The following is a 72089-nucleotide window of genomic DNA, read 5'->3' as shown; positions in this document are numbered from 1 at the left end:
TCCTGGCTGTGCAGCTGGAAACGCAGGAGGCTAGGGGGGAGGGATCTTCCGCAGATTTCTCTTTGTTGACTGTCCCCGTCTCTCCTACCCATATGTTTCCTTTCCTTTCCTTTCCTTTCCTTTCCTTTCCTTTCCTTTCCTTTCCTTTCCTTTCCTTTCCTTTCCTTTCCTTTCCTTTCCCTTTCCCTTTCCCTTTCCCTTTCCCTTTCCCCTTCCCCTTCCCCTTCCCCTTCCCCTTCCCCCTCCCCCCTCCCCCTCCCCCCTCCCCTTCCCCCCTTCCTTTCCTTTCCCCCTGCCCTCCTGTGCCTGTGAATGAGATCATTCATAGGAAGCAGCAATTCACATTATCTGTGCCAAAATCTCGTCTTGATTTACATTTCCTTGATACATATGTTATCTTGGCAGTATGGTCCAGGCGGTCATTTGGGAAACGCTGTAATGGGCCTATAAATTTCTTGCAGCTCCTACTTTTTCTCTCTCCCTAATATAATTTCCTCGTTGGCTGTCTGCACTGATGGCACGCTGCCTTTCCGGAGAGGAAAGAGTCGTACGCGTCAGTTGCGTTGAGAATTCAAGCAACAGCAGCTAGATGTTTGAAGCCCTCGAAAGAAGACCCAGATCAGCTCCCATCTGGCCTGTGTTCCAACCTGACCGGGTGGACGCAGGCTTCTGTTTAGCCCAGAGGAACTGCCTGGCATGTTTGCCAGCCCCAGAATGGAGACCAAATGACAGAAAAGTGTGTTTTCACCAAGTCTAGAAGAAAACTTCCTTGGCAGCTCTTGGTGCCTTCATGAGATAGAGTGACCTCTCTGTTATAAATACATATTTATAAATAAATATGTATGTATGTATACACACACACACACACACACACACATATGGAGAGAGAGGCAGAGAGAGAAAAAGAGATTTATTTTAAGGAATTGGCTCATGAGATTGTGGGGACAAATAAGCCCCAAATCTGCAGGGCAGGCTGGCACGCTGGAGCTCCAGGGAAGACTTCTAATTCAAATCCGAAGACAGTCTACTGGCAGAATTCCCTCTTGCACAGGGGAGGTCAGTCTTTTTTCTATTAAGTCCTTCTACTGATTGGGTGCGGCCCACCCACCTTAAGGAAGGTAATCCGCTTTACTCAAAGTCTACAGATTTACATGTCAATCACATCTAAAAAATATTTCACACAGCAACATCTGCACTGGTGTGTGACTAAAGAACTGGACCCTGTAGCCTCGCCAAGTGGATGCTTAATCATTATAGCCCCTTCCTCACTCGGTATCTTCAGACCCAGTATCCATAGCTCACCATATGTGGTTAAAATTCAGTCCTCAGAAACACACACATTTCCACTGGTTTAAGCACTTAGGGTCCCCCCCTGAGGGCTTGAATGGCTAAAATTACAAATGTGAAATCTGCAAATGCCAAGAGCCAGGGGCTAATTGGTTGAAAAATTCTCCATTCAAGGGCACATTGAGTCGTAATGCGGCCTGATAACTGTGACCCCAGGCAACTCCTGAACAACAACATGAATGTTTCCCGTGGTGATAGCAGCTTGGACAGCAGCGCTGAGAACGAGGTGCTGTGCTGTGGGCCATTTCTGCGGCCACGTGGGTCTGCCCTTGCTCGTGGGCCATCATCCCCCGTCCCCTACGAAACAAGTCTGAAATCCCAGTTTTGAAGGGAGCCTTTACTTCCTCGTTACCTGGGGGGATATCATCGCAGTGTAGTGATGGTCATTCTGACCTCATTTGTAATGTGTGGGGCTCTTAGTCATCATTTATTGGCGTTTAAAGACTTCACTTTCCCCTGTATTTATTCGTTTCCCCTTGGATACATTCTCTGGTATGATCTATTTCTATTTGCATCATTAACAAAATACTCTGTGCTTAGAAATGTAGATTAAAACCACGGGCAAAGGCAGGTTCTCGTAAAGACCTTTGCTCTTCGTGAAGTTCAAAATCAGGTGTTCAGACAGCAGACTACCTGTTCCTTTGCTTTTTCCCTTCCTTTCGGACTCCCGCTTCTCTTTTGGAGATTACGCTTTCCTACATCATGAACTGGCAGTAGGAGGAGATAAGCTTGCCGAAAGTTCGCTCGCAGTCAGACTGCTCTCCAGACGCTCGTTTCTTCTCTTTCAGTACCTCCTAGGAACCTTAGGTTGTAGAAGATTCTAATTAGCAGCAGTTCTTCTCGTGCTACAGAGTTTTTTATTGTGAGTTATTTTCCTTCTTCTGAATAGAGTGAGAGGCCCGGGTTGTAGGCTGGGAAATGGCTTGAGAAGCTGAGCATAGGTCTCCAGCAGCCGCTCCTTCCTCAGCCCTGAAAACTCCCTGCAGTGTTCCTAGGCTTGTCCTCCCTGAATAAAGGCACTTTATAGCTCATGCTTTAAAGGTGCCACTTACAGATGGCCCCAGAGCATCCGTTTGCTATTGTAGGATCCAAGAAATGCAAGACGAATGTAGTCATTGAGCACCTGGTTCTCAGAAAGCCTCATAAAGACATATAGCTATGAAGGTTATAGATTTTAGAAAGAACCTCTATCCAGCCTTTCTTTTCGTGGTGAGGAAGTTGAGGCTCAGGGAGCCCCTGGGGTGCATCAGGACACCTGGCCTGTGCCGGTCTTGTGATTCTAAGTCTGAACTTATTTGTTGGTTGACCCTGCAGGCCACTCCCCCATCCATCGTCCCCTCAGGACTTTGGATATAGAGGTCACCCTGGGGCTGGCAAATCACCCCAGGTTCGGTGCTCTGGGAAGATGGGTTCTTGGGATTGGACAGTAGTGGAAGGAAGCAAGCAGCAGGGCTCGGAGAAGGGATTCTGTAGTCTGGGTTCTGAAATAGACTCATCGTTCTCTCGACATGGGCATGTGCCAACGCTGATACAAAGCCCCTAACCCCACACATTATTCTTTCTTTGAAGTGAAAAAGTAGAAGAGCCTCCCCAAGAGCTCTACGTTTGGAATTTTTTTACCCGCCAACTGGATTTTTTGAGTGATCAGTCATTTCTTTTGTGTTTGTGCATCAGTGCAATACATAACTATGTTTTACAACTATTGACTAGCATGATAATTGGGCCTGGCACCCTGGGCGACATAACAGGCTGACGTGGACATCAGATGTTGTAATTAGGCCATGATGCTTTTCAGGCTCTTCAAACCGTGGCAGAGAACTTGAGGGCTCTCGTGATGCCTTTGCGAGTCTGTTGGGTGCAGAACCATCCTGTGGTCACTACTGGCCTTGCCCGTCCACACAGACCAATCAGGCTTTTATTTGTGGTTAGGTTATTCCCATTGTAGGGCCATTTATCAATCTTTTATCTACCAAAGAAGTTTTTTTTTTTTCAAAATTTTTTTTAACGTTTATTTATTTTTGAGACAGAGAGAGACAGAGCACGAATGCGGGAGGGTCAGAGAGAGGGAGACACAGAATCTGAAACAGGCTCCAGGCTCTGAGCTGTCATCACAGAGCCCGACGCGGGGCTCGAACTCACGGACTGCGAGATCATGACCTGAGCCGAAGTTGGCCGCTTAACCAACTGAGCCACCCAGGCGCCCCCGAAGAAGTTTTTTTTGACAGATGTTGCTCGTAATGTGTAATGTGATCAACCTCACGCTATACTGTAGTTAAGAGTGTGTTTTGTGCCCAACTTTTCACCCATAAGACAGCACTTTGGTGAATACAGGCCTTGATGCTTACATTGAGCATGGCCATCAGCAAACTCACTCAGGCATTTCTCAGAAGTACTTTAGGGATGATAGTGCTTACTGTTCTCAAAAGGTCAAGGGAAAAAAATCAAAATATGTGGCATATACCATTTAGTTAGGCATCTATTAATACATTTACCAAAAAGAAATATTTAGTGAATTTCTAACCTGTGTAGGCCCATCTGTGTCTGACCCTTTCTTAGAAGCTGTGAATATTGTCTCTGCTCAAAGGTATCTCAGTCCAGTGGAGAAAAGTCCAACAAGCGAGCACATTAGAACAATACAACGCAGCAAGGGCGAGACCACAGAGCAGGACCGAACGCTCTGCCTTGGAGGGGTGGAGCGGGAGGAGTCAAAGAGTTTCCCTGAAAAAGGAGGTAACTCCCCTGAGTTTTGAAGACCATGAGGAATTATTTTAGCAAGGAAGGGGGATGAAGGAGGAGAGGAGGGTGGCAAAGAGGTGACCCGTAGAAGAAGCACACAGGTAAGAGACCACAGTCCTTGCCCAGTGCTTGGGTCGTGATTTCCTCTACACTTCTCCAATAAGACGAAGCAGGACTTCTTGGAGACCTGCTGATTTTAGGCCTGGAGCAGAAACGTGCCAATGAGCCTGGAATGTTCTATCCTGCTAGGAAGTAAGGAAGTACTCAGACAAGTCAACAGGCAGGCATTGATGTGGGTGTGTCATAGGGCCAGATGAGCAGCTGAAAGAACTTCTAGCAGACAAAGTTTCTTTGTCTAGCAGACAAAGTTTCAAAGTTCATTTGAAACTACTACTTTCAAATGAAAAGTAGTAGTTAATTATAACGCAAAGCACAGACTAAATCGGCACGAATCCAAACTGATACAGATAAATAATTGAGTCAATTAAAAAATGGGGGCAAAGAGACAAATCTGCCTTATAGAAGAATTCCAAATAATTTATGTAGACACTGTGCTCTCAAGGAAGTGGAACATATCTCCTCGTCCTTAAGGGAGGGCTGTGCCTAGTGACATCCTTCTAAGGAGTAGAGAGCATAGAAACGGGGAGAGGAGAATAACTTCAAAGAAACCTGACAAATACCCCCTCGGCCGGGTCATCAGGGCCAACATTCCAGTGATAAATCATGCTGGTGGCAGGTACACTTGAGACGATGTGATGAGAAGGGCACTTTACATCTGGATTCTTCCTTTCCTAGTCGACCTATGGCTCGTAAACTCGTAACACGAGAAAACCATCAGATCCCAGACGAAGGACATCCTGCCTGATACCTGACCGTACTTCTCAAACCTGTCAAGATCATCAAAATACAGGAAAGCCTGAGAAAGTATCACAGCCGCTTAGCGGAGTCTAAGGAGACACGACAACTGAACGTCGTGTGATACCTTGGGTGGGATCCAGGAATAGAAAAAGGATGTTAGGGAAAACTAAGGAAATCTGAATGATATATGGATGTTGCTTAATAATAATAATATAGCAATGTTGATTCAATAATTGTCACATGTATGGAAGATGTTAATGATTGGAAAATCTCCATGTAGGATATATGGGAATACACTCTACTATCTTCTCAAACTTTTCTATAAATTGAAACTATTTTAAAATTAAAAGTTTTTTTTAAAGCATCCGGCATGAGGGAACTGCCAATAGTTCAGTTAAGCTGGTGCAGAGAGAGGGTGCTGAGAACAAGAGGGGGTCCAGGTCACAGAGGGCTGTATATACCTAGTTCAGGGCATCAGGCGAGCCAGGATAGGTGATGGGGAGCCGTGGAAAGGTCCCAAGCAGAGCAGTGATATGATTCGTCTTGTGTTTCAGCCCATCTGGTAGGGATATAAGGAATGGAGAGTGGAGTTATTAGCTTAGCCACAGGTAGACTAGAAGGCTGTTCTCTCGGCAGGAAAAAGTGAGGGACTGACATAAAATTGTCACAGATGATGGAGAGAAAGGTACAGATGTGAGCAGTATTAAAGAAATAAAATTGATAAAAGAGTGACTGGTTGTTTGGATGAGAAGAAGATTTTGTTTATTCATTTATAATTCACTCATGTAACATTCATTGAGAACCTACCATGTTTTAAATACCACTGGGTATTTAGCAGTGAGAAAAAAAAAATGTTCCCCATACTCACAGCTTGTGTTCCAAGGAGGGGAGATAGATAATGCAAGAATACGGTTATACAGAAGCAGGATAGTTTCAGATGGTGACAGGATGTGTGTTGAGTAAGCAGGATGGGTCAAAGGGGGAATTCTGAAGGGGAATCAATCACAAAGGAGTAGAGTATCAAATTAGGCCAGCAGAAGGAAAGAATTAAGTTAATAAAGTCAGGTAAAGCTCTACCAGTCGGCCAGATCTTATGAAAACAGACATGATAAAGAGAGACAGCAGGCAGAGCTGTGCACTGGAGTGCGTCCTTCTGACCGTGAACATGAGGACTGAGAAGAACATGGTGGGCATTAGGAGGCCCAAGGGATAGAGGATCTCAGTCAAAGCTCCAGTGCCATCCTCCACCTCTCCTTGCACTGGCCATGGCCCTTCTTTGCCCCTAGCTTCTGATCCTGCTAGTAGTTTCATTAGAGGAACTCCCGTCAGGGAAGGAAGCAGTAATCAGAACTGGACAGCACTGTGTGGTGTGGGTAGTTCTGCTGTTAGGTGATGGTCTGGGGAGCAGCTGGGAAAGGCTTTGTGGACCAAATGATTAATACGAGCCTTGAGCTTAAGAGACTTGCCTGATGCTGTAGTAAGTTCTGGAAGCTTCTGGAAGTTCTGTAGTAAGCTTCTGGAAACCTGCCTGTAAATAACATGTTGACAAACCCTTCTTCCTTGATCCATTGAAAAAACATTTGTTGTTGATTTTTGACAAGGATGCCAAGAACGCCCAGTGAGGGAAAGGACAATGTCTTCAGTAAGTGGTGTTGGGAAAACTGGACAGCCACGTGCAAAAGAATGAACTTGGACCCTATCTAACACCTTACACAAACATTAAACTCAAAATGCATTGAAGATTTGAATGTAAGACCTGACAACATAAAGCTCCTTGAAGAGAACATAGGTGGTAAGCTGCCTGATGTCAGTCTTGGCCATGAGTTTTTGGATTTGACTTCAAAAGCAAAGGCAACACAGGCAAAAATAAACAAATGGAACTAACTCCGGTAAGCTAAAAAGCTTCTGCACATCAAAGAAAACCATCAACAAGATAAAAAGGCAGCCTGCAAAACGGGAGAAAATATTTGCAAATCATTTATCTGATAAGGAGTTAATATCCAAAACATGTGAAGAACTCCTACAACTCAGTAGCAAAACAGAGCCTGATTAAAAAATGGGCACAAGACCTGAATAGACATTTTTCCCAAAAAGAGAGATGGACAATAGTTACATGAGAAGATGCTCAAAATCACTAATCGTCAGAGAAATACAAATCAAAACCACAATGAGATACCGCCTCTCACTTGTTAGAATGGCTGTTATCAAAACTACAAGAAATGCCAGCTGTTGGAGAGGATGTGGAAAAGAGAGAACCCTCCTTCACTCTTGGGAATATAAGTTGGTACAGCCACTATGGAAAATGGTATACAAGGGGTGCCTGGGTGGCTCAGTTGGTTGAGCATCCAGCTTTGGCTCAGGTCATGATCTCGTGGTTTCTGAGTTTGAGCCCCGTGTCGGGCTCTGTGCCGACAGCTTGGAGCCTGGAACCTTCTTCAGATCCTGTGTCTCTCCATCTCTCGGCCCCTCCCCTGCTCATGCTCTGTGTCTCTCTGTCTCTCAATAATAAATAAATGTTAAAAAAAATTTAGAGAAAACGGTATGGATGCTCCTCAAAAAATTAAAAGTAAGATTGCTGTATCATCCAGAAATTTCACTTCTGTGTATATATCCAAAGGAAATGAAAACACTAACTCAAAAAGATATATGCACCTCCATGTTCATAGCATTATTTACAGTAGCCAAGACATGGAAGCAACTTAAGTGTCCCTTGATGGATGAATGGATAAGGAAATTGTGGCATATCTATTCATATCACTGGCAACCATCAGTCTGTCTTCCATATCTGTGAGTTTGTGTTGAGTCTACATATAAGCGAGATCATACAGTATTTGTCTTACTCTTATTTCACTTGGTATAATGCCCTCAAGGTCCATCCTTTATTTCCCTCTTTATTATGGCTAAGCTATATTCCATTGCTTAGTGAATAGGACGCTGGACCCCAGCCTTGTGGATGGGCTATCAGTCTACAGGGGGAATAGATGGGCAGTAAACTGACCTGTGCCTGGGGGCAGGGTGCAGTAAAGTGAGGTGGACATGGGGCCCCAGGAGCAAAGTGGAAGATGGGCATTACTCCTCTGAACCCCAGCTGCCCAGATCCCCAGCTCCTGCCCTGCCAGAAAACCACGTGTGCAGTTTAGAGACTCCATTGACAAACAGGCGAAACCCATCTTCCTCTATTTTCCTGGGAAAAAAATGCAGTAATTGAGATCAATCTGAAAAAAATCCTTCACGTCTGACTATTCCCCACCCCTCCTTTTCTTAGCTATGTCCCTGTGCTCTCCATTCTTTCTAAGTTCCAATTCTGTGCTAAATTTCTTCCTTTGTCTCTTTCCCTTTATTTTTTTAAGAATAGTTTTTCTGCCATGCTCCTTGGCCAAAGAGATTTTGGCCAAATATTCCTAGAGAGCTTTTTAAATTGTATTAAATAATCTAAATTAAATATCTGATGTTAAATGTAGCCCTTAGCTGACATGGTCCTTTTTCTTCTGAAATCTGATTTACCCAGACAGAATGCACTGTTTTCAAGATTACCTTTTACAGAAACTATTATACTTGCTGGATTCTAACCAAAACCAAAACCAAACAGAGAAACAAAAACCCCCCAAACAAAAAACAAAAAACAAGCCAACCGCGATCAGCCCCCTCTCCTCCAGGCCGCCACTGAGCTGCACCTGTGGATGTGCCTCCCCCCGTCAGTGCTGCCCTGTGCTCCCCCTGTTGGTTTGGATGTAGGGAAGCAGTGAGCCTGTTTCCTGGGGATTCGTGGTGGCATCAGGTAGCAGCTGAGGAGGATGTGCCTACAGATCCCCAGGGCACTTCCAGCACACAGAACTGCCCCAACATGGGATCTAACTGTAGACCCTCGGGTCACAGACTGGGTTGCCTTGACACTGCTTTGGGAAAGCACAGTTACAAAGCATGAAGTCCCCCAAGACTCCTTCTTCATCTATAAAACGGGATTAACAAATCTAACTCTAATTCAGAGGACTGGCATGAGAATATGGCGAGACTCTTCGGTTCTATAATGTGAAACTGCCAACATTTGACTGGGTTTTTACCTACAAAAGAGCAATTTCGTGTAGCTCACCTGATGCGTGCGCGCACACACACTCACACACACACACACACACACACACGTTGTGTGGTACTATGCATTTGTAACACCCATAGCATTCACATGTAAAGCCATAGACCACCCAGAATTTTAACGAGAAACTTGGAGGTGGGGAGACCAGGAGAAAGATGGATTGATTCTAACGCTCCTTCTCCTGGTGCACATTGCTTTTGGAGTCTGCCATTGTTAGTCTGACCTCTGATGGGAGAATGAGACAAAGCACATCTTATTTCGCTGCCAGTTTCCTGCCTGTGCGGACAGGAAAAGATCATCGGTGTGTTGCTTTCCCAACCTGTGACCGCCATTGGGGTCAAGGAGTCGGGACAGGAGAAAAAAGCCAAAACCTGTGTAAGAATTTACTGCGAGTTTACCCCTTTTGCACCCGGAGATCCACAGCCGGATGTCTTCTTGAGTTGGATCCCCTCTCTCATTCCAAACGATCTCCTCCCTACCAGCCCACCCACTTTCTTGGTGCACGTGGTCTTTCCCACAGGGCCCCCATTCATGTGCTCAGTCATATGCGCAGGGGCTCATTCAGTCCCGTTATGTTCACAAGACCATGGTTCTCATGCCGTATCGTGTATCTCACTGTCTCTTTGGAGAAAAGAAGTCACCACCCATGTGTGAACTCAGAAAGGACCCAGGTCTCCTCTGGACCCGTTGGACGTCCTTTTTGATTTCCAGGCTTTGTAGTAGTGAAGGAGCACGTGACTGCTGATGCCGGGGAGGGGTCCCTTGGAAGAGTCACAGGAGAGAAGCTGCCAGAATGACCCTTCTCCTTCTCTAATACTGAAATTTCTAGTCTTATCCAGGATAAGCCAATTGCTTATTCCCTGATTTTTAAAAATTAGGTCTCATGTATGAGTGCATAGGAGTCAAATAGTCTCATCAGGTTTGTAGGCAAACAGAACAGCCATTTTCCCGTTCCTCAGGGAAGTCTGTTACAGCTCTTTTAGTTGACTCGCTTGGTGTTTAATTCTGTATTTCTAAATTGCATTCATCATATCTGAGTGTACCGCCTTGGGCATTATCTGTTGACTTTGTACTATAAAAAGTAAGAATTTAGGGGCGCCTGGGTGGCTCAGTTGGTTAAGTGTCTGACTTCGGCTCAGGTCATGATCTCACGGTCTGTGAGTTCGAGCCCCGCATCAGGCTCTGTGCTGACAGCTCAGAGCCTGGAGCCTGCTTCAGATTCTGTGTCTTCCTCTCTCTCTGACCCTCCCCCCGTTCATGCTGTGTCTCTATCTCAAAAATAAATAAACATTAAAAAAAATTTTTAAACAAAAAGTAAGAATTTAGGGGTGTCTGGGTGGCTCAGTTGGTTGAGTGTCTGACTTTGGCTCAGGTCATGATCTCGCAGTCTGTGAGTTTGAGCCCTGCATCGGGCTCTGTGCTGACAGCTCAGAGCCTGGAGCCTGCTTCTGATTCTGTGTCTCCCTCTCTCTCTGCCCTTCTCCCGCTCGTGCTCTCTCTCACTCTCAGAAATGAATAAATGTTAAAAAAATTTTTTTAAAGTAAGAATTTAGCTGCCTTTTCTGTGTTCCCCTGTCCCCAAGCACCCTGCCCAGCCATCCATTGTCCTGACTTACTTAGATCATAATTTAAAATTATTTTTTAATTTATTTTAAACAGAGAGAGCATGAGCAGAGGAGGGGCAGAGGGATATATATGTGTGTGTGTGTGTGTGTGTGTATGTGTATATATATATATGTGTATGTGTGTATATGTATGTATATATATGCATATATGCAACATATATATTAAATCTATATTAAAATATATATAAACATGTATATATATATATAATCTGTATAATAAATCTGTATAATAAATATGTATATGGGGGGGAGAGGGAGAATATCTTATGCAAGATCCACGCTCAGCATGGAAACTGATGGGGGAGTTCGATCTCACGACTGTGAGATCATGACTTGAACTGAAATCAAGAATTGGACATTCAACTGACTGAGCTACCCAGGTACCCCTAGATTATAATTTTTTCAATATCATTATTCCTGTTCTTTTTATTTAAATTCTGTTTCCTCTTGAGCTTATAGTAAACTATGATTACTGTTCCTTTCCTGAGCAAGCTTTGATTTTTCCTGAAATTAATTACTACATTTTTGTTTGTTAGTTTTCCCCTGTCCACCCATTTAAATCTGGTGCAAGCATTTAGGGCACATAAGCATTCCAACAATTTTGTCATCTTAGAGAAATCTCTTAGAGTTGGCCCACTATGCCTAGTGCGCAGCTGTCTTCTCACTCTGGGTATTCGCTCCTGACTCCTGCATCCTGTTCCTCCCCTTTCCTGGATTTCCCCCCCTTCTTAAAAAATTGTTAAAAAAAATTTTAATGTTTATTTTTATTTTTGAGAGAGACAGCGTGAGTGGGAGAGGTGCGCGCGCGCGCACACACACACACACACACACACACACAATCTGAAACAAGCTCCAGGCTCCGATCTGTCGGCACAGAGCCTGACGTGGGGCTCGAACTCACAAACTGTGAGATCATGAGCTGAGCCAAAGTCAGACGCTCAACTGACTGAGCCACCCAGGCACCCCTTGGATTTTCCCCTTTTTCTGGTGGAACACATCATCTAGAAGCATACAACGGAAGGGTACGTGGGAAGGAGGTTTTGAGACCTTGCATTTCTGCCCGTGTCTTTAGTCTGTTTTTAGATGATAAATTGGCTGGATTTGGCAGTAATGATCCTTGAGAGTTTGAAGGTCTTATTCTTCTGCCTTTTAACTTTCAAAGCTGCTTTTGGGAAACATGAAGCAAATTTAATTCCTGATCCTTTGAATGCACCTTTAGTTTGTAGTATTTCCTGTATTTCAGAACAGTCTGCCTTGATGTGAGTTTGTTTTCATCCGTTGGGCCTAGCGCTCAGAAACTCCCGTGTTTCCATTCTACTGAATTTTCTTGAACAGTATCGTAGATAGTTTCTTCCCTTGTCTTTTCCTTTCCTGGAACTTGTGTCATTTGAATGTTACGTTTCCTAGCCTGGCCCTGGTCCTCTAATTATCTTTGCTTTTCTCTTCTATTTTCCACCTCCTGTACGTGGACTCTGTCTTCTAGGCTCCTCAGCTCCTTCCACTGAGTTTTAAATGTCTGTTTTGGGCCAGAGCCCCGGAGCAGGAGTGGGCTTGGCTGTTTGCAGAATAGGAAGGAAGACAAGCGTGTGGCAAGAGTGACAGGGATGAGGGCACAGAGCAGCTGGGTCAGGTCCTGCCGGGGGGTGCACCTTGTAGTCCAAGGTAAGGAGTCTGTGTTTTATCTGAAATGTGATAGGAAGGCTTTGAGGCTTTGAGTGAGAAAGTGACGAGATGAGGTGCAAGATGTGAAAGGGCCACTCTAGCTCTCTCCTGGAGTTCTGTCGTGAGGGCGGGTATGGTGTCCAAACAGGAGGTGACGGTGGCTCAGATTAGCGGAGGGGACGAGCGGTGCTCCAATTCTGGACGGTGACACCCACAGCCTGTTCTCACAGGTTAGAAGCGGGACACGAAGGACTGGCATCCAGAACGACAAGGTTTGGGGACTGGGAAAATGGAGGAAGAATGTTATTCCGGTTCTCTGACGGGGAAGTGTTAAGGAGGGAGCACGTTGTAAGGAAGTGCGCCCAACTCCTGGTGGAGGGAGGAGTTTGGCTCTGTTCGGAGACACGCATCAGACGGACTTTGAATCAGAGGTGGGCAGATCTTTTGCATATGGGTACCTAGAGCTCAGGGAAGAGGTTTGCACTGGAGATACAACCTTGGGGGACGTCAGAGATCTTGGTAGCTCCAGATGGGATGCAGTCATCTGCGGAGTGAGTTAGACGAGGGAAGAGGCCTGCTGAATGACCCTGGGGACCTAGAAGCAGCCAGCGACAGAAAGAGAGCCCAGATTGTGGAGTGTCCCAGAAGTTGAGGAACAAGGTCTTTGGATAAGGGAAAATCAGCACATCCCTGCTCCTGACCAGTTCACGGTTCGGTTGGCAAGATGGGCTTTCAGTCAGATACACGGAAGTCCGAGTTGATAAATACCAGAACAGGGTGTGAACTGAGCGCTCGGTGAGCCCTAGGAGGAAGCTCTCCCAACCCCAGGGAAGCTGGGGAGGCTTCGCAGAGGCAACACGAGCGTGTGTCCGATGTTTCGGAGGAACGGCTGGGAGAGGGGCAGGGTGGAGGGCATTGCCACCCAGGGGACGGCGAGTAGTCAGTCCTAAGTCATAGTCGTGTGACCGAAGTGTTAATGGAAAGGGCAGCTTAGCTAAAGGAAGTGTGGTAAAGACACACAGGTACCACGCTGACATAGGCATCTCATCTACCTTCAGGTTTTTCTGTGCGGGTTTAGCTATGGGGACTGGTGCCTGCCCTAGAGCCAGAGAGCCGGGGCCGGAGAGCCCCCTGATGCTGGTCCTGGCTCTCATCCAGGGGGGCAGGGCAGCATAGGAACCTCTGCTCCTCAACACCTCCTGAGGGGCTGGACGGGGTTGCCCGTGGTGTGTGGCAAGAAGGACCTAAGGAGGCGTGGTCATTCCAGAGAGATTCTGGGGGCTGCATGCTGTCCTAGGATCCATCTGAGAAAGGACCTGAGTGACACAGTGTGCGTGCGGGTCTGCCACAGAGAAGGCACCCAGAAACGAACTCAGCCAGACTCCGCGCTGCGAACGGACAAGTATTGTTACCCATCGTACGTGGTGTCCCTGAGGAGAACTGGCTGAATAAGATCTTGAGTAGAAATTATCCGTCTACAGCGTTCATCTGAGCAGCTCAGTAAGCTAGAGTTTGGGGATGGCCGTCCTCAACGGCCTTGGCCCGAGCTGACCTTGTACAGCCAGTCATGGGACACAAGGTAAGTACCACGACTACGGTAATGAATAACCCCAGATGCTCAATGGCTTACTCCATGAGAGGTTTGTTTCTTACTCCCCGTACTGTCTGATGTGAATCGTGGCCCGACTGAGTCTTGCTTCTTCATGGTTCAGGGATCCATGCCTCTTCTGTGCACGCCACCGTGATCTCCACAGAAGGGAAACGGTATGGGGGGATATTTTTTCAGACCTCCAAGTGACGGACATCGCCGCCACCCGATTTCCCTGGTCAGGATTCAGTGGCATGCTTCCAGCCTATAGCTGCAAAGGAGACTCAAGTGTGCGACATAATGTTCTTGCTCATCCAGAAAGAGAAAATGGGATGTGGGAGCATGCATCCAGCTACCCACCTAGCCAGTCAGTCTCTCTGTCTGTCCTTCCATACACACACACATGTATAGTAAGTCTATATGACGGTAGCAAACTATAGCATGTTTTATAGTTGTTCTTATAAATGCCCTTCTAGTCCCTTGCCCATATATATAAAATCGTCTGTTTGCAAAGTGGCATTACAGCTTATTTGAGGGTGCATGAGATTATGTTCCATTACATTTAATAATGAAGCCTCAGTTTCCATTAAAAGTACTTCATATCCAGGGGCTCTTAAGTGGCTCAGTTGGTTAAGGGTCCAACTCTTGGTTTCGACTCAGGTCTTGATCCCAGGATCATGGGATCGAGGCCCGCATCCCACTAAGTGTGGAGCCTGCTTGGGATCTACTTTCTCTCCCTGTCTCTTTGTGCCTCCCTGCTTGCACTCTCTCTCTCTCTCGCTCTCTCGCTCTCTCGCTCTCTCGCTCTCTCTCTCTCTCTCTCTCAAAATAAACATTTTAAAAAAGGGACTTCATATCCAGCACCGTGCAAAACATATAGATGTTCAAAAGTCATACTGATGAGTAGATCCATGGATGGATGGATGGATGGATGGATGGATGGATGATGGGTGGACAGAACAAATCGGAAATGATTTTCATTGTTTTGGAAAACTTCCGTGACCTCCTTTGTGTTCTGCATAGAGTTCTCTTGAATGGGCTGTGTTAGTCAGCTCCCCATTACTTGCAGCCAGAATCGGATCCCGTGGCCTGTGCCTTTAATATTTGTTTTGCTTGGCCCTGTATAGTGGATTGAATGATGTACCCCCCCACCCCAAAACTCATGTCCACTTGGAATCTCAGAGTGCGACCCTACTTGGAAATACAGTCTTTGCAGATACAGTTAATTAAAGACCTCAAGATGAAATCATCCTGGATTTAGGGTGACCCATATATGCAATGACTGGTGTCCTTACAAGAAGAGAAGAGGACACAGAGACGCAGGGCCACATGAAGAAGGAGGCAGAGATTGGAGAGCTGCGGCTCCAAGCCGAGGAAGACCAAAGGTTGCCAGCAGCAGCCGAAGCCAGGAGAGAGAGGCCTGGCACAGATTCTCCCTCAGAGCCTCCAGAAGGAACCAGCCTTGCAGACGCCTTGATTTTGGACTTCTCACCTCCTGAACTGTGAGATAATACATTTCTGTTGTGTTAAGCCACCGGGTTTGGGGTAATTTGTTCTGAGAGTCCTAGGAAATTCTATACTCCCTGATCACCCACTGGAACATTCCTTCCCCGCCCCCTCAAAAATTCTTTATTCCTGATTCCATACATGGAAATTCTGGTTTATGTTTTGTTTTGTTTTGTTTTGTTTTGTTTTCAGTCTAACCTGGCCACGGTATAGGAACGGTCCTTTACAAAATTTTTCTTAAAGATTATTTATTTCGAGAGAAAGAGGGAGAGAGAATCCCAAGCAGGCTCTGCACTGTCAGTGAGGAGCCCGATGTGGGGCTCAAACTCACGAACCGTGAGATCACGTCCTGAGCCAAAGTCAGATGTTGAACTGACTAAGCCACCCACGCACCCCTGCCTTCCGTTAGTTTATATGGTGCCCTAGGAATCGTTCTTTAGATGCCCCACATTAAAGACAAAGCAAAACAGAAACTTCCTAGACCCTTCCGGCTACCTGTGCTTCTCCCGTCCTGGGGAAGGGGTCCTGGACGAGGTCCTCTGAACTGAAACTGTAATCTTGATGTCCATGTATGTTCACCTTGCCTGTTGCGGTGGAGCCCATGAATACAGAGCCAGGCCAACTGCTCCGTGAACCCCCCTCGTATAGCATTCCGCTTTTATCCAGCAAACAGCTGTCACTGACACAGAGGATATGGTACACAATAAAGGATACAATAAATAGTTCATTTGAACCTCCGATGTGGATCATCATCCAGTTATTTATATCAGGATTTAGATTTGATTTAGCACGGCTGTAAGCGAACCCTGAAAGACGTGGTGTCGTGCTGAATGTGCCCTGATGACACGGCACCAATTTTGTATTCTTCCATGGAGTTAATTGCATCTCTAAAGACAGGCTCCTACAGTTACAAGTTAAAAAAAGAATCTATTTGTGATCATAGTCTTTAAGGTATGAAAGGTTGGCAATGATGTGAAAAGAACGAGAAGAATAAAAAGAACCCAGATGACAGCCATCATCAATTTCTTCCTCAGGAGAAAAGAATAGTTCTGCGTCTTTTTTGATGCGCTAACTTAAATAATAATCTTATACTGTATACACAATACAGCCACGTTACAGAATATGTGGAAGTGAAAGGAAACTTCTCCGTAATCCCAACATCCTAACACAACTGCTACTCAGTTCTACTTTCTTCCCTTCCAGATTTTACCCTCATCTCTGTATGTTTTGCATAGTTCACGAAGTTTTTGCCTTTTTTTTTTAAGTTCTATTTTTATGCAGGTATAGTGGGTGTGCACAGTAACAAATGAAATGGCACAAAAGAATCTTCTACGAAGAGCAGTCCTCTCCCACGCTTGCTCGCCCACCTCTAGTTCCTCACCCCACTGGAAACTTCTTAACTATTGTGGCTATTAGTATTTCTGGTAATTATTTCCATCAGTCTAAGTAATATGCTTATGACTGTATTCCTCTTTTATTACGAACTGTTTTCAATACACCAAGAGATACGAAAATACAATATTACTACCACCCAGTAGTATTATTGAGCTCTGTTTTGCTGTTACCTTGCTTTGGTATAGGAAAAAAATGTTGCAAATGCCTTAAAGCCCCACAGTCCCCGCCCCCAGATCCCATCACTTTGTCTCCCCCTGCGCAGCCCCGCGGAGTAACCAGAACCTTGAACTTCAGGTCCATCTCTCCCATGTTTACCAGCAGTTCTCAAATGTTTCGGTCTCAAAATCTTTTTGCAAGCTTCATATTTATTGAGGACCCCAAATATTTTTCTTTGTATGGATTATAACTGTCAACATTTACAGTGTTTGAAACAAAGAAATCTTAGAAATATTTATAAATTTATTTAAAATTATAATGAACTCATCAGACATTAATACAAATAACACATTTTTATGTTGCACTTTCCAAATAAAAGAAGAATGATGTTGTTTTAAGTTTTGTATATTTCTCTATGTTTAGTTCAGCAAAAGATAACTGGGTTCTCATATCTGCTTCGACAGTTATTGTGAGGTCACATGTCACGTGCCAATGGAAAACTGTTGCGCATTTATGATGGTATAAGAGTGCACATAGTGTCTTAATATTATGAAAATAGTTTTGATGTCACAGAACCTTTGAAAGGGTCCCAAAGATCCCTTGAGCACTGTTATTTTGTGGCATCAGTAAATAAATATAAGCATAAACTATGAAATTAGTTTGGTTTTCAAACCTTATGTACTTCATATCATTCCGTATGGATCTTAGGAAACTTACTGTCTCTCAACGTTATCTTTTATATTTATGAACTTGTGACACAAGCTGGAACTAATTTTTTTTTTAATTTTTGTTTTACATTTATTTATTTTTGAGAGACAGAGACAGAGCACCAGTGGGGGAGGGGCAGAGAGAGAAGGAGACACAGAATCTGAAGCAGGCTCCAGGCTCCGAGCTGACAGCACAGAGTCTGACGCGGGGCTTGAACTCACAAATTGTGAGATCATGACCTGAACCAGAGTTGGATGCTCAACCGACTGAGCCACCCAGGCACCCCAAGCTGGAACTAATTTAACAATCATACCGTATGTAATTCTAGGACTGTATCATACTTTTCCTAGTCTTTTGTTTCTAGATGTTTGCATTATTTTTAGTTTTTCTGTTACCAAGAAAGTTGCAGTGAATATTCTTGTCCTTGTCTTCTTGTGAGATTTTGTAGCAAAGGGAGAGAGATGGAGAATTGCCCTGTTGAAAGGAATATGTACCTCGACTTTTCTAGATATTGCCAGACTGCTCACCAAAGTGGCCGTGCAATTTACACACTTCCTGAATATATGAGAATTCCTGCTGTCCCACCAGATTGACACTTGTTATCATCAGATTTTCAATCTTGGGCCAGTTTGATGCTTACAAATTTATATTTCATTGTTGTTTTAATTTGTATTTCCAAAGTTACTAACCCATTTGTCCTTTCTGTTTCCTCTTCTCTGCATTTCCTGTTCACATCTGTTGCCCATTTTCATCGGTTGAGTCATAATTTTTTAATGAATTTGTCAGCCCTCTGTATAAATTCTGATTTTGAATCCTTTGTGGGCCATGTGGATGGTGAATATCAAGTATTTTATAATGAAACATCAATTTATTTAAAAGCCATATGGAGATTAAGAGCACAGACCCTGGAGCCAGACTGGTTGACATCCCCATCTGTAATTCTTTGTGTAGTCTAAGTACTGAATCCGCTTCTCAGTTACCTGCATTGCAGAATCTTTCCTCATAAGTGACCTTGGGCAAGTCACTTAACCTCTTTATGCCGCGGAGTTGCTGTGAGATTTGAATAAGTTACCTTATGTAAAGCATTTAAATAGTGCCTGCCACATTAGGAAGTATTGTGTGTGTGTGTGTGTGTGTGTGTGTGTGTGTGTGTTTGCTCTTATTACAGATAGCTGAAGTGTTCATTGACATCCTTGTAGACCTTATTTCTCTCTCCTTGTCCGGAGGTGATCACTGTGCTAACAGGTATATATAACCTCACAGTTAATGTTTCCTGTATTGACCTTAGAGGTTTACACTGATAAACAATAAAGCTTGCATACATAGAATCAGCTTATTATTCTACGACTTGTAGAATAACTTTTTAGTTAACCCTTTTAATTTTTTTAAAAATCTCCGAACAGTAATGAGTATGGAGGGCTAGGCTAGTCACTAGCTGATTTTGATGCATTAGTTCACGCAATGTTCACAAAGGTCCTCTGAAGTAGATACTGTTACGATCCTTTGCTTTATGGATGAAGAAGTTGAAGAACAGCTTGGGTAAGTTGCCTAAGATCACACAGCTATTCAGCGCAAGAGCAGACTCCTCAAGCAGGCAGTCCTGCTCTTATAACTCGCTAGTAACCACTAGCCGTGTGTCTAGGACAACATGCAGAGGAAAGTAGACGATAGCACAGTGCACGTACAGGGACGCACCATCTGGCTCAATGAAAGTCTACCATCGTGCCGTTGTCATTTCAACTATTTTTAAAGACATAGGGTATTATAGACAAAGCTGAGGCTTTCCTACATCTCCAGAAATAATCACTGTTTCACTGTTGCAAGTTGCGTGTTTATCACTTCCGTGCGTATTTTATGTCTCACCGTGTCTTGGTAGATCTATAAAAGTTATCGTGCATCATTGTGTATGTTTTCAAAATGTATAGGAGTACCAGGAAACTACACTGGCATTCGGCAACCTTGTTCAACTGTGTTTTATGTTTATGCATGTTGACACATAGATGTTTTTATCTGCCCTATGGTATATTCTGCTCCACTGTGACTAAATAACATGCTGTGTGTATCCTTCTCCTGTAGATAGGCATTTAAGCTATTACCGGCATTTCACTACTTAAAACAGCACTTTAAATATCATTTTGTGTCTGTTGCTTTGTGCATCTGAAGCACGTGAATCTCAATTCTGAGGTCAGAAGTTACGAGCTGATTCGCCTTTTAAAAAATATTACCAAATGGCTAATATTTAATTATCTCTATCAACTTAGATAATATCTAATAGTATCTCCACTATGTTTGTGCAAATCTGAATATACACTGGAAATATATCAGCAGTGTCTTATAAAGCTCATTATTCTACATCCTTACTAATATTTGGTCTTGAAGACTTCAGAGTTTTTGCCAATCTGATGCTGATGAAATGGATGCTATCTTTTCATGGTTTTAATTAGCATTCCTTGCTTACTGTTTTCATGTGCTGACTGGGCATTCAGATACCCTCTTTGGCAAATCGTTGCTCACTGTTTACTCACTGGATTATTGGTTTATTACAAGGGATATTAAAAGATACGAATCTACAGCCCGATAAAGAGATACGTAGAGTGAGGTTCTGAACAAAGGAGATCCTGTGGAAGCAATCTGGTTCACCAATCTGGAAGCTCTCTGAACACCCTCCTTTTGGGTTTTTACAAAGCATTTATTACACTGGCGCAGTTGACTAAATCTTTAGCCACTGGTGATTGTTTCAATCTCCAGCCTCTTTTCCCTCCTGGAAGTCAGGGACTGGTACTGTATCCCTAGCTGATTCTACTGGCCACCAGCCCCCATCCTTAGGAACTTCCCAGAAGTCATCTCATTAACAAAAACCCAGTTGGCTAAAGGGGCTTGTTGTAAATAACAAAACACTCCCTTCCCCTTTATGGCTCTGAGGAGATTCCAGGAACTGAGGATAAGACACCAAATATTCTAACAAAAGATATTCCCATTGCTCTTATCCCTGAGGAAATTAGCCAAGAACTGTGGACACAAGACCAAATATATGTGAGAAATACGTGTTGATCATCTGAATGACCAAGTGTGTATTTCTTATAAGTCACAATATCACATTACTCTAAGATTGTGAAGATATTCTACACATTTTGAAAAATTTAAACATTTTCTTGTTTTTTTTCTTGAACTTAGTTCTTTAATGTCTAAAATTCATCTTTTGCATTGCGTGAAGGAGACATCTAACTCTGCTTTTTTTTAATATGGATACTCATAGCACCATTTATTTTTATTTATTTTTTTCAATATATGAAATTTATTGTCAAAATGGTTTCCATACAACACCCAGTGCTCATCCCAAAAGGTGCCCTCCTCCATACCCATCACCCACCCTCCCCTCCCTCCCACCCCCCATCAACCCTCAGTTTGTCCTCAGTTTTTAAGAGTCTCTTATGCTTTGGCTCTCTCCCACTCTACCCTCTTTTTGTTTTCCTTCCCCTCCCCCATGGGTTTCTGTTAAGTTTCTCAGGATCCACATAAGAGTGAAAACGTATGGTATCTGTCTTTCTCTGTATGACTTATTTCACTTAGCATCACATTCTCCAGTTCCATCCACGTTGCTACAAAGGGCCATATTTTGTTCTTTCTCATTGCCACATAGTACTCCGTTGTGTATATAAACCACAATTTCTTTATCCATTCATCAGTTGATGGACATTTAGGCTCTTTCCATAATTTGGCTATTGTTGAGAGTGCTGCTATAAACATTGGGGTACAAGTGCCCCTATGCATCAGTACTCCTGTATCCCTTGGGTCAATTCCTAGCAGTGCTATTGCTGAGTCCTAGGGTAGGTCTATTTTTAATTTTCTGAGGAACCTCCACACTGCAGAGTGGCTGCAACAGAGTGGCTGCAACAGTTTGCATTCCCACCAACAGTGCAAGAGGGTTCCCGTTTCTCCACATCCTCTCCAGCATCTATAGCCTCCTGATTTGTTCATTTTGGCCACTCTGACTGGCGTGAGGTGATACCTGAGTGTGGTTTTGATTTGTATTTCCCTGATAAGGAGCGACGCTGAACATCTTTTCATGTGCCTGTTGGCCATCTGGATGTCTTCTTTAGAAAAGTGTCTATTCATGTTTTCTGCCCATTTCTTCACTGGGTTATTTGTTTTTCGGGTGTGGAGTTTGGTGAGCTCTTTATAGATTTTGGATACTAGCCCTTTGTCCGATATGTCATTTGCAAATATCTTTTCCCATTCCGTTGGTTGCCTTTTAGTTTTGTTGGTTCTGCCTTTGCTGTGCAGAAGCTTTTTATCTTCATAAGGTCCCAGTAGTTCATTTTTGCTTTTAATTCCCTTACCTTTGGGGATGTGTCGAGTAAGAGATTGCTACGGCTGAGGTCAGAGGGGTCTTTTCCTGCTTTCTCCTCTAAGGTTTTGATGGTTTCCTGTCTCACATTCAGGTCCTTTATCCATTTTAAGTTTATTTTTGTGAATGGTCTTAGCACCATTTATTACAGCGTCCCACTGGGGACGCCTGGGGGGCTCAGTTGGTTAGATGTCTGACTTCAACTCAGGTCATGATCTCACAGTTCGTGGGTTCGAGCCCCATGTCGGGCTGTGTGCTGCCAGCTCAGAGCCTGGAGCCTGCTTCGGATCCTGTATCTCCCTCTCTCTCTCTGCCCCTCCCCTGCTAGTTCATTTTCTCTCTGTCTCTCTCAAAAGTAAATAAACATTAAAAACTTTTTTTAAAAGAGTCTCATTGACTGTAATGTCTTCTGTCTCTGTTTTCAGTTCTTCACACATCTCCTGCAACTTGGAGCCACATACCCTTAGTTACTCTAGCTTTGTTATAAGTTGCATCTTTTTAAAAAAAATTTTTTTTTCAACGTTTATTTATTTTTGGGACAGAGAGAGACAGAGGATGAACGGGGGAGGGGCAGAGAGAGAAGGAGACACAGAATCGGAAACAGGCTCCAGGCTCTGAGCCATCAGCCCAGAGCCTGATGCGGGGCTCGAACTCACGGACCGCGAGATCGTGACCTGGCTGAAGTCGGACGCTTAACCGACTGCGCCACCCAGGCGCCCCATAAGTTGCATCTTAATAAGTCGCATTGCCTCTTCTTCTTAATCACGTCAGTAAACTTGTCCGTTGGTTTTTTCGATGTCAATTTTAGATTATCTTGTCAAGTTCTTCGGAAACTCTTGACCTGAAACATCAGGTCTTCCTAGGGTCTCGAGTCTGCCAGCCTTTGGGCCGGAACCACACCAGTGGTTATCCTGGCTCTCCAGCCTTTGGATGAAGACTAAAACCACATCCTTGGCTCTCCTGGATCTCCTGCTTGCTGACTACACATCTCAGAACTCGTTAGCCTCTTTAATTCTGTGAGCCAATTCCTCATAATAAATCTTGTATATATACAACCTGTTCTGTTCCTTTGGGAAACCCTGGCTAACGCAGATTGGGTCCTGAGAAGTGGGATGCGGCTGTAACAAATGTCTAAAGGGGAAGACCTGAGAAGCTGGAAGAGGCTTTGGAGCTGGGTCATGGGTTAGAGGCTGGAGGAGTCTTGAAGCACAGGTTGGAGAAAGCCTGGATTTCCCTGAAGGGATTGTCGGTGGAGAAGTTGATTTTGGTGAGGTCTCGGAAAAGAGAGCTGTACCTAAAGCCCTCATCTTCCTAGGCGGTCCGGAAGTAGCAACGGAGAATTTTGGTAAAGCAACGCGAGGGTTCTGGTGAAGTCTCAGACGGGAATGAGGAACAGATTATCGCTGATCCTCGCCATAACGTGCCGGAGAACTTGGCTGAATTATTTTGTGTCTTGTGGAAGACGCCTTGCAAGCAGTGACATTGGCTGTTTAGTTTTAAGTTGGGTCTTAGTATTTAGAGGAAATCTCTGAGCGAAGTATTGAAAGAGTCAACCTGGGTTTCCTTACCACTTCTATATAACCAAACGTGAAGAGAGATATACCCTGAGGGAACTGAGAAGCCCAGAGGAGCCAGAGCTTGAAGATTTGGAAACTTTCTGATCTATCAGTATTACAGAAAATGAGGGAACTGGTTCTGGAGAGAACATCAAGGGTGTGGGTGGACAGTCACTCCTTAAGGAGGTTACCCAAGGTGTCAGGCAGGGGCTGGGAACAGAGATGGCATCATCTTAGCAGAGGCAGTTCCCGTTTGAGCCAAAGTGAACAGGAGTGAACAGTAGAGTTACTCAGCTGAAAACATGCTTTATCCTTCCAGAACAGGTCACCCAAAGGTGACCCAGAGATCATCAGGGCTGCCATTCTCACCAGAGGCCTGGGAGCAAGGCTCCTTCTACCTTGATTTCAGAGAGCAGGGGCTGCCTCTGTGGTTTCTGTAGGCCAGGCCACCTCTGCCTGGAGCCTTGGGGATGATGCTTTCTAGAGCCTGAGGATGGAATGCCTCACAGACTTGCCAGCAGGGCCACCCAGCAGAGCTATAGGAGTGGGACCCCTGCTCAACAGAGCTGCCTCAATGGGTCCAGAAGGCAGAATCGCCACCACAGTGGGTCAAGAAAGTGGGGCATTGAGCCAGAGAGGATTATTCTTGAGCCCTGAGGTCTAATGGAGTTTGGCTTGATAGGAGTTAGATTTTCCTTGGACCTGTCACTTCCTTCCCTTCTTCCCTCTTTCCTTCTCTCCTTCCTCCCTTCCTTCCCCTCTTCCTTCCTTCCTCCCTCCCTCCCTCCCTCCCTCCCTCTCTCCCTCCCTCCCTCCCTCCCTCCCTTCCTTCTTTCCTTCCTTCTTTCCTTCCCTTCCCTTCTCTCCCCTCCCCTCCTTCCTCCCTCCCTTCCTTCCTCCCTTCCTTCCTTCCTTCCTTCCTTCCTTCCTCCCTCCCTCCCTCCCTCTCTCCCTCCCTCCCTCCCTCCCTCCCTCCCTCCCTTCCTTCTTTCCTTTCCTTCCCTTCCCTTCCCTTCCCTTCCCTCCCCTCCCCTCCCCTCCCCTCCCCTCCCCTCCCCTTCCCTTCCTCCCTCCCTCCCTCTGTCCCTCCCTCCCTTCCTCCTCGTTTCTCCCTTTTGGAATGGAAATGTCTATCCTGTACCTGTCCCCCCATTGTATTTCAGATGCACATACTTACCTGGTTTCACAGCTGGAAAGGAGTTTTGCTTCAGCAGGAAGCATACCTCAAGTGTCACCTGTATGTAATTTAGATGACACTTACATGAGGCTTTTGACTTTGAACCTTAGAGTTGATGCTGGAACGAGTGAAGACTTTTGGGGCTAAGAGGATAGAATGAATGTATTTTGTGTGCAAGAAGGACATGTATTTGGGCATGGACTGTTAGGAACTGTTTGTGGCCCCCCAAAGTTTATGTGGGGAAGCCCACAGTGGAGATGGGGCTCCCGAGCAAATAATTAAGGTTAAATGAGGTCATAAGGGTGGGGCCCTGAACAGATAGGTTTGTGTCCTTCTAGAAGAGACAACAGAGAGTTCGGTCACTCGGGGATCAACACAGGATAGGACAATTGAAAATAGAAAATGAGCAGAGGGAAAAGAGAAAGGAATGATAATGAAGCAGAAGAGAAATCTGGAGCATGGCTAAAAGGTATATGTATGTATATTAGGAATTCTATAAGAAGAGAGAGAACTGATCAAAAGCAGTATTGGAAGAAATGATCACCAACGTTTTTCCAGGGCTAATGCAAGGCATCCACTCTTCAAATCAAGAAGCTCAGAGGACCACAAGCAGGAGAAATACAAAGAAAAGCATACTGAGGCGCTTGGTAGCAAAACTGCTATAAATCAGATCTAAAGAGAAAACCTTAAAAGTTCCCAGAGTGGAAAAGCACCTTTCCTTCAGGAGACCAACCCTAGGGAAGATAAGTGAGCTCTCAAAAACTACGGAAGCCAGAGACCATGGAATACATTTTTTATCTTATTAGTATTCTTTTTTTTTATTTATTTTTTTTTTATTTTTTTTTTCTGAAATTTATTGACAAATTGGTTTCCATACAACACCCAGTGCTCATCCCAAAAGGTGCCCTCCTCAATACCCATCACCCACCCTCTCCTCCCTCCCACCCCCCATCAACCCTCAGTTTGTTCTCAGTTTTTAACAGTCTCTTATGCTTTGGCTCTCTCCCATTCTAACCTCTTTTTTTTTTTTTTCCTTACCCTCCCCCATGGGTTCCTGATAAGTTTCTCAGGATCCACATAAGAGTGAGACCATATGGTATCTGTCTTTCTCTGTATGGCTTATTTCACTTAGCATCACACTCTCCAGTTCCATCCACGTTGCTACAAAAGGCCATATTTCATTTTTTCTCATTGCCATGTAATATTCCATTGTGTATATAAACCACAATTTCTTTATCCATTCATCAGTTGATGGACATTTAGGCTCTTTCCATAATTTGGCTATTGTTGAGAGTGCTGCTATGAACATTGGGGTACAAGTGGCCCTATGCATCAGTGCTCCTGTATCCCTAAATTTTAGTCAACGTACAGTGTGATACTGGTTTCAGGGGTAGAATTCAGTGATTCATCACTCACATACAACACCCAGTGCTCATTCCCGCAAGTGTCTTCCTTGGTGCCCATCGCCCGCCACGCACCTCCCTCCATCAGCCCTCCCTTTGTTCTCTGTCCTTAAGAATCTCTTGTGGTTTGTTTCCCTTCCTAAGAAACCTAACGTATCCCGGAATTCCATACCCAACAAAAATATCTCTCAAAAAGTGAAGACGAAATAAAGATATTCTCAGACAAGAACTGCAAGCATATTTCTCCACCAGCCCACGCTGCAGGAAGCGCACTGGAGAAAAAGAATCACAAATGGAAGCAGGGACATGCCTCTAGGAATGGAAAACACAGGGAGAGGGAGGTATAGAAGCCTATTAACTCTTTACAGTGGTATGATAACACAGTCTCGTGGTTTATACTTAACGTGGGGAGCAGACTGTGGGACAGTAGCAAAACAGGTGTGCGGGCAAATGGAGCTGAACTGCTTTCACATTCTTGCACCGTGTGGAACATGGTCTAAATTCAGGATGCATTTACATTGTAAATTCTTACATAACAGGTGAAGTTACCTTGAATAAACATACCAATATATATAGCAAAAAGTTAGCAGAGGAACAAAGTGGAGTAACAAATACTCCTGATGTGAATAACTGGCCGCCCAAATACATCCACGGCCTCATCTCATCCGGAATCTCTGGGTAGGTTGTATCACATGGCAAAAGGGTCCTCGCGGAGGGTGGCGTGGTTCAGGATCTTGAGTTGGGAAGGTTGTTTTAAATGATCTGGTGGGCCCAGTCTGATCCCATGAATCATTACAAGTAGAGATTCTGTCCTGGGTGCATCAGAGAGAGAGAGAGGGCAGCACGAGGAGGACGTGACACGCTGTTGCTGGTCATGACATGTAGGGGACTGTGTGCAAGGACTGGGGAAAAGCTTCCAGAAGCTGGGAAAGGCAGAAGGAACCGATTCTCCCCCTAGAGTGTCCAGAAAGGAAGGCAGCTGTACTCACACCTTGAGTTCAGCCCCGTCAGGCTCCTGTAGGACTCTTACACGCACATCGTATGGTAATGTTTGTGGGGTTTATGGCAGCAACAGAAAACAGACACCCCAGGAACATGCAATGGCTTTGGAATTGAGCAGTGGAAAGAGGGCGGAAAGGTTTTGAGGAGGCCAATCGGAAAAGCCTAGATTGCCTTGAACGGACTGTCGGTACAGATACGAGTATCAGTGACCACACCCACGTGGACACAGAGGGAAGTGAGGAACAAGGAGAACAGAATGCCTGAATTGTGAATAGATTGTCAGCAGAGATGGGAATTCTCAAGATGCTGCTGGCTACAGCTCGGGAGGAAATAAGGAACGTGTTATTTGGAACCATTATTGGAAACCAGAGGAAAGGACATGGCGTGTGGCAGAAAGACTTTTGTCCTGCTTTTGTGTAGAAAGCAGCATCCCTAAGAGCGAACTTGGATATTTAGCTGAGGAAATGTCCGAACAAATATTGAAGCTGGAGATTCACTATGAGGAAACCATGCTCTAGAGAAAAGCCAAACGTGTGGCACTATAGTCTTTCACTAAAATCTTAGAATGATGAAGAGATCAGATTATGCAGCCACAGGAAGGCTCTTTGAAGAGATGAAGGGTGTGAGTCTCGGAAGCCCCCCGTCTTAGAAACCGTCCAGCGAAGTGACGGAGGAAACAAGGATAAAGAAAGAGAAATGGGAATATCTAGCTTCCAGGTTGAAGGAGGGGGATAAAGTCTCTGTGAGAGACATTTCTGAAGCGTATGGAGTTTGACTTGTTAGAGAAAGCATGTCTGAAAGTTTGGGGGAAAATCAAGCTAGCGTAAAAACAGACAGCATAAGGAAAAGCAAGACAAACCAGAAACTTCAGGGAAAACCCAAAAGAAAACTGTATAAAACAGTTGTGGTCCACATAAGAAACAGACTCAAGCAGAGGATGGTTTTAAGCAGCGGATTAAAGGCAGAAGGGAAGGGAGGGAGGAAGGCAGATGAATGTTCTTTGGATCTAAAGCTGGAAACATTTCCTTCCACATGTCTCAGGATTTATGACCTTGGCCCTCACCAAGAAGCAAAGCATACTTCTGGGCCATGAACTGAATAATAATGTTTACATTGCCACAACAGAGTTTTTCATCCATTTATTCTCAAATTGTAGCGTCGGTGTGTAGTCAGAGCCGGAACGATAGGGTTGCGGGTCAGAATGTAAATGTCACTAGACTTGACATTGTCATGGTAAAGCTGTGAGCTGACAGAGATGGGGTGTGCAAGAGGGAGCGAAGGGTGGGGGGCTCCAGTGTCCTCATCCCACATTAGGAGCCAGGAAAACAAGGGGTGCTGAGAACTGATGGGATAGAATGCCAATTTAAGTATATGATTTAAAATTAATAAGGAAATCGTATATGTAATGTATATCATTATGTATATAAAGTATATATATTTATATAAAGTATATATATGTATTATATAATGTATGCCTAATACATATAATATATAAACATTTAAAAAAGGGGAAGAAAGGGGAACTTTTTTTTATGTTTATTCAGTTTTGAGAGACAGAGACAGCACGAGCGGGGGAGGGGCGGAGAGGGGGAGACACAGAATCCGAAGCAGGCTCCAGGCTCCGAGCTGTCAGCACAGAGCCCGATGCGGGGCTCGAACCCATGAACCTTGAGATCATGAGCTGAGCCAAAGTCGGACACTTAACTGACTGAGCCGCCCAGGCACCCCAGGGGGGCAGGGTAATCATCCCAGGGCCAGGTACCAGGCATCTAGGGATCAACCCTAGAGCGTAGAGCCTTCGAGATGATTCAGAGGATCCAGTCCTCATCTGTTTACCCTGCCTTACCTTTCTTTCCCACAGAAGCCCCAAAGGCTCTGGCTGAAAACCAATTGTTCACTCCTTCTGTGACTCATGCCTCTTGTTTCTAGGGGAACCGTGAATAACATTGAACTGTTCTTTCAATGGCATTGACCTCTCCATGTCCTCATTCAGTCATCTTTATGAATGAAGACCCAAATGCAGGAACGTTCCTCTACTCCCAAACCATGCCAGTGATAACTAAAATTTGAAAGAGTTAGCTAAAATGAGAAGATTGGGCTCAAGTTGTGCTAAATCTTTCTGTGGCCCAGAAATGGGATGCAAACTCACAATGGTGAGTGGTGTTGAAGCCACAGGCATGAAGTGCTTAAAGCCCAATGTGGGCAGTGAGAGCAGAGATCTTGGCTCCAGTGGGGTAATGAGGGTTAAAAATGCTTTGCTCAATATGGGAGAGAAGAGCAAGCCTCATTGCTTGAAGCCAGAGCCTGGGTAAATAAGATAGAGTGTGTGTGTGTGTGTGTGTGTGTGTGTGTGTGTGTACGCGCGTGCACATAAATGTATATATATGTGTGTCTATATAGATAGATATATAGACACACACACACAGTCACACATATACATATAAATTTTTGCATATACACAGTGGAATATTATTCAGCCAATAAAAAGGAAATTCTGCCATTTGTGCGACATGGATGGACCTCGAGAGCATCATGCTAAGTGAGATTAAGTCAGAAAAAGAGAAATACTGTATAATATCAGTTCTGTGTGGAATCTAAAAAAGCTGAATTCATAGAAACAGAGTAAAATGGTGGTTACCAAGGGTGGGTGGGGGTGGAGAAAATGGGGAGATGTTGGTCAAAGAGTAGTTGGAAGATGAATGAGTTCTGGGGATCTGATGCACGTTGTTGTGCTTGTAGTTAACAATAATGCATTAAATCCGTGGAAGTTGCTAAGAGAGTAGGTCTTCAGTGTTGTCACCACAAGAAAGAAATAGTAATTAGTTAACATGATGGAATAACAGGTTGTAATTAGGTAATGAGATGGTAATTACATAATACTGTGAGGGTGATGACATCCCAATATATGTGTATCCAATTAACACATCTTACATCTTAAACTTACACACGTTATCTGTCAGTTATATCTCAGTAAAGCTGGGGGGGGGGAGCCAGAGACTGAGATGGGGAGGTTCACCCCTGACCCCCTTGCCTATGGAAGGAAAAGTAAGGCAGTTAACTTCTTGCCAAGAGCTGTATCAGAAATTGTGGTGTTAGGCGTCTGGCAGGGATGGGTGGTCGGACAACTACTTAAGCTCCTGACGAGGAGCTAAATCAAGCCACAAGGTGACTGTGTTGCATATCTGACATATGCCCGTTATTACAGTGGGTAGGAACTCTGAAATGCCATTATAAGACCTGATTATGGATTAACGGCCAAACATAGCAACCACCGAGCACCTCACTGAAATACAAGAAAGAAGAAAGAATGAAAAAATAATGCAAAAATTAGAAAAAAAAAAGAAAGAAAAAGAAAGGAAAACCCCTCCCGTCCAGAATTAGTATGCCACTTAAAACCACAAAATAAATGGAGAAACCTCATGATAAGATAGACAGCAAAGACAGCAATGAGAATATGAATTCACAGCCGACGAAATTAATTTTCTAGAGTAGGAAGACAAAGACTTTAGATTCAAAGATACCTCTTCAGGAATACATGACGATGGAACTTCCATTTTAAAAGCACAAGAATTTACGGGGGAAAACAGAGAGAAAACAAGAACAGGGAGAAATCTTATTCCAAATCCTAGAAAGGAGCACTTCTGTCATTGAGATAAAGAAATGCAATAGATGAGAAAAATCTCTAGACTCGCTGCAGTTGAAGGCAGCAATACGAAGATAGTACTGAGGAATTCACACGAAAGCCATGCGGTGAAAGCAATTTTTAAGAACTGGAGATAGTAGTAAAAGACAAGGAGAATAGACGAAGAAAAGAAATTTTACGATTCAATTAACACGAGTTCCAGAAGAAAAAGGAGTAAGAGGAGAGCAATGTTTAAAGAGAAAAGAGCCGAGAATTATTCAGAATTGAAGACAGAGGTGTCCTCAGATTGGCTGAGCAGATCCCCACAGAAACTACTCACAGCAAAGCTGCAGAAAAAAGATAGATTTTTTTTCTGTGTGTGAAAAAACCCTTTTTTTCTGATCTTACCTTAACAGATATTTGGATGTAGAATTTTGGTTAGAAAATAATTTTTCTACAAACTTTGAAATAATTTGTCCATCCCCCCCCCCCCCCGGTCATGTGGTACTATGGATTCCCGGATGATCTCTCTCCCTTTGAGTTAACCCCCCACCCCCACCCCACTTTCTCTGGAAGCTTCTTAGCTTTTTAGGATCCGTAGTCTGACATTTTGTAGGGCTATGTTGACTCACATATTTTGTCTTTTGGGTTTCGTTCTGTTAATTATTTAAATTCTTTTTGCGAGTAATGCCATTGGGCTGTTCATCTGAAGATTTATGCACTTTGGCCCTAGGGAAAATGTTCTATTATTTTTTCTTTGTTTCTCCTCTCTGTTCTGTTTTTTTTTTTTTTTTTTTCATTTTCTGGCTCCTATTAAATTGGATCTCCTGGATTGATTCATGTCTCTCTTATTTTTGTTCACGTTTTCCTGCTCTGTGTTTTGCTCAAGATTCTAGAGGTATTCCTTTGATTTATTTTTCACTTTATTGATTCATTTAATTTTTTAAAATGTTTTGTTTGTTATTTCTTTTTTGTAATATGATCTTGTTTTATAGATACAGTATTTATAAATCTGTCTTTTAAGTCTCTGAGCATATTGATCACAGTTTATTTTTTAAAAAAATTGTTGAGAGAGAGACAGTGCATGAGCAGGGGAGAGGGACAGAGGGAGGGAAGGGGGAGAGAGAGAGAGAGAGACAGAGAGAGAGAGAGAGAGAGAGAGAGTCAGTCCCAAGCAGGCTTCATGCTCAGCACAGAGCCCAATGCAGGGGCTCACTCCTACGACCCTGGGATCATGACCTGAGCTGAACTCAAGAGTCAGACTGAGCCACCCTGGCACCCCAATTACAGTTTATTTTTTAATATCCTGTTTCTTGAAACATCTGTTTTTAACAGGTTTTTTTTTCTGAGATAAAATTCACATATCACGCATATCACACATCACTTATCATATGAGTCACCATTCCGTATACAATTCAGTGGTTTTTAGACCATTTCCTGATAAGGTCAGCCATCACCACAGTCCACTTGGGAACATTTTCATGACCTCAGGAAGAAACACCGCAGACTTTAGCTTCACCCCTCCTTTCAGCTAGCTCTAAGCAACCACTAATCTGCTTTCTGTCTGTATAAATTTGACTAGTGAAGTCTCATTTAAATGGAATCGTACCATGTGTAGTATTCTCCGACCGGCTTCTTTCTTAGCAACATAATGTTTTCAAGTTTCACCCAATTTATCTATTTTTCCTCTTGTGGCTCATGTTTTTGATGTCATATCTTAGAATCCATTGTCAAATCCAAGGTGATGAAGATTTATTCCTGTGTTTTCTTCTAAAAGTTTTATAGTTTTAGCCCTTATATTTCTTATATTTAGGTCTTTGATCCATCTTGAGTTAATTTTTGTATACGATGGGTTAAGAGTCCAACGCCTTCTCTTTCTGTGCAGATGTCCAGTTGTCCCAGAACCTTTTGTTGAAAAGACTATATTCTTTCTCCTTTGGATGGTTTTGGCATACTTGTTGAGAAGAAGTTAACCGTGGATGTCTGTATTAGTTTATATCTGGACTCTCAATTCTGTTTTCCCGATTGATATGTATATCCTTAATGCCAATACCAGAGTATCTTCATTACTGTTTCTTTGTAGTAACTTCTGACATCAGGAAGTGTGACTCCTCCTATTTTGTTTTTCTTTTGTGAAGCTTATTTTGAAATATGAGTCCCTTGCAATTCCATGCAAATTTCAGGATTCGCTTGTCAGTTTCTATCATGAAGTCAGCAGGGATGATGATAGGATTGCATTGAATATGGAGATCAACGTGGAGAGTGGGAGTACTGCCATTTAACAATATTACTTTTTCTGATCCAGGAACATGGGTTGTCTTTCCATTTAGATCTTCTTTAATTTCTTTCAGCTGTATTTTGTAGTTTTCAGAGTATAACTTTTGCATTTATTCTATTAAATCTACTTCTAAGAATTTTATTCTTTTGTATGCTATTATAAATGGAATTGTTTTCTTAATTTCATTTTTGGATTGTTTATTACAATGCATAAAAACACAGTTGATTTTAATATATAAATATGTATCCTTCAAACTTGCTGAACTCCCCTACTGGTTCTAGTAGTGGGTTTTTCCCCCCCAAAAAGAGTTTATTTATTTATTTTTTTAGAGAAGTTTTAGGTCCACAGCAAAATTGAGCAGAAGCACACAGATTTCCCACTTACCCCTTTCCCTCACGCACATAAAGCCTTGCCCGTTATCATGATCACTCAACAAAATGGTACCTTTGTTACACTTGATGAACTTTCATAATCCATGACCACTTGAAGTCTGGAGTTCACATTAGTGTTCACTCTTGGTGTTGTACATTCCAGGGTTTGGACAAATGTATAATGGCATATATGCATCATTATAATATTACCTAGAATATTTTCACTGCGCGAAAAAGAAGTGGAATTTCTAATTCCCACCAGCAGTGAATGAGAGTCCCTGTTGCTCTATATCCTCACCAACCTTTGGTATTGTCAGTGTTCTGGATTTTGGCCATTCTGATAGGTCGGTGTATCTCATTATTGCTTTAATTTGCATTTCCCTGACGACATACAATGTGGAGCATCTTTTTGTATGTTTATTTCCCATCTTTATATCTCCTTTGGTGAGGTGTCTCTTAAGGTCTTTGGCCCATTTTTTAATCAGATCACTTGTTTTTTTTATTGTTGAGTTTTTAGAGTTCTTTGTATATATTGAATAATAGTTCTTCATCAAGTTATCATTAGTAAATATTTTCTCCCAGCCGGTGGCTTGTCTTCTAATCCTCCTGATACTATCTTTAACAGAAAAGTTTTTAATTTTAATGAAGTCCAGCTTATTGATGATTTTTGTCACGGATTATGCCTTTGGTGTCTACAAAGTCATTGCCATACCCAAGTCATGTAGGTTTTCTTTCATGTTATCTTCTAAGAGTTTTATAGTTTTCATCTTATATTTAGATCTGTGATTCATTTTGTGTTAGTTTTTGTGGAGGGTGTAAAGTCTGTGTCTAGATTCAAGTTTTTTACATGTGGATATCCAGCATTTCCAATGCAATTTGCTGAAAAATCTATCTTTGTTCCCTTGTACTGCCTTTGCTCCTTTGTCGAAAATAGTTGACTGTGTATTTCTGGACTCGCTATTCTGTTCCATTGATCTATTTGTCTTTTCTTTTGCCAACACCATATTGTCTTGATTACTGTAGCTTTAAAATGAGTTCTGAAGTAGGGTAGCATGAGCTTTCCAACTTTGTACTTTTTTAAAAAAAAATTTTAATGTTTATTTATTCTTGAGAGACAGAGAGACAGAGCGTGAGTGGGGCAGGGGCAGAGAGAGAGGGAGACACAGAATCCGAAGCAGGCTCCAGGCTCTGAGCTGTCAGCCCAGAGCCCAATGTGGAGCTCGAACCCATGAACCGCAAGATCATGACCTGAGCCTAAGTCGGACGCTCAACCGACTGAGCCACCCAGGCGCCCCATGTTCTTCTCTTTCACTCATATGTTGGCTGTATTGGGTCTTTTGCTTTTCTAGGTAAACTTGAGAATCAGTTTGTTTATATCCACAAAATAACTTGCTGGAATTTTGATTGGATTGCATTGAATCTGTAGATCATGCTGGGAAGAACTGACATGTTGACTTACTGAGTCTTTCTTTCCATGAACATTAAATGTCTCTCAATTTACTTATCTCCATAGTTAAGTAGTTACGTAGGATTTTGTAGTGGATTTCTTAAGATTTTCTGTATATAAAAGCTCATATCATTTATGAACAGAGAGATTTTAGCTTTTCCTTCCCAATCTGGATGCTTTTTATTTCTTTTTCTTGCCTAATTGACTCGGCTAGAACCTTCAGTACAATGTTAAATATAGGCAGTGGAAATAGATATCTGCGTTTTGTTTCTGATCTTAGCACAAAAGCATCCAATCTTTCACCATTAAATATGGTATTAGCTATGCGAGTTCATAGATGCCCTTATCAGGGTGATAAAGTTTCCTTGAATTCATATTTACCAAGTGCTTTTGTCATGAAAAGGTGTTGAATTTTGTGAATTTCTTTATATCTTTGAGACGATCATGTGGTTTTGTTTTTTATTCTATTGATATGATATTTGTTATCCTTGGATGTTAAACTGTCCTTGCATTCTTGGGGTAAATCTCACTTGGCAGTGATGTATAATGCTTTTTATACATGTGGCGGGATTCTGTTTCCTAGTTTTTGTTGAGTTCCTTTGCACTCATTTTCACAAGGAGTATTGGTCTGTAGTTTTCTTTCCTTGTGCTATCTTTGTCTGAATTTGGTATCTGGGTAATGCTGGTCTCATAGAAGGGGTTTTCCTCCTGTTTTTGAAAGAGTTTGTGAATAATTGTGTCGATTCTTCTTTAAATTTTTTGTAGAATGCAGCAGTGAATACATACGAACCTGAACTTTTCATTATGAGTAGTCTTGGGGTGTGCAATTTGTTTGATTATTTTTTACTAATTCAATCTCTTTATTCATTTTAGTTCTTTCAGATGGTCTGTTTCTTCTTGACACAGTTGCATTGTTTACTGTCTTTCGGGAAAGTTTTTCCATTTCATCTAAGTTATCTAATGTATTGATTACAGCTATTCATGGTATTCTTTTTCTTCCCCCCAGAAGATTGGTTATAATGAGTCTTCTATCATTTCTTTCTTTTTATGTTTTTACATTTATTTTGGGTGAGAGGGAGAGAGAACAAGCAGGAGCAGGGGAGGGACAGAGAGAAAGGGGAGAGAGAGAATCCCAAGCAGGCTCCACACTGTCAGCACAGAGCCCTACGTGGGGCTCACCCTCCAGAACTGTGAGATCATGACCTGAGCCGAAATCAAGAGTCAGATGCTTAACCAACTGAGCCACCCAGGTGCCCCTGTTCTTTCATTTCTAATGGTAGTAATTTGAATATTCTCTTTTTCTTCTGTGGCTAAAGGTTTAGTCAGTGTTATCGGCCTCTTCACAGAAACAGCTTTTAGTTTCAGTGATGTTTCTCTATTGTTTTTCTATTCTTTATATCATTAAATTCTACCCTAACCTCTATTATATTCTTCCTTCTGTTAGTATTAGGTTTAGTTTGTTCTTTTTCCAGTGTCATGGTGAAAGGCTGGGTTACTGATTTGGTACCTGTCTTCTTTCTTAATATAGGCATTTAAAGCCATAGAAATTTCTCTAGGCCCAGTTTACGTTGCATTCCATACGTTTTTGAAGGTGTGTGTTCATGTTCATTCATCTCAAAGTATTTCCTAATTTCCCTGTTGATTGCTCCTTTGAGTCACTGGTTGGTTAGGAGAGTTTTGCTTGATTTATACATATTTGTGAGTTTCCCCCCCAAAATTTTTTTTGTCATTGATTTCTAGTTTCTAATTTCATTCTGTTGTGGATAGAGAACGTCCTTTGTATGATTTCAATACTTTAAACTGTATCAATGTTTGTTTTATGGTTTCGCACATGGTCTATCCTGGAGACGTTCGGGTGTACTTGAGGATAATGTACCTTCTGACAGAGTATCTGTTAGATATAGCCGGTTCCTAGTTTTGTTCTAGTCTTCTCTCTCCTTGTTGATCTTAGTCTCACATTCCTATCCGTTACTGAAAGTGGGGTATTGAGGTCTCCAACTATTGTTGCTGACTTGTCTCTTTGTCCCCTCATTTCTGTTTCGGTGCTCTGTGACTAGGTGGGAAGTTTGAGTGGGAAATCGTTGGGTTTTGGGTGACCAAATGTTAGAATAAGAAGGGCCTTTTTCAGGGGTTAAGTTAACGTTTAATAGACCAAAAAAAAGGGGGGCGTATCTTGTTTTAATTTTCATTTATCCAACCGGATTTTAGGAAGTTCCTCTAAGATCTTTTCTAGCTACTTTATTCCAGGATTCACGAAGTTATCACAGTTCTGCTCCGGGATTATGAGGAAGTCCTAAATGTTTTTCCCCCAGCAGGTATGGGACGTAACACAGTCCCCCCAGGGACCTATGGCTCCGGACAGCACATTAATCACACGTAGTACCTTTCTGGATGGTAGTCGTGCTATGGCTAATTGCACTAATTTTAGGTAATTTAAGTCCATGGGGTTTTATTGTGTGCTATTAAGTCAAGTTAAAACATGACAATCATTTGACTTCACTGCCTTAGAAAACTGTGTCCCAACAGATCCCAGGGTAGATCATGTATAGTTTAGGCATCATGGTATCTGGGGACACGGTTTCCTTGTTCCCAGCATTTCCCCTCTGCTCACAGAAACCCATGGCAGCAAGGGATCGTGTGTATTTATTCCTGTCCGTTTTGGAAGCAGACGCTCAGAGTCTGAATAGGATATTGAAAGATCAGTATCAAAATACTGACGCCTTCATTTTCCTGTATTGGAGAATAGATTAAAAATAAGACAGCGAGAAATAAGGCCAGTTGCCTCACGCAACCTGAAGAGAAGAGAACACGGAGAGTGTCTCTGATGAGAGGGGGGAGTTTTGGCATCGTCGGCGCCTGTCTTGGAAGGGGTTTATTTTACAGTTACAGCGCTCACAGTTGTGGGTGTGCAAAGGGAGAGCGTGAGAAGGGATGTGAGATCTGCCCATAAAATGTGCTCTTTTTTTTGAAAGAAATTAGCTGCTGGTTTGACATTTACATTTTCAGGTCTGAGAACATTCAGGACTTGAGAATGGAGAATTAACTTATATATATATATATATATATATATATATATATATATATATATATACACTCTCATTGTTTTTAGGGTAAGGTTTATATATCATAATATGGGAGTCTGCTGTGAGCATTACGAGAAAAATGTATCTTGTTCTTCTTTAGTGGACATGTGGATATTAACATGGAGATTTAAGAACTGTATGTATGACCTTTGCAAGTAAAGCTTATTTCTGGCCTTGGGCCTGATGACACCTTAACAGCAGTCACTTATTGAAGGCCTACGTGAACATAGCCTTTTAGTTCCAAAATTGACTATTTCTCTAGAAGAGTGAGATTTTAGAATGAGTGGGCTTCCATTTAAGGAAGTCCAATGAATGGGGGCGCCTGGATGCCTTCAGTCAGTTAAGTGGTTAACTCTTGATTTCGACTCAGGTCATGATCTCATGGTTCATAGGTTTGAGCCCCACGTTGGGTTCTGGACATCTTGTGTCAGAGGCGCCAGCCCAATCCAGCCCATTCTGGCTTCACCTTGGCGCCACCTGGTGGCACTGTTCTGCTTTGCCCCGACTATCAATGGAAATGATTTGGAGTCCTTCGGTGGGCCGGGAAAAACTATTTCATTGTGTAAATAATCCCAAGGGGTTGGTGCTTCTAAAGTTTCTTGAAGGACTTCTAGCGGGAAACACTGCAAGTTGCCGGGACTGGGGTTTCATCTCTAACTACCTGTTCCTGGGTCTTTTCTTCACCATAGCAGCTGAAGTCAGGTGAGGTCCCCCCTCTGCTGGGGCTCCTGCCTCACTCCTGCCCAGTCTCCCAGGCTCGGGGGGTCTGCTGCCCACACCCCCAGTCTCTCTGGTCTCACCTGGAGCCCTCTTCTCCTTGTTCACAGCGCCCCAGCCCTGCTGGCTTCCTCGCTGTCTCAGTCTATCTAGGCTCCCTGGCTGGAACTCCACACAGTAATAAGTCCAGGAATCTCCATGTTTGTTGGTGTCTGTTCTTTCAGTGACCCCCCCAGATCTGGGGATATGAGGACATCTGGGACACAGGGCTCTGCCTTCCTGGGCCTTCCCACTCCTTAACTCATCCTCTCTCTTCACTTGCCTCCCACCACCCGCACCCCTAAAGATACAGTTTACCTTCTGCTTCGCTTCTTACTTAACAGGGGTGGTTGGAGGCAAAGCATGGAAGCCAAGCCCTCGCCTTCACTCTGTCTGTCTGTCTGTCTGTCTCTCTCTCACATGCACACATATACGCACAATATCGAAATTTATGTTGTCACAGGGTTTCATAGTTCCTCGTTCGTGCAGGTCACTAGGAAATGCGTTATTTCCATACGAGTTAATTTTTGTATGAATAATGCTGGCCCCTTAAAGCATCAAAAATTTTACAAATAGCTTACCACGAAAATCTTTTAAAAATGTGCTGTTCTACTCTGCTTGTTACAATTTTTGATTGTCAAAGCCCATCACTGTGATCATCATTTGCTCTAGGCTGCTTTAATAAGGGTATAAGGCATCGTTGATTTTTTTTACCCGCATACTATAAATGACAACTATATTTAGGCTTCTCGAAATGTCAATCTAGGTTCTTCTAATTGCCTCATTTATTTTTCTTGCTCTGAAGCTTGCCCCTGGCTATCGCTGGTACTCTCAGCATGCCTACCTTTAGTAAACGAGCCTACTGACAAATTCTAATTTGTTGTTTTAGAATAATGTACTATGGGGGAGGGGGTGCGTGGGTGGCTCAGTCGGTTAAGTGTCCGACTTCGGCTCAGGTCATGATCTCACGGTCTGTGAGTTCGAGCCCCGCGTTGGGCTCTGTGCTGATAGCTCAGAGCCTGGAGCCTGCTTGATTCTGTGTTGCATTCTCTCTCTGCCCCTCTTGTGCTGTGTCTCTCAAAAATAAATAAATGTAAAATCTAAAAAAATTATGTACTATGGGCTGGGAAGCCAAATAAAAATCGTATTAGAATTTTGTCTAAACACTGGTCAGGAGTCTGTGAATGAGGGTGTGGTATTCTGTTCGCGAGCACATCATCTCCAGCACACCCGCGAGCCATCATCTTCCCCAAAAGACTGACTCTGGACATGATCAGGTGACGTGCATGGATTAATATGACACAAGTGACAATGTGTGTCTTTTGAGACTAGACCTCAAGGAGCCTTAGAGCTTCAGAATCCTGCGATCTGTACGTGAGGAAGCTTGAGCTGTCCTTGTGGAAGGTGAGGAATTTTGTGGAGAGGCCCAGCCAGTAGCCAGAGCCACCTGCCCTGTGTGCGAGTGGGGTCTTCTTAGACTCTCCACCCCAGCTAAGCTGCCAGATCACTGCAGGCGCACACATCACCCCAGGCAAAATCAATGGAAGAACGGGGCGGCCGAGTCCAGCCCAAATTGCTAACCCACAGAATCGTGAGCAAATAAAAATGGTTATAATTGTAAACTGGAGATCACTAAAACAGGTGGCCCATGTCATTTACCTGCAAGTAAAGTACCTGGGCATTCGTGCATGCTTATTCCTGAATTGTGGCCTGGTTTCCAGAGAGGCCTCTGACTAAGTGACATTTACTCAGATTATAAAAATTTCAAGGCTGTCCTAGGGATGTTTAAGCATTTTAAAGGTAATTAACAACTCATTGTGAGATTGGAAGGCAGGCAGATGGACTCAAAAGTGTTAGGAGGCTTTGCCAACTGAGACTCAATCAGAAATGAAAACGAAGCCTCTCTCACTGCGGAAGGCAAGCCACTGGGAACACGAGACTCAATGTGACAAATTCTGCGCAAACCAAGCATTCTGAAATAGTGACTGTCCTCAAGTCCCTTCTGGTCCCTGACTCCGTCTTGAAACTTGCGTGCTGGCGAACCTCCAACTGCTGCGGGTCAGATGCAGCCAGAATTGCAGTGAAGAATGCGAAGGGGAGGAAGTCACCTCTGCCCCTCGTTCAGCTCACGGGCTGGAACCAGACACCCGCGTGTTAACCGAAGCTGCCTCAAGTTTCTAATGGAAGCCATACCAGGACTCCCTGAAATAGACAGAGACACAAATAGGAGCTCGACCAGGAGTAGGAACAAAGCACTTTAGAAACACGGAGACCCTGTAATCAGTTTCTCCAGGAGGGTCAGTGAAGGACTCCATCATTCCAGTTCTCCACTGCCTTCTTTCTGGGCACGCTCCCTGACACAGCCAGTTGCACTGGCTCGCTTTTTTAAAAAATTTTTTTTTTTAACGTTTATTTATTTTTGAGACAGAGACAGAGCGTGAACGGGGGAGGGTCAGAGAGAGAGGGAGACACAGAATCCGAAACAGGCTCCAGGCTCCGAGCGGGTCAGCACAGAGCCCGACGTGGGGCTCGAACTCCCGGACCGCGAGATCATGACCCGAGCCGAAGTTGGCCGCCCAACCAACTGAGCCACCCAGGCGCCCCGTGCACTGGCCCGCTTAACACAGCTTCCTCGTAGCCAGTCAGGTGTTTATATTGGAGCCTCGGTCCCCAAAGCCTCTAGAGGAAGATCCTCATCTGCCAAGCTCCAGGCTGCACGGCCAGATGTGCTGAATCCCCAGAGTCCCCCGATCGACATCAGCAGGCCAGGAGCGAGCAGCCAGGACCAAGAGCACGATCTCACTGACAGCCTTGAGGGAGCCCAGCTCACCCCAGCCCCGCACAGGACTGGTTCCCCCAGGTCTGTGAGGCATCCTTGGGTATCACCCCTGCACTTGCAGCCTTTTCCTGGCATTTCTGTCCCTCTTCTCACAGCTCACTCTTGCCTTGACCGCATCGCCGACCAGTCTTGCTCTGCTCCGGGGGCCCCGTTCTGTGCTCCAGGGGGACGCCCTTCTTCTTCACCGGAGCTGAGCTTTGGTACGTGGGAATCAGGGCACCATGGCCTTGTGTTGTGCTCTGGTCCCACACAGAGTCAGCCCACTTCTTCCACCCGCCCCTCCCGCCAAGAAGCTGTCTGGGAGCCAGAAGGGGATCTGCGCAGCACACGGCCTGCTGTACGCAAGACCACCCCTGTTTTCTGCCCACCATTGCCGTCCTCGGACATGCGTACGGATGTCCGTGTCCTCTCGTGTAAAGTGAGCTCTTGGGTGTTTCCTAGAAGTCTCTGACCTTCCTTCAGACAAGTGGGTCCCTGGCAGGCTGTCATGGGTACGCGCCGGTGAGGCCTGTGGGGTGTGCGGCCGATGATTCCAACGTGAAGAAACAGTCACGAAAACAAGAAAACATACCCTTTACATCTTCATTTTCCAGTAGGGCTTTTACATGGGTTTTTTTTTTTTTTCTTCTGTATACTGAAGAATTTATCCGCGTGCAGGCCAACTGTATCGTCTACATTCTAAAAAAATAAAGCCCATATTCCAAATAGCGGGACCGGGTTTCAGCCCATGTTGACTGATTTCTGATTTTGAAAATATGGCCACCACATCCCTATTAATCCTCGCTCCCATAGACGAATATGGGTGTGTCCCCAGTTTCTTTTTAATTAACGTTCTAGATCGTTTCCATGTGGGTTTCTACCTAATCGGGTCCGTAGGATTGGTCTAACAATCCCTGTTAATCGACGTCTTTTTCTGTTTTACCCTATGTGAAGAGCTCGTTTGTTTTCTGCAGTTTTTTGGTAACGTTATAATGGGCATCTTTGTGATGTTAGTGCCTGACCCACCAGCTCACTGTAGCTGTTACATGGGATGGCCACTTAAAACAAGCCATTGATGTTCCTTTCAACCTCCTGGATTTGTGCCTAGAGTTATGGCCGGAAACCATCGTGCTGGGAAGGTCCCAGGAGCTTACACTCAAGCTCCCATTTGGGGAAATTCAGGAAAGGATGCGGAGAAGTTACGTTCCCTCATGAGGCCCTGGCTGCAGGCCGCTGACCTCTCATGACTCTCCAAGAGCGTGTCTGTCTTGTTACATACGTGGTGAATGGGTGGCCCCCTTGCGATTTCCTTTCAGAGGACTGTGCGTCTGCCCTCTGTGTAGGAGAGCGACATGGCAGGGCCTAGAAATTCAACAGTATTAATAGCAACACGTGAGCACTCGCTAGGTGCCAGGCGCTGGTCAGGTGCTTTCTTTGTTCACTCAACAAACAGTCACTAAGAACCTATTCACTGGTCAACGTGCTTGGCATACCTCATAAAACAAAATAATCAAAGATGTCTCCCCTCACGGTGCTGATTTTAGAATCGTTTCCAGACATGTTGTTCCCATCAGGGCTCCGTGAGGGCAGAGATGCGTTCATCTCGTTCTCCACGGTGTCCTGGCAGAGAGCTGGGGAGCGCTTGGGTGGATGAACTGCCCTCGTATTATCAAATTCTTATTACCAAATTCATGGGTTTCCAGATCTTCACCACTTGACTTCCCTCTGATAAGAGTGGAGCATTAGCGGGACATACAGAAATGATCAACGTAATAGATCCGAGTCCATGACCCCCACCCTGATGGTTGCAATAAATCACACTTTTTTTCAGAATATTGGATAAACATCACATATTAAGCACAGCCATGAGTATGCAGTTTTTCACTGAATAGGTAAAGCCTCAGGAAGGAAAACAGGATCCTTTAAAAGGTTTATAGCTTCTGAATCGGATATAGTAGTAACAGCAATAGATTTTCTGAACCTGGTTGCCTCCCAGACTCTGTACCTCCTACTGGTATTTCTCGCAAAGATGTAATTAATGGCCAGGGACCACCCTTTCTGTTCTTAACATGGTAGACCCATTGTCTAAGTTACAGGAATGAAGAGAGTCTATTGTCTCGGGGCAGTAGAGTTTCATCATATTCAAAGGGCACAGTTCATGGCCCTGGGCAGAAAAATGAATTGGGAAGCCAGTGAGATTGCCATGGCTCACACTGTGAACCAGAGAGCTAATGACAGTGTATCTGAGTGGAAATAATTGTTTTTAGGGTCAGATTTATGTTAGCGACAACTGATATTAATTCACCAACAGTGGATACCGGAAGCAGCTTGGCTGTCTTACGTGCTGTTGCTCACTCCAGGGACCTCTCGACTAATAGCACGATCTTCATACTGATAGTTTATTTTGTATTCCACCCCCCCCCCCCACCCCGCCGCTCGCCTTTTCTAAATAGTTTTGCTCTGAGTTTGCATTTATTCACCTCTGAAGAAAGTTGCGCGTAAAGGAGCATGCTCTGGCCATGTGTTTCCCTTCTGCCTTTTCTTTTTTTCAGATACACACATAGAATTTCTGTTAGCGACAGTTGCCTATGAGAGTCATCTAGGCCCTTAATTCATTCAACAGATATTTTCTGAGCCCCCCTTAGACACTGATGGAGTTAATGCGGCAAACAACACGAAGCCGTTGCCCTCATTAGTGGAGGGAGAGAGACCCTAAGCTAATATATAACTAAATATGTACTCTGTTAGGTAGCATTAAATATACAGTGGAGGAAAAACAAGCCAGGTTACGTGGGATGGGGAGGAGAACTTGCCTTTTTTTGTAGGGTCATCAAGGAAGTGAAACTAATAGGGTGATGACTGAACAGAGACCTGAAGAAAGGGCAGGGAGCTGTGGATATTGAGAAGAAAAGGATCCCAGGCACAGTGGCAAGCCAGTGAAGCCCCCTGAGATGCAGCCCCCTGAGATGAAGCTTGAGGTGTTCGAGGAGCCAGAGGCACCAGGGTGGGTGGCTGAGATGGATGAATCCAGAAAGAGCGGTAGGACCCAGGTGCCAGGGAGCAAGGAACCAGACATCACCTCGGAGGGCACTGTAAGGACCTTGGCTCGGTGGGGAGAGATGGGAAGGCCCTGGAAGGCTCCGATCTGGAGTGACGTGAACTAACTTAAGGTTTCTGAAGAATCACTTTAGTTGGTTTATGGGAAAAGATGGTGGGAGGAGCCCAGTGAATACCGGCAGACTTGGCGGGACTCTTGTAATAAATGGTCCCGGAGGGCCATGGTGGTGCACGGAGGGGGCATGGGGTGACTCCATTCATTTAACTGTGACATGTGCATGTGTTTGTACTTTCCCACCAGAGGGCAAATGCCGGGTGTGCGGTCTCTGTCTACTGCTCCTTCGGCCCTTCCATGAGCCCCTGGTGTAGATGGAGAAGCGGTGTAGAAAGAGGCTAGAGCTGCTTAAGCCTGTGGATAAACCATCTAGCTCCACATCCTAATGCCTTCACCTAGCTCCTCCTTCCTTTGAAGACCCTGGAAAATTCTTCTGAAGTTCTCTGAACCAGGTTAATTTCAATCACTTCATCTTGCCTGATAAGTGTATGTTACCCACCCCTTTTGTTGCAGATGGTGAGAGCGAGAACAATGAAAACCCAAGCAGTAGTGAAAAGTCACTGGACTGATAGTTTCTTTCTCCCACTACCTTTTGCTTCAGGCATCCCTCAGGAAAAATATCCCATTGGTGGTATTTGTGCTTTCGTTTCTTTCTCTTAGTATCATGGTCAGTTGAGGTAATATGCACATAACATCTGTCATCTTAACCGTGTTTGAGTGCACAGTTCATTAGTGTTAAGCACGGTCACATTGCTGTGCGAGCTTTAATTTCTTTTCCCGTTGAGTCTGGTAGGCCTGGAAGCCATATTGAGTCCTTGGTTAGCAAAACTCTCCGTCTAGCTTTCTACTGTCTTCCTATGGATGTCCTTGGCTCTCTGTTTCCAGAAACCCCCTTCTGGTCTCATGGTCTGAAAAATCATCCTCTTCCCACAGATGTTAGTGGCCACCTGCCCTCTACAAGTAAACTCCCATCCCCCTTCAAGCTTCCTCTTGATCAAGGTCGAGGTGGCTGGTCAGTGGCAGAAGCTTGTAACCTGACTGCCCGTCCAGTTCTCTTTTTACTGCCCCACTGTGATCTCTTCCGGACCTCCTCCTTTCCACGTGGCCAAGCATTTTCCTTCTGACTTCAGTGCCAGTGAGCCATGATTGAACTCTGGGCACTCCCAAAAGCAACGGCAGAGGAAGCAGCTGTCGTACAGGAGTTTGTCATATAAGAGAGGGGACCAGGAGTTTGTCACGTAAGAGAGGGGACCAGGCAAATAGACGTAAATGCTTGAAACACAACGACAGAATACACAACTGTCGCCATGACAAGGCAGCGTGTGCAGATGTGCGGATGAGTCATGAATGTCAAGTCTGTGGGAAGATGGAGGGTGGCAGGGGTGCGCATTGGTTTTCCAGTGTCGCTAGACAGAGCAGACCCGTGAGGGGTGGGAGTGGAGGGTTCAAGTAGAATTTTAGGAGGAGTCAAGGCTCAGGATTTCTTGGAAGCGGGAGGCAGTCCTTATTAGAGGAATGGAGAAGGTTCAGAGAAGGTGGAGAAAGCCGAGTGTTTATCTAGCAGAAGTGGAAGGTCTCGGGAGGCAAGCATTTCAAGCGCGTGATGCAGGCTGGTGTTGTCAGAAGAGCAGTGGGTGGCCACTGAGGAAGCGTCCGAAAGGAAACACACACCACAGCGGGTGGGAACTTCTCCTGCCACCCCTGGGAAGTGTGGCCTCGTTCTAGGAAAGAGCACGTGTTCTGGTGCGCACGCAGCAACACGGGAACATTTGCCCGGAAACACGTGTGTAGCGCAAGATAACGGCCTCAGGCTGAGAAAGTCGTAGAATGATGAAAATGATTTATCTTGACAAGACTCCAGATAGAACGCACGGAGGCACCTTCCGTCGCTTCGTTCCACACTGAAGGCGTTCAGCGTGCGAACCAGGTTGCCCACATGGCACGGCAGTAAGGAATAACTGGAAAGAGTTCATTGTAGATGGCGGCGGATAGAGTCTGGAGGACGTTGAAAGAAGGCTGGGAAGGTAGTAATTCTAGTCATTCACCGCTCAGTTTGTTTTTTCTTTGATCAGCAAAACGCGAACCGTGAGTGTTGCCAGGGGGTGCCAGTGGCTGGCTGGGTTGCAGAGGTCTTGTCACGGTGCCAGCGTCAGCGGCCTTGACAGGAAAGTTTGGGGCGCAGAGGTTGTTTCCTTGGGGGGAAAAGTAATGGCTCGCCGGTTCTCTTCTGTGAACAGAGCGTGTTGCCCGAGGGGAGAGAGTCTGACACGGGTGAGTCCCGCGGGGAACGTGGAGAACTGCCAGGAGTCAGCCAATTCTCTTGCTCACGATGGGCGTGAACAGTCGAGCTGACGGGGCGCTTGGGCGCTGCAGACGTCGGTCTGCTTCAGCCAGCGGGTGGATCCGTACCGTCTGCGTGCTTGGGGGGCAGCTACGCCAAGTCTCCCGGCCCCGGGGTAGTGGGGCTACGATAAGCTCGCGGTCCTCAGCCCCACGTGGCCCACAGTGCTGCCCGGCCTGCCTCCCGGCTTTGTCAGTCGAGCTCCCGGGCGGGCCTTCCGTGGAAAACTTTCTTCACAAACCCTCCTGCCTCCGGCTCTCCCCGTGCCCCGCAGACGACTGGTCGGTGTCTCCTCCTAGGATGTGAAAGCTCTCTCACAGAGAAAGTACTTCAGCTTTCTACCGTGACATCCCAAACCTGCCTGCGTCCTCACCCACCGTTTCCTCCTTCAGTCCTGCCGTAGAGGAATGCGCGGCCTCCATCTAAAGCCGGTCCCTTCCCCTGTGGCTTGGAGACTACCCCCTTCCGTCTCGCCGTACATCTTACTGCCTTCTCTCCGCCCTGCATCATTAGCCTTTTCCCTTGTGACTCCTTTCATTAGCGTTTAGACAGGCCGCAAGCCTCTCAGGTTAAAAAAGCAAAATCCTCTCCTGACTCCTGCTCCCGCTCTCCCTCAGCCACCACCGTTTCTCTCCAGTTTTTCCGAGTAGCTGTGCCTCCTCCGTGCCCTCACCTCCTGCTCGCTCCTCTGCCCTGTCCACTCTGGCTTCCCACCTGTTACTCCACCAAAACTACTCTCACCCGGACCATCAGAGGCCCTGTGGGGATAAGTATAACCATAGGCATCTTTCAGTCTTCATTTGACCTCAGCCTCCCGACATCCAGCCCTGTTGATCCCTCCTGCCATTCTGCAGCAATCTCCTCCCTGGACTTCCATGCGCTATACTTCCCTGGTTGTCTTCCTGCCTCTCCGGAAGCTCCAGAGGAGGAATCCTCCTCAGATTGCTTGCAGGCTCACTGGCCTCAGGCTGACCATCCCATACTAACCTTCCTTGGGACTCCAGCCTAATTAAGCCTTTTTCCTCCTCTGTGCTGTCTCCCTGGCTAACTCTCAAAGTAGGTACTTAAATTTTTTTCTAGAGCCAGTTTGTTTATATATTTTTTAGAACGCTGGAATTTCAGATTTGGGACTTAGAAATCATCTATTCCAAGATCTTACCTTTACGCAATGAAAAACAGACCCACTGAGGGCAGTCATAACTGACCTAATAAACACTGATGTCTCTTCATTCTCATTTAAGTTTTCTTCCCCCTCCCCACTTTATGATCTACAGAGAGTGCTTAAAAGAGCCTCAAATTTGAAGTGTCTTTTTTTTCAGGAAAAAAATCATAAGTTGATCCTAAAATTCATATGAAAATGCAAGGGACCTTGTATAGCCTAAACAATGTTGAAAAAAGAACAAAATCGGAGTTACCAATTTCATAACTTACCTCAATGGAACAGTGATCAAGACAGTGTGGTGCTGACATAAGGATAGATTTATAGATCAAGAGCATAGAATTGAAAATCCGAAAATAAACTGGATATCTATGGTCATCTGATTTTCAACACACATGCTAAGACCATTCAATAGAGAAAGGATAGTCTCTTCTGCAACTGTGGCTGGGACAAATGGATCTCCACATGCAAGAGAATGAAGTTGGATCCCTATCTCACACCGTATACAAGAATTAATTCAGAATGGATGTAGGAGCTACAACTATAAAACTCTGAGAAGGAAACATAGAGGTAAATCTTCATGATCTTGGATTATGCAAATTTTCTTAAACATGACACAAAAAGCACAAGCAATCAAAGAGAAAATAGATGCATTGGGCTTTATCAAAAATAAAAGCATGTGTGTGTCAAAAGACACTATCAAGAAAGTGAATATGCAGTCTAGAGAATGGGAAAAGTGTATTTGCAAATCATGTATCTGATAAGGGCCAAGCATCCAGAATATGTAAAGAACTCTTACAATGCAACTATGAAAAGAGAACCCAGTTTTTAAAGGGGCAAGGATTTGAGTGGACATTTCTCCCAAGAAGATGTGCAGATTTCCAAAAAACACAAGGAAAGATGCGCGACATCATTCATCATTAGGGAAATGTAGATCAGAATCACAATGAGTGACCATTTCACACCCCCTTACAATGGTTAAAGCAAAAGTCTTTTTTTTAAGTAAAAGTTTTTAAGAAGCAGAAAATAACAAGTGTAAATGAGTGTGTGCAGGGATTGGAACCTTCATACATTGCCAATGAAAAGATAAAATGGCGCAGCCACTGTGGAAAATAGGTTGGTAGTTCCTCAAAACTCTCTATGTAGGTTATATTGAAAATGTATGTTCCCACTAAAGCCTGTATATAAATGCTCACAGCAGGATTATTCATAAGAGCCAAAAAGGTGGAAACAGCCCAAATGTCCACCAACCAATGAGTGGAGAAACAAATGTGGTCTCTCCATGCAATGGAATATTATTCAGCCATTACAATGAATGACATAAATGCTACAGTGTGAACGAATTAGTTAAGTGCAAAAAAGGTCACAAAAAGCCAAGAATTTTATGACTCCATTTATATGAAATGTCCCAAATGGGTAAACCCATACAGAAAGAAGGTAGATGGGTGCTTGTCAAGGGTGGGGGGAGAGAAGAACTGGGAGAGATTGCTCACAGGTACAGGAGCATTGGAAATATTCTCAAATTAGATAGTGGTGAGGGTTTCACAACATTGTAAGTATACTACAAACCACTGAATTGTGTACTTTAAAATGAGGAATTTTATGTTTTGTGGCTTTTATTCAATGAAAAAATATACAGAAAAGAAAAAGACCTTCAGAGTAATACTTAATTCTCCTACCTCTCTGTTTTCCCCCCACCCTCTACAATTATTCAGTCATACAAAACTAGGCTTGATTGGCAACGTCTTAGAAAGTTCCTTTCCTCCCCTTTCCTGCTGCCACACATTTAATAATACTTAAAAGGAGTAATGGCCTTCTAAGTGGGCCCACTTCCTCAATGTCTTGCCTCTCACCAGCCAGTCCAGAACTTCACAGCCAAATTAATTTGCCTACAGTTCCCTCCAAAGTTCTTAAACCATGTGTGAACCCATATCTTGGCCAGAATATTACAGGTCAAAACCTGTAATCGGTCACAACCAATTTACAAATGACATGCAGGTCAAGTGTCATTCTGTGACCTGACTGGTTGCCACTCAGAACACATTTATTCCCACTGAAACCATGATGCGAGTAGGGGGAGGTTAGATCCCCAGCAACACGGAAGAGTGTATTTCATCCTCAGGAAACTGAAGGCTAACGCTTGTGGCCCGAGAGAACAAATCGTAACAGAGCAGTGTTTTCATGGGGACTTGTACGTCCCGGCTCCAAGCTGCTGGTACTGGCTCGTGTGACCGGAGCCAGGACTTGGAAGAGGGGGCCAGAGATGGAGTTGGCTGCAGTGAGCCCCTGTGATGGGGTGAGCATCCTTCTGCTCGAACCACAGACCCTTCGCTGTGGCTGGAGGTGCCCATTCTTCAACCCCAGTCATTGCTTTTCTGTAAACCACCATTTCTTGATGCTTTTAGCCCGGACGTCTGCCCTTGCTCTGGGCCACTCACTGTAAGACAGCGCACCTTCAACTCCTGTGCCATCCAGGTCTGGGCCCCTTGAGCAGGCTGGTAACTTGGCACCCTTCGAAACAGTGCTGTCTGTATTTGTTCTAGGAGATCAGGGAGGAATTTTTTTCAATTTATTTATTTAAACTCAAGGTAGTTAACATACAGGGTAGTATTGGTTTCAGGAGTAGAACCCAGCGATTCGTCACTTACATATAACACCCAGTGCTCATCCCAACGAGTGCCCTCCTTAATGCCCATCCCCCACTTAGCCCATCCCCCTACCCACCGCACTCCGGCAACCCCTGGTTTGTGCTCTGTATTTAAGAGTCTCTTGCCTCACATTCAGGTCCTTTATCCATTTTGAGTTTATTTTTGTGAATGGTGTGAGAAAGTGGTCTAGTTTCAACCTTCTGCCTGTTGCTGTCCAGTTCTCCTAGCACCATTTGTTAAAGAGACTGTCTTTTTTTCCATTGGATGTTCTTTCCTGCTTTGTCAAAGATGAGTTGGCCATATGTTTGTGGGTCTAGTTCTGGGGTTTCTATTCTATTCCATTGGTCTATGTGTCTGTTTTTGTGCCAATACCATGCTGTCTCGATGATTACAGCTTTGTAGTAGAGGCTAAAGTCTGGGATTGTGATGCCTCCTGCTGTGGTCTTCTTCTTCAAAATTACTTTGGCTATTCGGGGCCTTTTGTGGTTCCATAAAAATTTTAGGATTGCTTGTTCTAGTTTCGAGAAGAATGCTGGTGCAATTTTGACTGGGATTGCACTGAATGTGTAGATAGCTTTGGGTAGTATTGACATTTTAACAATATTTATTCTTCCAATGCATGAGCACGAAATGTTTTTCCATTTCTTTATATCTTCTTCAGTTTCCTTCATAAGCTTTCTATAGTTTTCAGCATACAGATCTTTTACATCTTTGGTTAGATTTATCCCTAGGTATTTTATGCTTCTTGGTGCAATTGTGAATGGGATCAGTTTCTTTATTCGTCTTTCTGTTGCTTCATTGTTAGTGTATAAGAATGCAACTGATTTCTGTACATTGATTTTGTATCCTGCAACTTTGCTAAATTCATGTATCAGTTCTAGCAGACTTTTGGTGGAGTCTATCGGATTTTCCGTGTATAATATCATGTCATCTGCAAAAAGTGAAAGCTTAACTTCCATCTTTGCCAATTTTGATGCCTTTGATTTCCTTTTGTTGTCTGATTGCTGATGCTAGAACTTCCAACGCTATGTTAAACAATAGTGGTGAGAGTGGACATCCCTGTCGTGTTCCTGATCTCAGGGAAAAAGCTTTCAGTTTTTCCCCATTGAGGATGATGTTAGCTGTGGGCTTTTCATAAATGTGAGACAGGAAACCATCAAAACCCTAGAGGAGAAAGCAGGAAAAGACCTTTCTGACCTCAGCCACAACAATTTCTTACTTGACACATCACCAGAGGCAAGGGAATTAAAAGCAAAAATGAACTACTGGGACCTTATGAAGATAAAAAGCTTCTGCACAGCAAAGGAAACAACCAACAAAACTAAAAGGCAACCAACGGAATGGGAAAAGATATTTGCAATTGACATATCGGACAAAGGGCTAGTATCCAAAATCTATAAAGAGCTCACCAAACTCCACACCCGAAAAACAAATAACCCAGTGAAGAAATGGGCAGAAAACATGAATAGACACTTCTCTAAAGAAGACATCCGGATGGCCAACAGGGACATGAAAAGATGCTCAACGTCGCTCCTCATCAGGGAAATACAAATCAAAACCACACTCAGGTATCACCTCACGCCAGTCAGAGTCGCCAAAATGAACAAATCAGGAGGCTATAGATGCTGGAGAGGATGTGGAGAAACGGGAACCCTCTTGCACTGTTGGTGGGAATGCAAACTGGTGCAGCCACTCTGGAAAGCAGTGTGGAGGTTCCTCAGAAAATTAAAAATAGACCTACCCTAGGACTCAGCAATAGCACTGCTAGGAATTTACCCAAGGGATACAGGAGCACTGATGCATAGGGGCACTTGAACCCCAATACTCATAGCAGCACTCTCAACAATAGCCAAATTATGGAAAGAGCCTAAATGTCCATCAACTGATGAATGGATAAAGAAATTGTGGTTTATATACACAATGGAGTACTACGTGGCAATGAGAAAGAATGAAATATGGTCCTTTGTAGCAACGTGGATGGAACTGGAGAGTGTTATACTAAGTGAAATAAGCCATACAGAGAAAGACAGATACCATACGTTTTCACTCTTATGTGGGTCCTGAGAAATTTAACAGAAACCCATGGAGGAGGGGAAGAAAAAAAAAAGAGGTTAGAGTGGGAAAGAGCCAAAGCATAAGAGACTGTTAAAAACTGAGAACAAACTGAGGGTTGATGGGGGTGGGAGGGAGAGGAGGGTGGGTGATGGGTATCTAGGAGGGCACCTTTTGGGATGAGCACTGGGTGTTGTATGGAAACCAATTTGACAGTAAATTTCATATATTGAAAAAAAAGAAGGAAAAAAGAGTCTCTTATGATTTGCCTGTCTCGTTTTTAATTTTTTTAATGTTTATTTTGGAAAGAGAGAGACACACACAGTGTGAGTGGGGGAGGGGCACAGAGAGAGGGAGGCACAGAATCCGAAGCAGGCTCCTGGCTCTGAGCTGTCAGCACAGAGCCCGACACGGGGCTTGAACTCATGAACTGTGACATCATGACCTGAGTCAAAGTCAGATGCTTAATCGACTGAGCCACTCAGGCACCCCAGCCTCCCTCTCTGTTTTTATCTCATTTTTCCTTCCTTTCCCCTGTGTTCATCTGTTGTAGGTTTGTTTGTTTGTTGTTTTTTAATGTTTATTTCTGAGAGAGTGTGTGCAAGCAGGGGAGGGTCAGAGAGACAGACAGAGGAACTGAAGCGGGCTCTGTGTGGATAGAAGAAAGTCTGACGCAGGGCTTCAGCTCATGGACCATGAGATCATGCCCTGAGCTGAAGTCAGATGTTTAACCAGTTGAGCCACTCAGGTGCCCGGTAATCTATTGTATTTCTTAAATTTCACCTAAGAGTGAAATCAGATGATATTTGTCTTCCTCTGACTGACTTGTTTCGCTTAGGCATAATACATTCTAGTTCCATCTGTGTTGTTGCAAATAGCAAGATTTCATTCTTTTTGATCACTGAGTATTCCTGTGTGTGTGTGTGTGTGTGTGTGTGTGTGTGTGTGTGTCTGTGTGTGTGTACTACATCTTGTTTATCCATTTATCAGTTGATGGATGTTTGGGCTCTTTCCATAATTTGGCTATTGTCAGTAGCGCTGCCATAAACATGGCATCAGTATACAAAACAGATTCACATATTACACAAGCCATGTCAGCCAGCGCAAGTTTCCTTATAAAATTGGGTAAATTGGGGCGCCTGGGTGGCGCAGTCGGTTAAGCGTCCGACTTCAGCCAGGTCACGATCTCACGGTCCGTGAGTTCGAGCCCCGCGTCAGGCTCTGGGCTGATGGCTCGGAGCCTGGAGCCTGTTTCCGATTCTGTGTCTCCCTCTCTCTCTCTGCCCCTTGCCCGTTCATGCTCTGTCTCTCTCTGTCCCAAAAATAAATAAACATTGAAAAAAAAAATTAAAAAAAAAAATAAAATTGGGTAAATTGGCGGGGTGCCCGTGCAGCTCAGTTGGATGGGCGTCAGACTTCAGCTCAGGTCATGGTCTCACTGGTCAGAGTTCAAAGCCCCGCGTCAGGCTCTGCACTGACAGCTCAGATCCTGGAGCCTGTTTCATATTCTGTGACTCCTCTCTCTCTCTCTGCCCCTCCTCCACTCGTGCTGTCTGTCTGTCTCTGTCTGTGTCTCTGTCTCTCTCTCAAAAAATAAGTAAGCATTAACAAAATTGTTTTTTAATTGGGTACATTGTGTCCCACTTTTCTTTGGTCTTCACCCTCTTCTCAGTTTCTTCCATCATTTTTTTGAACAATTTCTTGAAAAGCCCATCAGAGGGCTTTTATGTGTCAAGAAGAACAATGCCTATGACAACGGCTGGCCACTCCATGCGCGATTGGATCCTAAGACAGCACCTCACTCCCTGCCCGGAGCTAAAACTTGTTGCCTGTTGTCACAAAAAGTCAACCAAGACAGAGCAAGCAGGTGGTTTGGTTTTACGTTTGCTTGGGTTGGTTTTAATTTCCAGTCGAAGGTGCTGCCTCATGAGTGATGTGTGTGCACGCCTGAGTTAGTTGGCATCCTTTTGTAACATATGTTCCGGGGGGGGTGGTATTGTAGCTTACACAGGGATTTGCACCCCAGGGAGCCGCCCGCTGGCCCCTCTTAACCCTTCTCTGTCCCCTGACCCTGATCAATCAAACAGCCGTTGGAAGCTTATCTGAGAATTTTATTGGATTTTTGACACAAATCGCCTATTGGGCGGGAAGAGGAAGAGAGAGACGACATTTCCGCACTCTCTGTTTCCACCTTACCTTTTCTTCCTTAATTCTGCAGGGAAAGACCAAGACATGCTGGTAATAATGCTGGCGTGGGCAGAAGTCTGTTCTGTGTGGCACCGAAGCTCACAGCTAGCGTCCCGTGGTTATCTGGTCAGCCAGTGGTTATTTTCCACAGGTTTAGAAAAGCGGGAATGCTCATTCCCGGGGCGCTCCTTGATGGAGTGTCCTGGCCTGGCTGTTCCCTCGCTCAGGCTCTTACATGCTGGTTTCCTATCACCTGTCCTGCTTCTCAGTATCTTGTTTGCTGTTTGGCACGCACTGGAACGTTATTGGCATCTGTCCTGGCTGCTTTCTGTTGGACCATCCCGTTCTCTTGCACCCACATACATCCTACAGAGTCTCCAGTGCAGAAGTTTGCACACGGGGCCTCAGTCGTGACTGATTCCCTCCTTCCTGTCCCAGGTGAGTCCTGTGACCATCTTGTCTTCATCCCAGAGGGCTTGTGAGGAGGGGCTGCCATCGGATTTCCAGTCATTTCTCAGGAGGGTTTGAAGAAGCTTTGGACGTCTTCCTAGCAATTTCTCATTCATGTATCTTTTTGTTCCAGAAGCCCTGCATTCTTGCAGTCAGAATAGCTGCCTGCTTCGAGGCGCCCATCGTGAGGCAGGAGGTGAAGTAGCTTTCTAGTAGAAACAAAGTTTGTAAAAAAAAAGCGGTTATTGACGACGACAAAAAAAAAAAAACAGTGATTGTCACTATGATGAACCATTTTCTCTAATTGTTGGTCACAGTTATTGCTGGGGAATAACTCCAAAGAATGTGTGGGTGGAGGAGGAGGGAAGGTTAGTCACAAATAGTTGTTTGCCTTGTACGTACTGTATGTACCTCAGGGCGCCTGAGGGTGGCTCAGTCGGTTAAGCATCCGACTTTGGCTCTAGTCATGATCTCACAGCTTGTGAGTTCGAGTCCCGTGTCGGGCTCTGTGCTGACAGCTCAGAGCCAGGAGCCTGCTTCGGATTCTGTGTCTCCCTCTCTCTCTGCCCCTCCCCTGCTTGCGTGCTCTCTCTCAAAAATAAATATGCATTAAAAAAATTAAAAAAAATAAATGTGCCTGTGTGATTAGGTCTCCCAGTGGATCCCACTCAATTGTGTATAGGATGCCAGTGTGAGGTATAGAATCTATGGCACAGAATGGACCAATTCCAAAAGCCTAGCCTACATAAGTGCAAATCAACATATTTTTCCAAGCCTAGAAACAACTAACTTGTGTGGCCTAAGACATGTATATTTTTAAAGAAATCACTCTAAAATAATGTGCCATACAAGGTTCTAGAGAACATCTGAATTTGTTTACGGTGGGGAAATTAGCAAAGAACAGAAGGAGACTCTTGATGGCTGAATGGAACTCCCAGCTTCTAGATTCTTCCCAGACCTTTCAACTCCAGGCTTCAGGGGTTCTGTTGAAGTACGAAAGTACATGACTCTGTCATGTTTCTAGAATCTTGAAGAAGTTGGGTGGAAAATGGATTTCAGAAATGGCATATTGCCTAAGATTGGTTGTCCTTAATGCTGGTTGGACATATTGTAGTATCTTCAGATTCGAGCGCTTTTCTGGATTGTTTCTGAGGATTTTTTTTCCTACAAGGACCAAAGGGCCACATTAGAAGTGGACATTCCAGACTCAGCCTAAATCTTGTATGTGTTGTGGCAGGAGCCCCAGGGGGCGCAGTAGAGAACGTGTGGCCTGGGTTTCTGACAGTGTCTCATAGAAAAGCACCAGTTCTGGGCTTACAATGAACGTTGGCCCAGGCTTCCCCACATCAGTCTTTTTTTTTTTTTTTAATTTTTTTTTCAACGTTTATTTATTTTTGGGACAGAGAGAGACAGAGCATGAATGGGCAAGGGGCAGAGAGAGAGGGAGACACAGAATTGGAAACAGGCTCCAGGCTCTGAGCCATCAGCCCAGAGCCCGACACGGGGCTCGAACTCACGGACCGCGAGATCGTGACCTGGCTGAAGTCCGACGCTTAACCGACTGCGCCACCCAGGCGCCCCCACATCAGTCTTCAGCTGAGCAATGCTTCCATGTCTATGAGATACCGCCACATGGAAAAGTGGGAGGCAGTGCAATTCCCTGCCTATTGATGACAATTAGAAATTACCTGTACCCAGATATTTATGATCAACTTGGGACTTCCATAATAATTATTCTTTTCCAAGTCTTACTGGGGTTTTTTACTACCCAGATTTGGAGATAAGCATTCTGTCAAGAATTCTTGTACTATGCCCCCTATTTCCCTCCAGTCTTTAAAAAAATTTTTTTTTGATGTTTATTTATTTTTGAGAGCAAGGGAGAGTATGAGTGGAAGAGGGGCAGAGAGAGAGAGAGAATCCAAATCGGACTCTGTGCTGACAGCAGGGAGTCTGATGTGGGACTCGAACTCACAAACTGAGAGATCATGACCTGAGCCAAAGTTGGACGCTCAACCAACTAAGCCACCCAGGCGCCCCATCCCTGCAGTCTTAATTGGAATGGAATATTACTGTTTTGAGTTGAGTTTGGGCCTATAATGCAGCTAATTTTGAGGCCATCTGGTATCAGACCTCAATACCCCCGCACTTTAGACATTTGCTCTTATTTGAAGGCTATGAAGGTCATAAAATTATACCTCTGCCAGTGACATTTCCTTGAGTGTAGGCTTTCACTGTAAGTGTATTTTGACATGACTGCTCTTTGGGGCATTTCAGGTGCTGTCTGATTCTAAGAAGGGACAGTTTCTGATCCCTACTTGAGAAATCACCTGGGAATAGTTGGTGTTTAGCATAACTGTTGGGTTGACCCATAGGGAAATGTCTGTTTTGTAGGTCAATAACAGCCAAATAGCAACAATTCTGAAAGTTTTAGTGAAAAAGAGTATAAGCTCCTTGAGGTCAGAAGGTATCTTGTTTATTCTTATTTGTACCCTTCCCTCACAGCATCCTAGCTGGTACCTGATAAAATCTTGGAGAAATGAGTGAATGAGTGAATGAGTGGATGGATGGATGGATGGATGGATGGATGGATGGATGGACGGATGGACGGATGGATGGATTGGCGAATGAGTGAATGAATGAATTTGGTCCCTATTTGAATTGCTTTTGTCTGACTCAGGATCTGGATATATCCCTGCGTGCTGAATTCATCTCCTTGAACTCTTATGCCCTTCATGACATCTGAACTGTGTTCTAGAAATGCAAGCCTTCCTGTTGAGGTCAAGCATGTGGTGTGTGCCACTGACTGGGGAGAAGTGAGTCAGGGGCTGAGATGATGAAGGGCTTTGAGGATTCAGTAGAACCACTGAAGTCCAGGAGTGTAGATTTTATTCCCTAGCCACCTGGGAGTTGCCTGTCGCAGAGGAGTTAGCTGAACACATCCGTATTTAAAAAAGAAAAAAATTTTCTTAACGTAATGGACAGAATGCCAATATTGAAAAGAGAGATGTATTTACCTCTAAGAAAGGGATAATTTATGGGCATTCAGTGCCATAGAGTCTTTCACATAATACAGTATAAGCTTGATGACACGCGATTAATCATTGCACATTGCCTGAGTGCCGCATTTTTTTGGCTGGGATGTGTTTGTAGATAATATAACCTGTATCCGGGTTGTGCGTACCTGAGTCAGCTGAAGAGTGATTAGCTCTTGTTAAATGCTGTGACAATTAAGATGGATGATGGTGCTTTTGGAGATGTCACTTAGGGCTGCTGGAAAATGGAGCAGCTCGGTGAATAACTGAGAGATGCACTATGGCCCTCGCTCTGCCCACTCCCCAGCTTTCTCCTGCTCCACAGGAATTTTTGACCTGTTGTCACAGCATTGTTAGAGCGTGAGGTAGACTCCAGGCAGGACTGTCCGTGGGATTTCTCCGGATGTCATAAGTTGGCCCTTCCTCGGATCATGTCATTTCATATGCTGAGTCCTTTGGAAGCTCTTTGAGTCTGACCTGTGAGCCTGACGTGACCTGGACACGGCAGGTGCTTGACCAAAGCATGAGTAAGAGGATGTTTCTCTCCTTTGCTGCCCACGTTTCTGGCCCCCGTTGTTATCTCTAAGCCTTTGGGTGTGCCATGCTCTTCTGGGAGTGGGGAGAAGGATTCCTTTGTAGGTTATTCATATAGAATAAGGATTTCTGGTTCACCTGTAGAGCTTCTGGAGGTTTCCCACATCATGTACCAGCCCAGCCACCTGTGACAACAATTAAATGCTTGCTTTAGCTCGTGGTGTACCTGTTAGGTGTTGACTGAGTGCCCAGGGCCCAGATTCTGAATGTTTCGAGCTGGAATTACTCAAAGGTCAGCAATCCAGGACTGCCCTTTATACTGAGAGGGGGGCACAGTGCCACCCAGAGTTAAGTGTCCTTCCCAGTGTCACCCAGCTGTAGTCCATGGGCAAGCCCAGCTGGCACCAGCGATTCTTGACCTTAGTCTACATCTCTGTTGTGCCATGCTTTCTTCATTCTGTTCCTCAGGCGACGGCTTTCCTGAGCCCCTTCAAAGTATAAGCCAAATTGTATTACCCCTCTGTTGGAAACCCTCGAATGGCTTCCCATCCTACCAAGAAGTAAATCCGTGGCTTCCTCCGCCTCTCCACCCCACCTCCCTCTGCCCTCTGCTGCTCACTCTGTTGCAGCCACGGGGCTTCCTTGGTGCCTAGGGACATCTCTAGGTCATTCCTGTCTCAAGGCCTCTGCACACATTTGCCCTGCGCTGGACTGCGCCTGTCCTAGATCGTTACATGGCCTTCCTTCATTCTTCGTGCCGGGGCCCCACCTCTACCTCTGCCCTTTCATTTTGATATATTCCACATTTATTTCTTGGTGCCTTCATCTCTCCCCCGAGTCGAATGTAAACTCCAGGAATGCTAGGACTTTATCTCTTCCTTACCGATGTATTTCTAGCATCTGTAACGGTGCCTGGCATGCACAGGGAACTCATGAAACATTTTTTGAATAAATGAATGATTGGATCTGTTATAATAATATAGAAGCCATAGATGAAAATTTTAAAGTTTATTTCTTTTAAGAGAGAGAGTGGGTGGGGGAGGGGCAGAGGGAGAGCACGCGTGAGAGGATCCCAAGCAGGCTCCGTGCTGTCAGTGCAGAGCCCAGTGTGGGACTCGATCCCATGAATTGTGGGATCGTGACCTGAGCTGAAATCAAGAGCTGGACGCTTAACCAACTGAGCCACCCAGGCACCCCTACACTTTTTTAGTTTAGTTTGTCTAGTGCTTTTGGAGGAAGCTTTTTGTGCTTGGAGCAGCAGCATTTTGTGTGTCTGTGTTCATAAGCAACTTACGAGTACCATAAGGAATGCTACAGGTTTGTGAAAACTCCCAAGGAGTCGTTCATGTGCACCTGGAAAACTGGCGGCCTTCAGTCTCAGCATTTTGATTATACATTACAAGAGTACAGGCTTGAAAATCTCACACACAGCATGCACTTGCCCACTTCTGTGTTAACTCTAGCCAGGAGTTACCTGGTCACTCCCTAAAGGCACCTGAGGTTGCTTCCCCTGGAAGTCAGCGTGGGTTGTGGGGATGGAGAGAAAGCGGAGTTCACCGTGGAAGGAGGTGGTTAGGGAAGGTGTCCTGGAAAGACGGGGAAGCAATGGGGTTCCTGACAGGGGACAAGTGTGCCCAGCCTATAGAATAGGAATGACCGTATTGGACAATAAGGCAGTCACATTGGGAGTGTCGAGTGCAAACAGGAGAGGAGGAGATGAATCCTTGGACAGTCTCACGCCAGTCACATACCATTTGGGAAGGGCGGTGACCTGAGACATTTCAGAAGTTTCTTCCGCCACCTGCCGGAAGGCCAGCTGTGGCCTGGGTGAGCAAGTCTTGGGATGGTTCTGAGCTTGCTGGCATTTGTACCTCAAGGAAGACGTAGGCAAGGAGAGCGTGTGCAGGCACACTGGGTGGGCGACGAGGCATTTGCCATGGGAGAGGGTGGCCTGGGTCTCTCACCGCCTCGGGATCAGTGTCCTGGCACCCTTGTCGCCATGTGGGCTGGCAAGGAGAGGCGGAGGCGTAGGATACAGAAATAAAGGAGAGGAGACATACTGGTTTAGATGTGAAAGCACGAAAGATAAAAAGGCATGCCAAAGACAATTCCACGTGCTCGAGCCTTGGAAACCAGGAGACCTCCCTTTGAAGGAAGGCCTTCCTTTGTAGACCATATCCATGGACAGGTAGAGTGCTATAAAAATCTTAAAATATTGTTTGAAGAGCCTACACATGAAGCATTTGCTAAATTATCTCCGGCCTGAGAGCTGAGCAGTGTGCTGTCCATCACAGAGGGCCCCCTGAGGTCGCTGCGTCTTTTGCTCTCAGACCCCTGGGTGACCAGGTGTCTGCATCGGTTCGTGCCACTTATTCATTCAGTCGGCGTTACCAGGTTCCCGGCACTGTGTGCTCTGTGCTAGAGGTAAAGTTTTGAATGAGACTTGTGTCCAGCCCGCAAAGCCCTCGTAGTTGGAGCAAAGAAGCAGGCAGGTAGATAAGCTTTTGCTTTAGAACCGGGGGGAAAGATGGGATGCCTGGGTGGCTCAGTTGATTGGGCATCCTACTCTTGGTTTTGGCGCAGGTCATGATCCCACGGTTTGTGGGTTCGAACCCCACGTCGGGCTCTGTGCTGACAGCACAGAGCCTGCTTAGAATTCTCTCTCTGCCCCTCTGACATTCTTTGTCTCTCAAAATCAATAAACGTTAAAATTTTTTGAAAGAAAACAGAACGGGGGGGGAAAAGATGCATACAGCAGTAGCACAGCGAGGCAAGAAGAGATCTGTCTTCCAAGGGTCCTGACACACCACGGATTATTCGGGCACTGGCAAGTTCAATGTGAAGTAATGAGTTTGGTTTCTTTGTTCGTTTGCCTGGCTTTTTAATTATATGAGTAACGCACGTATATGTTTGCATCGTGAAAGTCTCACCCTCTACAAAAATCGATGGAATAAAAAGCGAAAGTTCCCTTCGTGCGTTCTTACCAACTGAACCACTCTGCCTCAGAAGCAGCCACTGTGACGAATAGGGATTGCGATCTTTCAGACCTTTCTGTATACATTTGCACCCCATAATGTACATCCAGACATACGCGGAAACCTTGTGGGGCAGGGGTGTGTGTATCTACGTGGGATCCTTCCTTCCTTCCTTCCTTCTGTATTATTTGATAACTTGCTTTTTTTACTTAATCTGCCTTAAATTTCCATGTCTCTCCATATCTATCTTAACCTGTCACATGAGCGTCCGGTGGGACGCTGGGGCCATATTCAGTTGACCCTGCCTGAAATTGACACACTGATTTTCCTGAGCACCGTTAGTGCCCGTTTCATCCCCTAGGCTGCCTGTGCTGACCTTGCCCCAGGGCCAAGCTTTCCTGGGCTTCCTACAATCATGAGAAGCAGGGCTCCCCTCCCATGGGTGCCCAGCATGATACCCCTGTAGTACCACACACGAGGGGCTCAGCCCTTCAGTTTCTAAAAAAGCCACGCCTGGCGGAAAGAGAGCTGGGCGCTCCCTGTGAGAGGATGGGGCGCACCCAGAGGGGAGCTCCCCCTTGAGATTTAAGCTCCAGCCACGTGCTCTTGGGCCACAGGATTTCCCTTCTGTCCGCCTATCTCCGTCTTGCTTCATCTGCAAGCTATTGTGCCGAAGCGTCAGTAGGATTTCATAGAAACGCGGAGTAAGGTATTGAGAGAGGGTTGAACATTATTCTCCTTCCACCTTCTCTCCTTCTCTCTTATGCCTCCTGTGGAGCTCTTAGACCCAGACTGTTGTGCAGTTGAGGGAAGCCACCCACCTGCCCCCAGGCTTTCTTGCCATCTCTGAACACCTGAGGGGACTGTGTTGTTACAGAACGTGATGTCGGGATCCGCACGGTACTGGGAAGACTGGCCCTGGCGCGTAGGTTCCAGACCTGTTTTCTTGGGATGCAAAGTGCTGCAGGTACAAGTGAGCGTCAGGGGGAGCATGCCTGGCTCAGTCAAAAGAGCACGCCACTAACTCTTGATCTCAGGATCGTGAGTTTGAGCCCCGCGTTAGGTGTAGAGATTGCTTAGATAAACAAAACTTAAAAAAAAAAAAAGTGAGCGTCACTGAGGAAGCATCTGTGCTGTCCAGGGGGCTCCCTGCTCTGCAGTGGACTTGGCTTCATCCATTTGTGCTCCGGGGCTAATCCCTACAGGCACTGAGTTTGCTTCCCTGTGGATAAACTCGGGGGTCTTGGCCTGACCCTGCCACGTAGAATGTCTGGATCGTAGGAAACTTCATTGACCATCTCTGGGCCCCAGTTGCCCAATTTGTGAGAAGGTTCTCAGGCTTTCATGTGACGTTAGCGTGAGATCATGTCTGTATCAGCCCCTGTAAAGTATAAAGCCCAGCTCGGGAATGTGAGAGACAGTTGTGATACGTTCGTGTGTAATTCTTCCCGGCAGGCCTCCCAACACCATCCCTTTGCCAGAACACATATTTCAGACCGAGAGGCTTTATTTGACCCAGTTTTGAGCTCTTCTACTCCACGATAACCTTCCTTATTTCCACCCTGATCTGTTGAGATGACGTACGTACACGACCCTGGCGAGCGGAAAAGTGCTACAGGACGTCAGCAGTGATCACCGTAACCTCTTTCTGCATCTCCCACCAGCTCTCAGGCGCCATCGCCCAAGCCTGGGGTTGCCCAGTGTTTCTCTGTGCTTATCTCTTAGTCCCTTCACGGGCAAAGACCAAGCTTTCCGTTGTACAGTTCCTCCCCTACGACTGCGGGAGGTCCCCCTGGAAATGCAGGAAACGGAGCTGGAATGCCGGCTCCTATGTGGGGCATGTCCCTGAAAGGGGGGCCCAGGAGAAGGTCTCAGGCTGCTCGCCCGGCCAGCACCCCTTCTGCGCACCTCAAACGGGAGAATCCGTCCGGCTGAGCAAGAAAGAAAATAGCAGCTTCTTAAATGTGCTCCGGGCAGGAACGAAGCCAAGTAGGCCTCCGTTTTGCCATTTCCCCTGCGTACATGGTGACGAGACGATCAGAATAAACCGGCAAGGGCAAGAAAAGCTGGAACACTGTGGGAGGGCGGCCTGCAGCTGCGGGACGTTTTTGCCAGATGCAAACATGTTGGTCAAAGCCGGGGCCTGCTCTTCCCCAGGGCTGTCCAGGCGGTGGACCACCCAGGCAGCCGGGCAGCGGAGTTTCCTGCACGCATGGCCTGCGGTGTCAGACCCGGCTCCTGGGTGGGGGGGGACTGGTCAGGCGAGGGTCTCCTGAGTCTGGTTTCCTCCAGCACAAACGTGCCTTCACCTCTGGGGGAGCTGAGTGATTGCCCAGAGCTTGCTTCTATCTGCTTCTGGCGGCGACTTCAATTTAGAGAGAAGTCTTTGAAACCTATTATCCCGAAGACAGATGAAGGCGTGTGTGCGGGTTCCTCCTCTGCCTCTGTTTCTGGAGGGAGGCCAGATAAATGATATTCAACCTCAGAATCCAACTGGAACCGGGAGGAAATTGATTTGCCTTTTAAATCCTCTAACTTCACGCTTCATGCAGTGAGTAATTTGCAGCTGGGCTTCAGATAGCAAAAAGCGCCGCGTGCTCGTGGCAATTTCTTAAGCCAGCCCCGCATCGGAGGAGAGATGCACTGTTATCAGAGGCCATCGTGGGTGCCGCGGGCGGTTCCCAGTTGATGCCTGCTTGTGTTAGTGAGAGGTTTCCATAGAAACAGAGTGTAATTGACGGTTGATTTCTGGGCACCCCCCCCCCCCCCCCCGCCCCGCGCTACCCAACCCTGAGGGCAACTGTGAGTTGGTCTGAGGCCCTCTGGTGTCGGAACCTGTCTCTGTCTCAGCAGTTCCTGAACTTCATGGCAGTACGGGAAGGGGGAGGTGGTGACGAAGCACTGAGGAGGCTCGGCAGGGGTTCCGTGGCAATTGCAGAGGTAGATTTTTCCCCAGAGGGGGCGGGAACGGCAAGTGACAGCTTCAGATGGTAAGAGGGAGGGGCGCCTGCGTGGCTCAGTCGGTTGAGCGTCCGGCTCTTGGTTTCGGCTCCGGTCACGATCTCCCAGTTTGTGGGATCGAGCCCCAGGCAGGGCTTTGTGCTGACAGTGCGGAGCCTGCTTGAGATTCTCTCTCTTCTCCTTCTCTACCCCCGCCTCTTAAAATAAATAGACTTAAAAAATTTTGTTAATGGTAAGAGAGAGCAATGCTTCTTTTGCTCTCTCTGCCCACATGTATATACACATCTGTACATATATACACGTACGTATCTCCATATGTACACATAATAGGGAAGAAAACATACCTCCTTACGTGCTACAGCTCTCATTTTTGTAGCTGGTCACACGGCCATGATTGATAATGGAACTTCTATGTCTCATCATGCTTTACGAGGTAGCTGGCTGGTTGGGGTGCTTTATCTGATGGAGTATCTCAAAACCACATTGCTGAAAAGTCTGAATTCTTAGTGGTCCTGCCATTTTTATTTAGTTGTCATGGTTTTCCATTAACTTTTACTGTTGGACCTGAAATTACCCCAGAGTGAGTCATCCAAGCGTCGGAAACTACAGGAAGACTATGGGATGGCACCAAGGGCCCCCTTGAACTTAGTGATCTGTAACTTAAAGTGGACCCGCCAGCATGGCGGTTTGTCCTGTGGAATTATAGAGGGGTAGCTCCATCTCTGTTTTGATGGGTTTGAATCTCTCCATGGTCAGGACGTGAAGAGCTGTGTCTGTGGGACATCTGAGGAGCTACAAATTGCTTTATGGCTGGAATAAAGGGCCCCGTGGCAGTGGTGGGAGGTAGGATGGGTGGGGGACACTGGATCCTGAGCCTAGAAATCCAGGCATCATCGCGATGTGAAGATGAGCCGATTCTGCCCTTTCCCAGGGGCCTTCTCACGGTGGCATGGTAGATGGATCTGAAGGCAGTGAGCCAGTGTGGACACGGGAGTCCAGGTACAGAGTAGTTCACAAAGCTATTAGTACAGAGATGGAAACAGCATTTTCTGTTTGTTGAGCACCTACCTGGTACAAAGAACTTTGTATATAATATTCCCTAATGTCTAATCCTAAAAAAGCCAGGAGCCCTGGGTATCACTGGCTCATTTATAGAGGAACCATCTAGAGTGCTCGGAGAAGTTGTGAGATAGAACTGTAGCAGGGCTGAGACTGGGGCCCAAAGCCCCCACCTTCCTTGGCAATGCATAGTGACTGCTTGCCACCAGTAGGCTCCCTAGTTTTTGCAGGTAAGTCCGGGAACCTAGCCTCGGTCAGTGGCTGTGGACATGGACAGGAGGAGGTGGAATGGACTTGGTAATGGATTTGAGGTGGAAGAGGTGAGAGAGAAGGAGCCCAGGGTGACTCCCAGGGCTTGGGTTTGTCTGGCTGGTGGATAATAAAATGACTTACAAATGTGGGCCACTGTAGAAAACACGGGCTTTGTGGAAATGAGAATTTAGAAAAGAGATGAAGAGAGTAGTCAATGCCTACGTACTCAGGGCACTTGCCAAGCAGAGTGCTGCAACGGTGATGGTGGTGGCAAGGGTGATACTATAGCGATGGAGGTGGGGCTGGTTGCCAGAGAAGGCAGAAGACGTATTGTGCACACAGTGATCGAGGTCTGACTCTGTTTATTGGCAGGCTACCACTGAATCCACTTGGCAGTGGTTTCTCCGAAGCAACAAAGAGCAGATTTAGTACTTTGGGTGATAAGGGTTTGACTCTTCTTGAGACAAACTTTAAGACGCCAACAAAACAAAACAAAACAAAACAAAAAAAACAAAACAACTCAATCACTTTTTGAAGCAGGTTTTACCAAGGTGCACTCACTGCACCTTGATTCAGAGAACAATATGATGAGGGCCCAGAGTAGCACCTTTTTCCAGTACACCTACGTCCACAAATCGGTCTCATCGCCAGGTTGGAAGGCACCCTGCATGGTGCGTGGAACAAAGCTGATGTTCGGCTGAAGGAGCTGAGGGGGAGGATCAAAGATTGCAGAATGGAAAATGGAAATACTCTGCGCCTTCGAGTTGATGTGAGTTTGTCGTCACAAACTCACCCAGAGTTTCTCACCCAGAGGCCTGGGTTAGAAATACTGACTCAGGCACAGAGCCTCATATAATTCTGTTCACGGTCCAAGGAAGTGCTTGGTGTTATCAGTGAACTTGAAATCGCAATTGCATTCTATAATACGCAGCAGTGGTAGGACATTGACATCCAACGTATTCTGAAGGATAAGGGCGTGAGCCTTAGTTCCTAATCGAGTAGATGTAAGTTGGGTCTTGTGCTGTTCATAAAACATGACAGCTAAATAATCCTCCAAAGAAGAGAAAGAGACGGAACGAAGACAGGCGACTGGCATCATCATCACCATCACACCCTTGCTTTCCCAACACGTTGGGTCAACATTCTGAATAAGACCTTTGTGCAAAGAACCAGACCGTCTCAGTTACTTGAATTCTTTCTCCAGCATTCCCAAGAAACAGTTCCTCAGCCTCTCCTGCAATATCTCCAATGGATGGATGTCAGACGGATGTTAATTACGTATATGTACACGTATCACCCTTGCAACATCTATGTATTGTTCCTCAAGCTGGATTTTGTGTGTGTGTGCGTCCTGCTGTAAGAAGTGGAAGGAAGTACTCAAGGAAGCTGGTGTTGGCTTGTAGACAGATAGTCAGAAATGTTTGGTAAATATTCTTCTTTATAAGGTCTTCTTTATAATGTCAGTTCCTCTGTGTGTTTTCCAGGGAAACGTGCAGAATCTTCCCTAAGTCTGTTTGTTGTTACAGCAAATCTAAACAGCCCTGGCACAGCTTGGCTATCGAACTTGGAAATAAATGGATTATAAGAGTGTGGACACATATGCACATTTCTGTTCTGTGGGAGGGAGACAAGAGGGAAGAGGGGGAGGGAGGGACTCCTTGTGTCTTAGGCCGGTAAACTCCAACATGGTCTCCCCGTGACACCAGGCATCGGTGCCTCATGCAGAAGTTGGATCATGGATGTGTTTCTTTCTACAGAGCATGTACCTTCTGCCAGAAAGAGCTGGGGCAGGGCAGGGCAGGGATCCCAGCTCAGCCGCTTTGTTATTCATGCTGTTTGTTGCATACCCTCTGAGTGTTGGCTGGGGCCTTTCTTTGGTGGCGGCCTGCTCATCAGGCTCCCCTCTCATCCCTCTTCACCCCACCCGCTGCATCCAACCACTCGGGTCCTCATCCAGCCCTTTGGAGCACCGGCTCCTTCCCACCAGCTGGTCTCCACCCATGCCTTTCCCTCTGCTGGGAACGCTTTTCTGCCTAGGCTTTCCATCCCGAATTAGCTAACTCCTTGTCATCCCGCAGGTCTCCCAGAAGACATCCCTGAGCCACCGAGCAGGTCTCGGCCTCTGTGCCTTCCGGTACGCACTGCGGTGGGTCATTCGTTAAGTAGCTGTGTCCACTTTCCTTCTTATCTTGGGAGCTCCGTGTGGGCAGAGAGCCCCTCTTTCTCACTCAGTAAAATACTCTTTTTCAATGAATACTTACTGTGGTTGCATGTATAAAAGAAACACGGCATCACATTCTTGGCCTAGACACATCCGAGAATTGGAATAAGGTAGCGGTGACAATAGAACCTCCACTTGGCTGACGTCATTGTCGTGCCTCTCTCCCACCTACTACCTGTGTAGTTAGTCCCCTGCAGGGTCAAGTGAATTGGGAAAGGTTAGCAAACACATTCATAGCAAAGTGACTCGGAGTTTATATGGGTTTTTATGAGGATTAAATAAGAACATACATGCATAGAAGGGTTCTTGGCACACAGGAAGTGCTCGATAAATGTTAGTTGTTCTCCTGAGCCCAGGAAGATCTGTCTAGTGCTCTTACGGATCTTTTTGTGTTCAAGAATTCTCAGGTATAACGGCTGCTAAAAGTTAGCCAACAAGTCATGGCACATTCTCTTTCTACAGCATTAGGGCAGAAAGTGTGTTGGAAGGCCCGAAGGTCAAATAACGGCCGGGAGGTAAGTTCAGAGATTCTTGAGGCGCCTGGGTGGCTCAGTCGGTTGCGTGTCCGACTTCGGCTCAGGTCATGATCTCACGGTTCACGGGTTCGAGCCCCACTTCGGGCTTCCTGCTGTCAGCGCAGATCCTGTGTCCCGCTTCTCTGTCCCTCCCCCACCCGTGCTCTTGCTCAAAAAATAAACATTAAAAAAAAAAAAAAGGAACAGACATTTTTCATCATTGCGCATCATTTAACTGTAGGCAGAGCATTTGATTTTTGTTGTGGCCATATCCAGATAGACTTAAAATTGGCCAAGTGCATTTTCTGCCCCAGATTCAAGAAGCCTCAAGTATAGGCTGGAGAGCTGTTCTGCCCCATGGAGAGGAGAATGCCTACATCCCCCACACTGCTTTCAACTGGAAGAGATGGGACTGCCATGCCACACGTAACTTCCATGCGAATGTCTGGATTCAGCGTACAGCTCTTCAGAAAGTGTCCGTGCCAGTGGCTACGTGCCCCACTTCACCCGGGAGCGTTAGAGGAAGCTCCTGTCTTCCAGATCTGCCACTGCACTCTTGAAAACTTGAGAAACGGGATCTCAGCCTAGATTCAGATCTGCCTCAGGTTTGCCTGGGATGTTCTTGTTGTTGTTCGTGTGTTTTTTGACTCCTGCTCCCTTGTTCTGGAGGAGACAGAAAAGCAAGGTCAGGGGCTACGTCCTGGACTGTCTTGAGCGAGAAAACAGACAGGAGGCCTTTTCCGGAAGAGCCCAGCCCTTGGAGCAATTGCGTTTTCGTGGTGTGTGAATTGTGAACATTATTTCAGCCCCATAGTGGGCGAAGGATGGATGGGTGAGTGAGTACCTGAGCTCTGACGTGTCTCACTGCCCGGGAGGTGAGAATCCAGCCGAGGCTGAAAGCATCCGAGACCCAAAACATCATCCGTGCATGACCGCCACCCGTGACGCACTCAGTTCTTCCATCTACCGTCTCACTTCTGCACTTCCAGACCCCGGAGAAGTGCAGAGTCAAGCTCCCAGGCAGCTGTCGTCTCCCCACACGGACACTCCAAACCACAGCAGCTGAAGCCTGAACTTCTGAAGAAGCATTTGGCAGGAAGCACACGCAGATGGCCAACCAAGCTCATTTATTTGCTTGTAACTGAAATAGAAGCCAAACAAATGGGAGAGAAGGAAAAGTGAACGGGACAGAGCTTGGGAAAATTCACCGACGTCAGGATTATCTGCCTATCACATCGGTACCATGCAAAGTTGTATGTCACGCTACATAGACATTCAAGTGCTTTGCTGGGGCGGGGGGAACCCCACAGAATACATACGTAAGATTAGCCTCACTATAAATACATGAAAATTGGTGGAGAAGCCAAAAAAAAAAAAAAAGATGGATGGAGCTTTGTGGGCAAAATTTGGAACACAGCCTTTGTGTCAGTACATGAGAGAGCCCACGGTGAGCTGAGGTTCAGTCTGTTTATCCCTGGAAAGGTGACCAGTAAAACGGATGTGCGTGTGCCTGCCTTGATTTTCCCCTTTCTCAATGCTTCCCTGATGTGGCCTTGGCAATTCTGTGTCATTATTATTCATAAGACAAATGCACTGCATCTACCCATCTGCCTCCAATCACATCTGGCCTCCAAGGCCACCCTCAGAGGCCAAGGGTCCCAGAGTGTGGGAGTATGGGAGAGTGCCTGGTCTTCAGGGCTGTGCATAAGCAAAAGTGCTCAAGGACCGTGCAGCCCTCTGAGTCATGGGCCCCTGTGGCAGTAACTCACAAGGATCGTCAGGCTGCATCATGGTCACAGGTGTAGATATGTCGTATAAGCCCTGATAGTTGTTTTGTTTTTCTTTTATGTAATTCAAGTGCCTACCTGGCTCAAGTTTTGATTGCGAAGTCACTCATTTCAAGGAGGCATCTACTTCAACCAAGGCTATCTGGAGTAAACACCTTGCCAGACCCTCAACTAGATAAAGAGTCAGGCTGCCTTCCCCAACTGAAGCTTCTTTGTTTCAGAGATCTCAGTTGATTTCAACAACCATTTGGGACCCTTGTGTTTTTTCTCCCCATGCTTCTGCACCCCAGTAAAAGCAGAACCCCTGGCCTGTGAGCTCGCCCTCTGCCTGTGTAGGCCCAGGTAGGCGATGTAATTTCTAGGTCTTGTGAGTAATAAACCTTTATTTTTCAAAGTTACGTGATAGTTGTTGCTGAAAGGCATCTTGCAATCTTATTAAGAGCCACAAGGATCGGTCTGATTGTAACATTGGTTTGGAAAGGGGAAAGGCAGCAAGAGAGTCAAAAAGGAACTAAGGAACCACGGAACAGCCAGAAGACAATAAAATGGCAGTAATAATCCTACATTATTAATGATAATTCTAAGTGCAAATGGATTGGATTATCTAATCAGAAGCCACAGAGTGGCTGGATGGATTTAAAAAAATAAATGAAAGACCCAACTCTAGGGGCGCCTGGGTAGCTCAGTTGGTTAGGCATCCAACTTAGGCTCAGGTCATGATCTTGCAGTTTGTGAGTTCGAGCCCCGCGTCGGGCTCAGTGCTGACAGCTCGGAGCATGGAGCCTGCTTCAGATTCTGTGTCTCCCTCTCTCTCTCTCTCTGCCCTCCCCCGCTTGTGCTGTGTCTCTCTCTGTCTCTCAAAAATGAATAAATGTAAAAAAAAATTAAAAAAAAAAAGACCCAACTCTATGCTGCCTGCAAGGGACTCACTTACGTATGCAAAATCTTATATATACAGAATGCTGAAGAGTCGCCTGAAAACTGTTGGAACTGATAAATTGATTTGGTCAAGTTGCAGGATATAAAACCAACGTAGAGAAAAACCAGTTGCATGTCTATACTCTAACAGTGAAACATCTGAAAAAGAACTAAAAACAATCCCATTCATAATATCATCAAAAACAGTAAAGTACTTAGGAATGAATTTAACCGAGGTAAAAGATCTGTACTCGGAAAAATGCAAGACCTTGATGAAATGGAAGGAGACACAAACAAATGGAAAGATATTCCATGTTTCTGGGTCAGAAGAATGAATACAGTTAAAATATTCAC

This window comes from Prionailurus bengalensis, chromosome D2 (assembly GCF_016509475.1).
Source record: "Prionailurus bengalensis isolate Pbe53 chromosome D2, Fcat_Pben_1.1_paternal_pri, whole genome shotgun sequence".
NCBI lineage: Eukaryota > Metazoa > Chordata > Mammalia > Carnivora > Felidae > Prionailurus > Prionailurus bengalensis.
Note: the sequence above shows the minus strand (reverse complement) of the source record.